Source organism: Sesamum indicum, linkage group LG1 (assembly GCF_026168435.1).
Source record: "Sesamum indicum cultivar Baizhima isolate 11 linkage group LG1, ASM2616843v1, whole genome shotgun sequence".
Classification (NCBI taxonomy): domain Eukaryota; kingdom Viridiplantae; phylum Streptophyta; class Magnoliopsida; order Lamiales; family Pedaliaceae; genus Sesamum; species Sesamum indicum.
Window position 1 is genome coordinate 6278712 of NC_142657.1, and position 72089 is coordinate 6350800.

At 34.6% G+C, this 72089-nt stretch overlaps 10 pseudogenes; all 10 read right to left on the reverse strand.

Moving 5' to 3' along the window:
* Positions 1 to 11577: 11577 nt before the first annotated feature.
* On the reverse strand, positions 11578 to 12486 carry LOC148789409 (adenylate isopentenyltransferase 5, chloroplastic pseudogene; annotated as a pseudogene).
* Positions 12487 to 29085: 16599 nt separating this feature from the next.
* On the reverse strand, positions 29086 to 30009 carry LOC105180256 (adenylate isopentenyltransferase 5, chloroplastic pseudogene; annotated as a pseudogene).
* A 4073-nt stretch (positions 30010 to 34082) lies between these two features.
* Positions 34083 to 35006, reverse strand: LOC148789410 (adenylate isopentenyltransferase 5, chloroplastic pseudogene; annotated as a pseudogene).
* Positions 35007 to 39097: 4091 nt separating this feature from the next.
* LOC148789411 (adenylate isopentenyltransferase 5, chloroplastic pseudogene) lies at positions 39098 to 40021 on the reverse strand (annotated as a pseudogene).
* A 4079-nt stretch (positions 40022 to 44100) lies between these two features.
* LOC148789412 (adenylate isopentenyltransferase 5, chloroplastic pseudogene) lies at positions 44101 to 45024 on the reverse strand (annotated as a pseudogene).
* Positions 45025 to 49094: 4070 nt separating this feature from the next.
* Positions 49095 to 49958, reverse strand: LOC148789413 (adenylate isopentenyltransferase 5, chloroplastic pseudogene; annotated as a pseudogene).
* Positions 49959 to 54077: 4119 nt separating this feature from the next.
* Positions 54078 to 55001, reverse strand: LOC105180053 (adenylate isopentenyltransferase 5, chloroplastic pseudogene; annotated as a pseudogene).
* Positions 55002 to 59094: 4093 nt separating this feature from the next.
* LOC148789414 (adenylate isopentenyltransferase 5, chloroplastic pseudogene) lies at positions 59095 to 59958 on the reverse strand (annotated as a pseudogene).
* A 4153-nt stretch (positions 59959 to 64111) lies between these two features.
* On the reverse strand, positions 64112 to 65034 carry LOC148789415 (adenylate isopentenyltransferase 5, chloroplastic pseudogene; annotated as a pseudogene).
* Positions 65035 to 69128: 4094 nt separating this feature from the next.
* On the reverse strand, positions 69129 to 69992 carry LOC148789416 (adenylate isopentenyltransferase 5, chloroplastic pseudogene; annotated as a pseudogene).
* Between the last annotated feature and the right edge of the window lie 2097 nt (positions 69993 to 72089).

The following is a 72089-nucleotide window of genomic DNA, read 5'->3' on the forward strand; positions in this document are numbered from 1 at the left end:
ACAAACTTGCTTTAATAAACCTTGCAAATCAACTAAATTTTGACAGTGCTCAGAATTCGTCGAAACTTGACCTAAACGTTGGTCTAGACCCAAGAATTTGTGTGGTAAATTATCTAAGCCTAATAATAACTACCAGTTTGTATAAAAGGGAAACAAACTTACTTTAATAAAACCGTGCAAAACAGTTAAATTTTGAAAGTTCTCAGAATTCGAAGAAACTTCACCCAAACGTTGGTCTATACCCAAGAATTTGCGTGGTAAATTTGTTAAGCATAATAATAACTACAAGTTTGTACAAAAGAAAAATAAATATGCTTTAATAAAACCGTTCAGAACAACTAAATTTTGAACGTTCTCAGAATTTGACGAAATTTGACTATAACGTTGGTCTAGACCCAAGAATTTGTGTGTTGAATTAGCTAAGCATGATAATAACTATATATTTGTATAAAAGGGAAACCAACTTGCTTTAATAAAACTGAGCAAAACAGCTAAATTTTGAACCTTCTCAGAATTCGACAAAACTTGACCCAAACGTTGGTCTAGACCCAAGAATTTGTGTGCTAAATTTGCTTAGCGTAATAATAACTACAAGTTTGTATAAAAGGGAAACAAACATGCTTTAATAAAATCGTGCAAAACAGCTAAATTTTGAACGTTTTCAGAATTCGACGAAACATAACCCAAACATTGATCTGGACCCAAGAATTTATGTGGTAAATTTGCTACGCGTATAATAACTACAAGTTTGTATAAAATGAAAACAAACTTGCCTTAATAAAGCTATGCAGAACAGCTAAATTTTTAACGCTTTCAGAATTCGACGAAACTTGACCCAAACGTTGGTCTAGACCCAAGAATTTGTATGGTAAAATTTGCTAAGCGTAATAATAACTACAAGTTGTATAATAGGTAAACAAACTTGCTATAATAAAATCGTGAAAAACAGCAAAATATTGAACGTTCTCAGAATTTGATTAGAAAATGTTGGTCTAGACCCAAGAATTTGTGTGGTAAATTTACTAACTGTTATAATAATTACAAGTTTATATAAAAGAGAAAAAACATGCTTTAATGAAATCGTGCAAAACATCTAATTTTTGAACGTTCTCAGAATTCGACGAAACTTGACCCAAACGTTGGTCTAGACCAAAGAATTTGTGTGGTAAATTTGCTAACCGTAATAAAAACTACAAATTTGTATAAAAGGAAAACAAACTTGCTTTAATAAAACCGTGCAAAACAACTAAATTTTGAACGTTTCCAAAATTCGATGAAACTTGACCCAAAGGTTGGTCTAGACACAAACATTTGTGTGGTAAATTTGTCAAGCGGAATAATAACTACAAGTTTGTACAAAAAGGAAACAAACTTGCTTTATTAAAACCGTGCAAAACAACTAAATTTTGAACGTTCTTAGAATTCGACGAAACATGACCCAAGCGTTGGTCTAGACCCAAGAATTTGTGTGGTAAATTTGCTAAGCGTAATAACTTGCTTTAATAAAACCGTTAAGAACAGCTAAACTTTGAACGTTCTCAGAATTCGACGAAACTTGATACAAACGTTGGTCTAGATCTAATAATCTGTGTGGTAAATTTGTTAAGCGTAATAATAACAACAAGTTTGTATAAAAGGGAAACAAACTTGCTTTAATAAAATCGTTCAGAACAATTAAATTTTGAACGTTCTCAGAATTCGATGAAATTTGACCCTATCGTTGGTCTAGACCCAAGAATTTGTGTGTTAAATTTGCTTAGCATGATAATAACTACAAGTTTGTATAAAAGGGAAACCAACTTGCTTTAATAAAATCGAGCAAAACAGCTAAATTTTGAACTTTCTCACAATTCGACAAAATATGACCCAAACGTTGATCTAGACCCAAGAAGTTATGTGCTAAATTTGCTTAGCGTAATAATAACTACAAGTTTGTATAAAAGGAAAACAAACTTGCTTTAATAAAATCGTGCAGAACAACTAAATTTTGAACGTTCTCAGAATTCGACGAAACATGACTCAAACGTTGGTGTAGACCCAAAATTTTGTAAGCGTAATAATAACTACAAGTTTATATAAAATGAAAACAAATTTACATCAATAAAACCCTGCAAAGTAGCTAAATTATGAATCTTCTCATAATTCGAATGAACATGATCCAAACGTTGGTCTAGACACAAGAATTTGTGTGGTAAATTTGCTAAGGAAATAATAACTACAAGTTTTATTAAAGGGAAACAAACATGCTTTAATAAAATCGTGCAAAAAAGCTAAATTTTGAACGTTCTCATAATTCGACGAAACTGGTCCCAAACGTTGGTTTAGACCAAAGAATTTGTGTTGTAAATTTGGTAAACGTAATAGTAACTACAAGTTTTAAAAGGAAAACAAACTTTCTTTAATTTGATTGTGCTCAAAATTCGTCGAAACTTGATCTAAGCGTTGGTCCAGATCCAAAAATTTGTGTGGTTATTTGTTAAGCGTAGTAATAACTACAAGTTTGTATAAAAGGAAACAAACTTATTCTAATAAAACCGTACAAAACAGCTAAATTTTGAACGTTTTCAGAATTCGACGAAACTTGATCCAAAAGATCTAGACCCATGAATTTGTGTGATAAATTTTCTAAGCGTAATAGTAACGACAAGTTTCTATAAAAGGAAAAAAACTTGCTTTAATAAAACCGTGCAAAATAGCTAAATTTTGAATGTTGTAAGAATTCAACGAAACTTGACCCAAACGTTGATTTTGACCCAAGAATTTTGTGGTAAATTTGTTAAGCGTAATAATAACTACAAGTTTGTATAAAAGGAAAACAAACTTGCTTTAATAAAACTGTGCAAAACAGTTAAATTTTGAACGCTTTCAGAATTCGACGAAACTTGACCCAAACGTTGGTCTAGACCCAAGAATTTGTATATTAAAATTTGCTAAGCGTAATAATAACTAAAAGTTTGTATAATAGGTAAGCAATTTGCTTTAATAAAATCGTGAAAAACAGCAAAATTTTGAACGTTCTCAGAATTTGATGAAAAAATACTGGTCTAGACCCAAGAATTTGTGTGTTAAATTTGATAAGTGTAATAATAACTACAAGTTTGTATCAAAGAGAAACAAACATGCTTTAATAAAATCGTGCAAAACAGCTAAATTTTTAAAAATTCGAGGAAATTTGACCCAAATGTTGGTCTAGACCCAAGAATTTATATGGTAAATTTGCTAACCGTAATAAAACTACACAAATTTGTATAAAAGAAAAACAAGCTTGTTAATAAAACCGTGCAAAACAACTAAATTTTGAACGTTTTCAAAATTCGACGAAATTTGACCCAAACGTTGATCTAGATAAAAAATTTGTGTGGTAAATTTGCTAAGCGGAATAATAACTACAAGTTTGTATAAAAAGGAAACAAACTTGCTTTAATAAAATCGTGCAAAAACAGCTAAATTTTGAACGTTCTTAGAATTCGACGAAACTTGACCCAAATATTGGTTTAGACCCAAGAATTTTTGTGGTAATTTGCTAAGCGTAATAATAACTACAAGTTTGTGTAAATGGGAAATAAAATTTCTTTAATAAAATCGTGCAAGACAGTCAGCCCACCAACAGACAACCCACCTCCTCCTCCACCGCGGCGATGCTGCCGCGCCGCCGCCGGCCGGTAGCCAGAAAATTCCACCGGCAAGTGAAAGCACACGCGCCCCTCCAGTGGAAGCGCCTCTGAAAATCCGTCATAATGATGCTGATTTTGCACTGAACCGCCGCTGGACTCTGCCGGACGCGCTCGCTAAATTTGCTGAAGTCGTCAGTTTTTCGCCCTAATATCGTCGGCCACTTCTCTCTAATATCCAGCCGTTTCCCGGTGTGTTGACGGTCATTCGATACATGGATCGACTCGCCTTGATGAGTAGAAGCTTTCCCCTCAAGTAATTTGAAGAATCATCCACTGTAGACGATGGGCTAGGTCCACGATCACGGCCACGTTTTTCCGTCGATTCGCCGCCGGTGAGCCAACCCATGGTCACGGACCACGATCGTCCGCTTCCTTTGCTCACTGCGAATCTTTTGAGACCTATCCTGTTGAATTTCATTACCGGTACGAGAAGATCTTGCATTTCTCCCATTTTCGCCGTCGCCGCCCTTCGGACTGCCGTTGCGCCGCCGTCACGCCTCCGTTTGCCGGCGGACCACCACCGTTCACCTCGCCTCGTCATGGCGCATCAGACCATCCGCTCTGTTTCGACCATCGGAGCAACGCCGTTGTCGCCTCCTCCGACAGCCATTGACGGTCAACAGTGAATGTTTACTGAGTTGACTCGGTTAACTCTCCATGTCAACCCCCTTTGACCGCGTCAACCGGGTCAACTCAGTCAACCGACCAGCTTCAGCAGCCGCCTTCATCGATTCCGATGACGAATCATCGGAGGAAAACATTCGCTGAAGTTGTGGCGCTATCTCGGGCCTCGAAAACTGCAAATACGGCACCCCACAAATATTTTTCTGCGGACTCGCCACCTCCTGCTATCGGTACAGTTTTGGCTGGCGACAAAGGTCCAAAATTGCTGTTGACAGATGTTGAGACCGAATTACTCGCAGCTCCATTCAGATTTGCACTCGTGGGAAAATTTTCGCATGGAGCACCCTCGTACAACATGCTGCACAAACTGATCGCGAAAACTGGCATAAAAAACAAATTCATAGTTAGTATGCTGAACAACAGGCATGTCTTAATTTTCCTATCCTGTGAAGCAGATTATACTCACCTGTGGCTGAGGCGTATTTGGTATATCCAGGGGTACCTAATGCGCATCTTCAAGTGGACTCCTACTTTCACACCGTCTCAGGGGTCATCAATTGTGCCGGTTTAGGTTAGTTTCCCGGAGCTGCCAGCACATCAGTTCCGCAAGGAAGTTCTATTCACGGTGGCGAGCATGATTGACGATGCTACACTCAATCAGTCCAAGCTCTCCAAGGCAAGGGCATGCATTGAATTGGATCTTTTCAAACCGCGCCTTGAAGACTTTAAAATCCAAACTTGTGGGGCTACTATTGTGCAGCGTATTGAGTATGAGGATATCCCACACTACTACTCCTTATGCCACACTAGCTGTTTTGCACGCTTTTATTAAAGCAATTTTGTTTCCCTTTTATTTAAACTTGTAGTTATTATTACACTTAGAAAATTTACCACACAACTTCTTGGGCCTAGACCAACATTTGAGTCAAGTTTCGTCGAATTCTGAGAACGTTCAAAATTAAGCTGTTTTGCACGGTTTTATTACAGCAACTTTGTTTCTCTTTTATACAAACTTGTAGTTATTATTACGCTTAGCAAATTTACCACACAAATTCATGGCTCTAGAGCAACGCTTAGGTCAAGTTTTGTCGAATTCTGAGAACATTCAAAATTTAGCAGTTTTGCACGATTTTATTAAAGCAAGTATGTTTCCCGTTTATAAAAACTTGTAGTTATTATTAAGTTTAGCAAATTTACTGCAAAAACTCATGGGTGTAGACCAATGCTTGGGTCAAGTTTCGTCGGATTCTGAGAACGTTTAAAAATTAGCTGTTTTGCACGGTTTTATTAAACCAAGTTTTGTTTTACTTTTATACATACTTATAGTTATTATTACACTTAGCAAATTTACCACACAAATTCTTGGGTCTAGACCAACGTTTGGGTTTAAGTTTCGTCGAATTCTGAAAACGTTCGAGATTTTGCCGTTTTACAGGTTTTATTAAAGCAAGTTTGTTTCTCTTTTATACAAACATGTAGTTATTATTATACTTAGCAAATTTACAACACAAATTTTTGGTCTAGACCAATGTTTGGGTCAAATTTCGTCGAACTCTGAGAACGTTCAAAATTTTGCTGTTTTGCACGGTTTTATTAAAGCAGGTTAGTTTCCCTTTTACACAAACCTGTAGTTATTATTACTTTAACAAATTTACCACACAAATTCTTGGGTCTAGACCAACGTTTTGGTTAAGTTTCATTGAATTCTGAAAAGGTTCAAAATTTAGCTATTTTGCACGATTTTATTACAGGATGTTCTTTTCCCTTTTATACAAACTTGTAGTTATTATTACACTTAGCAAATTTACCTCACAAATTCTTGGGTCTGGACCAATATTTTTTCATCGAATTCGGAGAACGTTCAAAATTTTGCTGTTTTGCACTGTTTTATTAAAGCAAGTTTGTTTACCTACTAAACAAACTTGTAGTTATTATTATGCATAGCAAATTTTACCACACAAATTCTTTGGTCTAGACCAATGTTTGGGTCAAGTTTCATCGAATTCTGAAAACGTTCAAAATTTAGCTGTTTTGCACAGTTTTATTAGAGCAAGTTTGTTTCCCTTTTATATAAATTTGTAGTTATTATTACGTTTAGCAAATTTACTATACAAATTCTTGGATCCAGATCAACGTTTGAGTCAAGTTTCGTTGAATTCTTAGAACATTCAAAATTTAGCTATTTTGCACGATTTCATTAAAGCAATTTTGTTTCCCTTTTAACAAACTTGTTATTATTACGCTTAGCAAATTTACCACACTAATTCTTAGGTCTAGACCAACGTTTCGCTCATGTTTCGTCGAATTTTGAGAACGTTCAAAATTTAGCTGTTTTGCACGGTTTTATTAAAGCAAGTTTGTTTCCGTTTTATACAAACTTGTAGTTATTATTTTGCTTAGAAAATTTAACACACAAATTCTTTGGTCTAGATCAACGTTTGGGTCAAGTTTAATCGAATTTTGAGAATGTTCAAAATTTAGCTGTTTTGCACGGTTTTATTAAAGCATGTTTGTTTCTCTTTATACAAATTTGTAGTTATTATTATGCTTAAAAAATTTACCACACAAATTCTTGGGTCTAGACCAACGTTTTGGTCAAGTATCGTCGAATTTTGAGAATGCTCAAAATTTAGCTATTTTGCACGATTTTATAAAAGCAACTTTGTTTCCCTTATATACAAACTTGTAATTATTATTACGCTTAACAAATTTACCACAGAAATTCTTGGGTCTAGACCAACGTTTTGGTCAAGTTTTATCGAATAATGCAAACGTTCAAAATTTTGCTATTTTGCATGGTTTTATTAAAGCAAGTTTGTTTCCCTTTTATACATATTTGTAGTTATTATTACGCTTAGCAAATTTACCACACAATGTCTTGGGTCTAGACTAACGTTTGGATCATGTTTTGTCGAATTCTGATAACGTTCAAAATTTAACTATTTTGCACGGTTTTATGAAAGCAAGTTTATTTTCCTTTTATACAAACTTGTAGTTATTATTACGCTTAAAAAATTAACACACAAAATCTTGGGTCTAGAGCAACGTTTGGGTCCAGTTTCATCGAATTTTGCGAACGTTCAAAATTTAGCTGTTTTGCACGATTTTATTAAAGCAAGTTTGTTTCCCTTATATACAAACTTGTAGTTATTATTACGCTAAGCAAATTTATCACATAAATTCTTGAGTCTAGACCAACGTTTGGGTCAAGTTTCGTCGAAGTCTGAGAACGTTCAAAATTTAGCTGTTTTGGACGGTTTTATTAAAGCAAGTTTGTTTTCCTTTTATACAAAATGTAGTTATTATTACGCTTAGCAAATTTTTCACACAAATTCTTGGTTCTAGACCATCATTTGGGTCAAGTTTAGTTGAATTCTGAGAACGTTCAAAATTTAGCTGTTTTGCACGATTTTAGTAAAGCAAGTTTGTATAAAGTTGGTTTCCCTTTTATACAAAGTTGTAGTTATTATTACACGTAGATAATTTAACACTCAAATTTTTGGGTCCAGAGCAACGTTTGGGTCAAGTTTTGTCGAATTCTGAGAACGTTCAAAATTTAGCTGTTTTGCACGATTTATTAAAACAAGCTTTTTCTCTTGTATACAAACTTGTAGTTATTATTACGCTAAGCAAATTCACCACACAAATTATTGGGTCTAGATCAACGTTTAGGTCAAGTTTCGTCGAAATCAGAGAACGTTCAAATTTTAGTTGTTTTGCACAATTTTATTAAAGCAAGTTTGTTTCCCATTTATTCAAACTTGTAGTTATTATTACGTTTAGCAAATTTACCACACAAATTCTTCGGTCTAGACCAACGTTTAGGTCAAATTTCGTCGAATTCTAAGAACATTCAAAATTTAATTATTTTGCACGGTTTTATTAAAACAAGTTTGTTTCTCTTTTATCAAACTTGTAGTTATTATTACGCTTAGAAAATTTAACCCACAAATTCTTGGTCTAGAGCAACGTTTGGGTCAAGTTTAGTCGAATTTTGAGAATGTACATAAGTTAGTTGTTTTCCACGGTTTTATTAAAGCAAGTTTGTTTCCCTTTTATACGAACTTGTAGTTATTATTACGCTTAGCAAATTTAACACACAAATTCTTGGGTCTAGACCAATATTTGGGTGAAGTTACGTCGAATTCTGAGAACTTTCAAAATTTAGTTGTTTTGCACGGTTTTATTAAAGCAAGTTTGTTTCCCTTCTATACAAACTTGTAGTTATTATTACGCTTAGAAAATTTAACACACAAATTCTTGGGTTTATAGCAACGTCTGGGTAGAGTTTCGTCAAATTCTTAAAATGCTCAAAATTTAGCTGTTTTGCACGATTTTATTAAAGTAAGTTTGTTTCCCTTTTATACAAACTTGTAATTATTAAACATAGCAAATTTATCACACAAATTCTTGGGTCTAGACCAACGTTTGGGTCAAGTTTTGTTGAATCCTGAGAATGTTCAAAATTTAGCGGTTTTGCACGGTTTTATTAAAGCAAGTTTGTTTACCTTTTATACAAACTTGTAGTTATTATTACGCTTAGAACATTTAACACACAAATTATTGGGTCTAGAGCAACATTTGGATCATGTTTCATCGAATTTTGAAAACATTAAAAATTTAGCTGTTTTGCACGGTTTATTAATGCAAGTTTGTTTTCCTTTTATACAAACTTATATTTATTATTACGCTTAGCAAATTTAACACACAAATTTTTGGGTCTACACCAACGTTTTGGGTCATGTTTTGTTGAATTCTGATAATGTTCAAAATTTAGCTGTTTTGCACGGTTTTGTGAAAGCAAGTTTGTTTTCCTTTTATACAAACTTGTACTTATTATTACGCTTAAAAAATTAACACACAAAATCTTTGGTCTAGAGCAACGTTTGGGTCAAGTTTCCTTAAATTTTTTGAACGTTTAAAATTTAGCTGTTTTGCACGGTTTTATTAAAGCAAGTTTGTTTCCCTTATATACAAATTTGTAGTTATTATTAAGCTAAGCAAATTTAGCACCCAAATTCTTGAGTCTAGACCAACGTTTGGGTCAAGTATCATCGAATTCTGAGAACGTTGAAAATTTAACTGTTTTGCATGGTTTTATTAAAACAAGTTTGTTTCTCTTTTATACAAGCTTGTAGTTATTATTACGCTTAGAAACTTTATCACACAATTCTTGTGTCTAGACCAACGTTTGGGTCAAGTTTCGTCGAAGTCTGAGGACGTTCAAAATTTAGCTGTTTTGCACGGTTTTATTAAAGCAAGTTTGTTTTTCTTTTATACAAACATGCAGTTATTATTATGCTTAGCAAATTTTTCTCACAAATTCTTGGTTCTAGACCATCGTTTGGGTCAAGTTTAGTTGAATTCTGAGAACGTTCAAAATTTAGCTGTTTTGCACGATTTTAGTAAAGCAAGTTTGTATAAAGTTTGTTTCCCTTTTATACAAACTTGTAGTTATTATTACACGTAGATAATTTAACACTCAAATTCTTGGGTCTAGAGCAACGTTTGGGTCAAGTTTTGCCGAATTCTGAGAACGTTCAAAATTTAGCTGTTTTGCACGATTTATTAAAACAAGCTTTTTCTCTTGTATACAAACTTGTAGTAATTATTACGCTAAGCAAATTCACCAGACAAACTATTAGGTCTAGATCAACGTTTTGGTCAACGTTCAAATTTTAGCTGTTTTGCATAATTTTAATAAAGCAAGTTTGTTTCCATTTATTCAAACTTGTACTTATTATTACGCTTAGCAAAATTACCACACAAATTCTTTGGTCTAGACCAACGTTTAGGTCAAGTTTCGTCGAATTCTGAGAACATTCAAAATTTAGTTGTTTTGCACGGTTTTATTAAAACAAGTTTGTTTCTCTTTTATCAAACTTGTAGTTATTATTACGGTTAGAAAATTTAACCCATAAATTCTTGGTCTAGAACAACGTTAGGGTCAAGTTTAGTCGAATTTTGAGAACGTACATAAGTTAGCTGTTTTGCACGGTTTTATTAAAGCAAGTTTGTTTCCCTTTTATACAAACTTGTAGTTATTATTACACTTAGCAAATTTACCACACAAATTCTTGGGTCGAGACCAATATTTGGGTCAAGTTTCGTCGAATTCTTAAAATGCTCAAAATTTAGCTGTTTTGCGCGGTTCTATTAAAGCAAGTTTGTTTCCATTTTATACAAACTTGTAGTTATTATTACAGTTAACAAATTTATCACACAAATTCTTTGGTCTAGACCATCGTTTGGGTCAAGTTTCGTCGAATTATTAGAACCTTTAAAATTTAGCTGCTTTGCACAGTTTCATTAAAGCAAGTTTGTTTCCAATTTATTCAAACTTGTAGTTATTATTACGCTTAGCAAAATTACCACACAAATTCTTAGGTCTACACCAACGTTTAGGTCAAGTTTCGTCGAATTCTGAGAACATTCAAAATTTAGCTGTTTTGCACGGTTTTATTAAAACAAGTTTGGTTCTCTTTTATCAAACTTGTAGTTATTATTACGATTAGAAAATTTAACCCACAATTTCTTCGTCTAGAGCAACGTTTGTGTCAAGTTTAGTCGAATTTTGAGAGCGTACATAAGTTAGCTGTTTTGCACGTTTTATTAAAGCAAGTTTGTTTTCCTTTTATACAAACTTGTAGTTATTATTACGCTTAGCACATTTACCACACAAATTCTTCGGTCTTGACAAATATTCGGGTCAAGTTACGTCGAATTCTGAGATCTTTCAAAATTTTGATGTTTTGCACGGTTTTATTAAAGTAAGTTTGTTTCCCTTTTATACAAACTTGTAGTTATTATTACGCTAAGAAATTTACCACACAAATTCTTGGGTCTAGATTAACGTTTGGGTCAAGTTTCATTGAATTCTAAGTACGTTCAACGTTTAGTTGTTTTGCACGATTTTATTAAAGCAGGTTTGTTTCCCTTTTATACAAACTTGTAATTATTATTACACTTGGGTCTATAGCAACGTTTGGGTAGAGTTTCGTCGAAGTCTTAAAATGCTCAAAATTTAGCTGTTTTACACAGTTTTATTAAAGCAAGTTTGTTTCCCTTTTATACAAACTTGTAGTTGTTATTACACTTAGCAAATTTATCACACAAATTCTTGGGTCTAGACTAATGTTTGGGTCAAGTTTCGTCAAATTCTGAGAATGTTTATAATTTAGCGGTTTTGCACGGTTTTATTAAAGCAAGTTTGTTTCCCTTTTATACAAACTTGTAGTTATTATTACGCTTATAATGTTTAACACACAAATTCTTGAGTCTATGCAGTAGGTTTCGGATCTATGTTTTCTTTGCAAATGAAACTAGCCACCATGTTCGTACTCGGCTTCAGCACCAATTTCTTCCATGCTTCATTGGCATCTCCACCACATCGAAGGAATACCTCTGTGGCGTTCAACCGGTAGATCTGCCACCCAAATTCCTCCCTCATCCTCAAAATCTTTTCAACTTGACGGCAAGCAAATTTGCAAGTATTCATCTTAATTTCATCAATAGCTGCCTTAAGAAGCTTAGCCCTAGTATCACCATCGACAAGACCCTGACTCCTGAAGAATTCATCCATCTTGGTGACCCCGATGGCACGCCTAATCCAATAATCATAGTCACGAACTTTTGGGTCAAAAAATGCCTTGCCCTCCTCCATCAACCCGCTATCCACCATCTGATCAACCCTTTTCGACACGTACGAGAGCAAGACCGGGATCGCCACGTCCAACCAGAGAAAGCAACATTCGTACTTTGATGAAAACTCAGTGTTGTAATTGACAAGTGCCTGTATGAAGGAATTGGACCCTCCAGCAATGATTGGCAACCGATTCTTTTGTACGATGGCATCAGTAGCCAGCAATGCATGATGCACAAAATCATGTACAGTGAAATCCACCTCGGGATCAATGATTCCAAGCAAATGGTGTGGCACGCCGCGGCATTCCTCATTGCTCACCTTATTAGTTACTATGTCAAGCCCCTTGTAGACCTGAATTTTGTCCGAGTTGATGACCTCTGCCCCGAAACGGGTGGCGAGGTCTATCGCCAGGCGCGATTTGCCTGTGCCAGTGGCACCCAATACCACCACCACCTTATCCTTCTCTTGGTGCTTGTTCATCATGCCCCGAACTGAAAAGTTTGTCATGCTAGATTGTGCTGGCTTCCAAGTGGAGATCGACATTTTAATTGGTAATTACTTTTATTTTTTTTAACACCTGTCAATTTCATCAAACAAATAAAAAAAGAAAAAGGCCACGTGTTAGAATACTCTAAAATAAAATTTGTACCAAATACAATCTACTATTTTAGAATATCTATCTATCATAGAGTGACAAGCCCTTCTCAACTCTTGGATTAATTTCTCTTCTTCAGAAGGATTTGTTTGAAGAAAACTTCAAACATTTGTGGGCTCTAGAGAGAATCATGAACAAGTTTCTTTGATGTGAAAGAAATTACTTGGACAATTGTTTGAAACGTGAAGAAATATAGGATGTGTAAGGGGGTATTTATACATACATACGTACACACAATGTGGAACAAATCAAGCCATTCATGGTAATAACTACACCCCTATCCCTATCCCCTTAGGTCATGTTCACTTTCCCCCACTTCGTATCCCCCCCTCCGGATTAATTTTGGATTGCTAGTTGGATTGGTTGAGGTGGGATAGATAGCCCAATGCTTACCTATAGGGATTAATTTCGCAATCTATCCTTTTTCTTCTATTTACCTTCATGTATTACTTCCACGATGTACTTGTTCTATTACGTTAATGCCCCCTTCTATTTGAACAATTTATATTACGCATATTCCCATCGCTCCTGCCCCTCGCCTCGTCATTTCCCTTCCCTCTCTTTCCCCAATTTCTGTTTTAAGCTGTTTTTTTGCCGAAAGAGGGTCCTCCCACCGATCCGTTGTACTGGACGAATTCATCCATTATCTTCACGGTAAGCTTATCTTTATCCAAACATTCTCCGTAACGAAAAATCCCCTGATATATGTAACAGGTTGTAATTTTGCCCTGAACAATTATCTCCATTTTTAGGGTTTATGTAATTTCAGTTTTCCGCACTCCCATCCGACGACGTCGGTGAGTTTGTAATCCTCTCTGGACAAAATTTAAAGCAATTTCTGATTATCCCATTCGTTTTTTATGAGATGACTCCCCATCGCTCCACCATTACTGTCTAGATCATCGTTCATGGATACCGCTCCTTTCCAAAACGATTTCTGTAGTACCAATGATGAAGGCAGAATGGGTAGTAAGCAACATTCTTCTGCTTCAACCGAATCTGTTTTTCGTGTTTGCCGTTGTGGTAGGGATGTTCACTTACGCACATCATGGACTACCCTTAATTCAGGACGGAGGTTACGCGGGTGCCCTGGCAACGCGGTTCGTTCTTTCAGTAAACTCCTGTTCACAGCTATAAAATATTTTTTTTGAAATGTGGTACATGCTATTCTGAGCATGTACGATTTACGCATTCAATGTTGCTTATTTCGTATATGTAAGACACATTTACTCACCTCATACCTGTCTTTACAATTAGGGTCATTACTGCGGCACGTTTGAATGGGTCGACCCGTCCATGTGCCGCAGGTCAAAAGAGATTATTCATAGGCTGTTCAATCGTATATCAGGCTACGAGACTCAGATAAAATGTTTGAATGATCGTCTACATGTAGAGAATAGGAGTCATACACGGTTACACAATTACTTGATCGTCTTATTACTTCTTTTGCTTATTACTCTTGCATACTCGCTCAATATTTAAGCTTGCTTAATCACTCCGACTGTATATACTTTTTTTTCAATCTCAGCACTTCTTCCTTGTTTTACGTTATGCAATTTTGACTTGACCCAATGAGTGCTCTGACAAGTAAGTTTTCTCCAATCGTGTGCCATTTAAAACTTTGTAAACTACTTCCATTATAATGTATGCAATCATTCGATTATTTTCTTATGCTTGTTACGTCTCTCCTGCCTTACTAAAGTTGCTGGTGACAAGTTGAGCAATTTAATCTTACTGTGTCTTACCCTCTCACGTGCTTAATTTCCAATACAGCTTACTTGAATTCCATACATCCTTTTACACATAATATATTATCCTCAGTTCCAACTACTGCATTCATTCTGAAGTCGCAATTCCATCACTTCACTTTCGAGTTCTGCATTAATTCATACAAACTACCTATCCCCCCAACTACTTCATTCATTATCACACAACTTCGAGCATTCAATGTCCACCTGCTGCAGATAATAAATTTGATATCATTGTCTGAAAATGGCTACATACTGCATTTCTTTATACATCCAACGCCTCTGCATTTATTGGGCACATGCTGCATAGAATAAACATTGTGCCATTCTTCCTAAATGGCAGCAGCCTGCACTTCACTCTACATCCCCTGCATATGCAATTAATGCTTAGACACGTCCATTCTTACACAACTGCCATATCTTTCCATTAATTACAATCACCTACCTTAATGTTATGCAACTGACATTTTAATTACTACAGACTATTCTCTCTTACTTCACACACAATTTTCACCTGAATTCTGTTTATTGTCCATAAAATGCAAAAATATTCCCCATGTTACCACTATAAATGCGACTGAATGTTCCTTTTGTGTTCTGCAACTTCCTTTCCTTTTTTTGTACATTCCCTCAACATACTATTTGTGGAAATACCCTATGATGTGGCCCGATGGGTTCTATTATCAGCATTATATGTTCTATTGTTCCAAATGGACCAAGGATATGGAGCGAACTTTTGTCAGTAAACTGCTGAAACATGCCAAAAACGGACGTTTCCATCCTGATAAGGAGAACACCTTAGCCATAACTGATGCGTTGGCAGCGGTTCGTAAACATCATGAGCTTAAGATTGACATTCGTTGGGGAAAGTATGTCGTCAAGTTCCTACGTGAGAGACATGATGCTTTCGGGAGGCTCATTGCCCGCAGGGATGTTGTCTGCAACACTACGCTACGTTTTGTCACCGCGCATGACTCTACTTGGAAGGAATTCTGCAAGGTACCTTTTTCTTTTATATTCTGTGGGAATGTTGTTATATGCATTTTATAATGGTAACACGTATGACAATGTGCATTAATGTTGGTTGTCTCGTACGGCTTTGTTTTTTTTGTGGGAATCTCGCATCGGAAAATGCTATGTTAATGCCTATGAAGACATGTGGGATGATCTATATATGCTCTTTGCCCAGCCGGTTGACTCTGACTCCGCTTCAGTTGACAATGGTAGTTCAGAATCGAAAGAAGCAGATTCGAAGGATCATTTTGATCCTATTGTCCCGATTCAACTATCCGATCCAGTGGCTATTGTCCATAAAGATCCTTGCCCCTACGGCTCTATCTCGGATAGCCCTACTTCGGGCTCATCTCTTTGGAATTTTCATGATGATTTCTATGGGTTCGAGGATGATGCAGACTCCATGCAGCCACTTCCTCATGTTCCAAGTGTCGGGCAGAAATGCGAAGATACCAACTGTGGCAGCCCCAGTGGTGTAAGGTCTGAAGGACAAGCCAGCTCCTCCGCTTCGAATCGTACATCCGTGAAGAAGGTTGATTGATGTTTGCAACATTTCAGTGCTGTCTATTGGAGGTTCGTCGGTGATGGAGAAGGGGGTCCGTTTCCGTGCTCTGTGTTGGCCATGATTGCATGGGATCATATATATAATATTATGTACGTGTACTATTTGTCTGTGTATGTACAAATATATATATATATGTATATTTTGCAGATTTTCCTCCGGAGCCATGTTGCCTGTTCACAACATTTCTCCTTCCGCCGTAACTTATCTAGCGGCTACCTTTAGTACGTCTATAAATGCTTTTCATGTGTATATTTTGTATGTCTTTTAGTAGAACTATTGTACGAGGCAGAGAATGTTTCCTCAGTGCTGTGGCAGGTGGTCCATTTTTGTCTCATATGCATTTTCAACATGGTTGTATATGTTTTGTGGACCACCACCCTATGTTCCCTGTACCAAAACATCAGTCTAATTAATGAATTTACAGATGGTTTAATGTTTTCCGTATTGTATAATAATCTTCTGACAACATTGTTTTTTGTTGCGAGTAATTTGCAATGTCCACCCATGAGTCTCTGACATATGGGTTTCATATACGTCAGAAAATAAGTGGTTTTCTATTGGTTGATGTAGTAATTTCTGTAGGACGTTCAATCTACTTTGTAAGCACTTCCAACCGGAACGGCGTATACCAATTTCTCTGTAGTATGAACACTCTCCTCCTTATATCAAAACTGAACCGTGCGGAGATGGAAAAAGAAAAGCCTACAACCATCTACACTTCAATACATGCGTGCCGCTTCAAATACCCCGTCCAGATACGACTGTTCTCCCCCTTACATAACCGGGTGTCTTGCATCTCCTCACAAATCCTATTCATCTTCGTCTTCTATTCTCTGTATTCTCCCACCACCGTAATCTTCTATAGCCCTCGAAATGCCTCGCCGCAAGTAGCCCATGGGTCAATCGCGGTACTTTTACACACCTACCTAGACGAAGAGAGTAGACAACGCCTTCTATGTCTTTCTTCAAGTCAACGTGCTCATGGGCAGTCCACAGCCCAACCCCTTTCCGCCCGGTAACCATGCCTTCACATTCTCTGCCAAGGTTGTGAACGCGTATGCCGGTCGCGTGTGGTCTGAATCTTTCTTTCAGATCCAGATTGAGCCTTCTGCGGTTGTGATACGAAACTTTCAGTAAGTTGCTTTAGGAACCCAACATACGATGGAACAGACGGTCGAACAAGATGTGCTGTACGAAGGAACATTGGCGGCGGATCATACGAGTAAGAGTTTTCCCATATGCTTCTCCAAATTTGTGTCTGTTATTGAGTTGTACACTCCGGCTTCAAAAACTTTAACCTTTCGCAGGAAACCCCATTTGCTAAGGCCTACTACCACTTCGGCGAGCCGCAGTGGGATGAGCTGCAAGATATTTTCAGTGGACCCGAAGTTGCGCCTATGACTTGACACATGGATGACGTTGATTCATTTAGTTTGGGTAGCTTCGCCCGATCAGAGGTGGAATAGTTGGGGATCAAAGCTGGTTATGAGCCAGATAATGAACTATTTATTTTTGTCTACTCTTTGTCGTGTTTGGCCTACAATGATGCTATCTTTGTATTCCGGTGTGTAGGCCGGTGTTAAACATTATTTTTGGGTATATTGACGCGTATTTTAATTCTTTTCGGTACTCTGTTTTTGCCGCTTAATATTCTTTCGTTGTAGTGGTGTCGACGGTCATTGTGTGCTTCCCTGATCTTTGTATGCATTAACCCAAACCCCTCTGTTATGTTTTAGTGTGCAGATTGCATTTAAGTTCTTTCTACCCTTTAACTCGAAAAAGGTGACTGATTTTCTGGTTTTGTATTTGTTTATGATGAATTTGTACAATCCACCAGCCATCCACCTTTGGTTTTGTTTGATTTGTGGTGATTCTATATGTTGGAAATAATACTGCAAAATCTGGATTCCATCAAGCTAAATAAGGTGTAGGGCTCTGCTGCTGCTGTTTGTGTTGCTTCTCTATGGAGCTAGAACACAAGTGTTTTTTATATTGCGTTTTTTTCTTTCTTTTCTGATTACGTCTTTGTTAGTTTAGTAGCTGATCACGTGTATTAGTGGTTTGCTCCATTAGTCAGAGTCTGTTACATTTTCTGTTCATCCTCTTCTTCGTTTTGTATTGAAAGGGAGCTGTACGTTGCATCTATAAATATGATAGAGATTTCTTTCACTACGAGAATGCCATTAAAGTTCAGTAAATTGCTTCTTTCTTCAGCTCAATACCTCAACACTATATCTGGATATTGGTGGGACGATGATGAACGTTCACTGCATGACTGCAGCCCTACCTTTGCTTGCGGTCTTACCAAGAACAAAGCAGCTGCAGTTTGAAGATGTTGTCGTGTTCATCCTTTTTAAGTTAAAGTTTTTTTTTATGTTCTATTAACGTTCTTTGTAGTTTAACACTTCTATTAGTTATAAACACGTCTTTTCTTTGTTAGTTTGTTATGGTTAGTTTACAGAGTCGTTCTTCTGGTAGCCTTCTTCTCTCTGTACATAAGAACTCTGTATAGCAACATTGAATATATGAATGAATACAAGTTCAGATACATTTCATATTTCTCCTCCAAACTTGAAGAATGATTGTTGATTTTTCCAAACATACTCTGTTTTCACAGTCCAAATACACTTTACGTGAGCGCCGCCTGGTTTGCAACTACAATTATGTAATGAATAATTCTTCATGTAATGCACCGCCACCCTGTTTCCAATGCACTGCCTTCCCATAATAATCAGAAGGAGTAATACTGGTTACCCCAATAAACTCAATTAAGTGGTTCGATTTCAATGCATCTGAACACATGAAACGACGGTCCTCAAAAAGGCAAGCCATTATTGCCTCACTCTCTTCCATGCCTAAAAGTATCCGAACAGTCATGTAAGCACTTACTCTAAATACCCTCGAATCATCACAATTTTCTGTCATTCATTACTTCCCACGCCTTTCCCTCCGCCCAAATTTCTGAACACACAACCTCCAGCAACACTCGCGCATAGCGAGAGTCCCCCATGCCTCAATGGAAAATCCCCATGGCTCAGTACCGGTACTTGTACACTCAGACCTGGACGAAAGAGGTCGATGAAATATTTTGTAATTATTTGTACTATCACGCTCTATGCGGCAGAGACCATACCGACCCGTGGAACCCGGATTACGGCTCATTGTGCACCGCTGCCCAGGGGATCCGGTACTTAACTGGTCGATCATGGAAGTTGGATTTCTTCCGAGACAGGCTGAACATCCTGCGCCTGCGGTACGATAGTTTTAGGCATGTGCTCGAGGAGCCTAGCATAACCTGGAACCGACAAAGCAACAGAATGACCGGCGGGATAGCCGGGTGGAGGAGTCTCATACGGGTATTGTTTTAACAGCTGCTTTGTCATAAGCATTGTGCAATTACCCGGACATCTAATTTTATTTCAACTTTTATCGGTGTACTGCATTCTTTCGCAAAGGCGTACTTCTACTTCGGGGAACCCAAGTAGGAGCAGCTGGAGAAAATTTTCAATGGCAGTGCAGTCACCCCTTTGCCAAGCAGTTCAATGGATATTGTTCCATACGACCCCAGTGTTAGCAAACCAGATGTGCTCTTCCTCGGGGAGAAATCAAGAGTCGAGCCGAATGTGATAGAGTTGGTGACAAGTGATGACGAAATTTGAAGGGGGAACCTGGTTGTAGCGAGTGCTTGTTTGTGGTCGGCATGTTCGTCAGTTCTACGTTTTTTGGGATTTGTCATAAATGAATTGAAAACATTATGTGTAATCTGATATGGAGCGAGTTGGGGACTCGTTGCTGTTTTACATTTTCGTGTGCATTTCAGCCCGTTTGCCTGTAACCGCTTGCTTTTTAAATCATATGTAATGTATGATCCATTTTGATACTTCTGTTTGACAGAGACTTGCAAATTGCTCTGCTTCACTCAAGATCTCATGTCATACCATATGATATGCAACTACAATACAAGGATATAGAACATTATCTTCTTCTGTTATGCACGCCCTTCACGCTTTCATAGAATTTGAACACTTCCTCATTGATTTGAGTTGGCACAAACCGAATAGTAAAAGTCAAAACATCTTTTCTTTTTTTAACGAGTACTAAACTTAAATTACTTAAACGAGAACATCGAATTGGTGACTTCTTTGTTGTCGTATACGTGCTTTCACTAATGCCGAAACCAAGTGTGGGCAGCCTTAACATTAAGGCTGCCCGCATGTCAGGTACTCAATTAGCTTATATACAACACGCCAAATGAGTAATGTTGGAACAGTCTTTGCGTGAACACAAGCGGCTATAGCTTTAGCAGGTCTTCTGTGCGAGGTGAGTGATGGGTCGTCAACGTGGCACATCACTTTATGTGTAAGCAGTAAAGTTGAAAATAAATTGAATACATGAGGATACAAGTTAATTGGGGACCCAGAGGTCATTCAGCCAATGCCTAGTGTTGAGGACAAGTGAAGATGGAGGGCAGTGTTTCATATACGATTATTTATAAATAAAACCAACGCTCATTGTAACGTTTGTTTATGCAGATATGGTAAGGAGGTTTAGTCTGTACGAACTTGGAATGAGAGTGCAATGAATATGGCAAGAGTCGAAGTTGGAAAGTATAACATGCATGGAATACGGTGTTGTTTTATATGTTAATTGCATGATTGGGGCAAATTCATGAAACTTTAATATAGCCGTCCGTCCATCTTCAACGTATGGACCCGCCGTTCCAAAATTTGGAATGAAATGTCGGACGCATTGATGCACAAAAATTGCACGTAGTACCGATGCACATAATCACATTGTGCAAAGAATTTGTAGAGGCGGCTCCTTAGTAATAACTCCTCAGCATTGTTTCTTTTATGTAGTAAAGTGGGCCATACCTATAGTAAATATGGTAGTGCTTTCCATACTAATAAATGGAGGAACACCGACCTATGTAAAGAATAAAGTGGTTGGATTTTGAAGAAATTACTACTAGCTCTTTGAACCACCATTATCGCGAACAAAATGCCGAGGCGAGAGCGTACGGGCCAGAGCCGTTACTTCTTCAGTTCAAATTGGACGCGGAAGATTGACAACGTTTTCATCGACGCACTGGCCTACCAGGCTTTTGCTAGTGGGCCCCAGTCGGATCGGAGGCAGACGAATACGATTTCTTTGACCTACGCGGCCTGGTAGGTGAACAGGTTAGTCGGAAGAGAATGGCCGATGCATTTTTATAAAAAAAAACTTCGCCACGCAAGGTTGCGGTACGATACGTTCAGAAAAGTGATTGCAGATCGAGGTGTCACATGGGACGAGAACACAAATCTAATAAGTGGCAGCTACGATGAGTGTTGGAGAATTTTCAAGGTATGTGTTGCAAGTTTCGATTTTTGTTTCATTATCGCAGGACTACCATAGTAATAACATTGTCACATTTCCTAGTGTCGGCCAACATCGTCGGCAAACTATGCCACCCCATTCGCTAGGGTATACCGCTCCCAAGGCGAAAGGCGGTGGTGGGAGTTGAAGGAGATATTCGGTGGAGATGAGATAACTGCATTTGACGAAACGAAAGATGAAGACGTCGATGAGGGAAGCGAAGACCAATCTGGGTCACATCACAGGATAGAGCAAGTGGAAGGTGGGAATGAGGTTATAGATGTGACAACAACTTCGGAGGACGAATGACGGTGGGTGATGAAGGGCGGATGGCTGACGATGGCCGCTTCATTAGGAAGAAGGAAAATGTTGTAACCCATTTTCATTTACTGATACCGAAGTCTGTGAACACTCATTTTGTCCTATACTAAGGTTTGTAGTAGTTTAGACATTTTAATTCGACAAAATCAGCAGTTGTAGGTATCTGTATGTTTTTTAGAATACAATTGCTGCGCATGATGAATTTTGATTGTACTGATCTATTACGTTGCTTAAATTTTAAAATGTAATTAGTCAGTATAGAAATGGATGGTTGTACCGTGTTAGTTCGATGATGTATCCGTCATCCCGGACATTACATCCGCCATCCCGCACATTGCATTCATGGGTTTCATCAATCTCCTCGTCTTGGACGTCGTTGGCGTCCTTAAATGGATCGGCACTTCGTTTTACAGTAGCACGATCCCGACCTAAAATTTTCCTCCAAGAAGGAAAAAAAGGCCATGTTTTATGCCTCATCCCCTTTGCGGATGGGTCCATCTGTAAAAGCGTTAGTATTGGAGGTCACTAAAAGAGAGAATACAAAGTATGTTAAATAATGTGCACAAACGACCGAGTTAGGTGCATACTTTCACGTAATCATCCCAGACGGAATCATCTTCAACCGTTACCATGTTCCGGTTCTTGTACCAACCAAAATTAGACCGTGTAAGCATGGTGGTCAGTGTGGAGTAATTTTTTTTCCAGACGTGTAGTTTGGAAGTGATGTGTGGTTCGGCCTCAATATTGGAATGTGGGAAATGCTTTAGAATGTAGGCCTCCAACTGTCCCAGATACCCATTCCTGTACCCATTCTCGCATTTCCTACCGGTTACCACCAAATTCTGTAGTGCTGCAATAAGGCATTCTTTCTCCATTATTGTCCACATTCGGCGCCCAATAGGCCTATCGGGATTCCCACCACGACGGTGCGTAATCCTGTTACCTTCATCAGATCCCACATCCATATTCTGATGAAAGATAAAGCAGAAAAATGTGATTAGATAGACAGCATGATACGTAAAAGTAATAACCGAAATTAATGAAAACAGTACAAGATGACACAAATGAATTTCGAATCAGACGAGTGCGAAAACTCTGAAGAACTCTATGTAAACGAGTAACAACGTAAGGAGAAAAACGAAGCAACTTGTACGAAAAAACAGGATATAGAACGGCACAACGAAGAACTGTATCCAATGTCGATACACCTAATGCCATTACGCTGACTTGATTACACAAGAAAATTTAAATAATTGTTTTCACTCGCAGGACTATGCAATAGACTGAAGGCAATCAAAGACAGTCGTCAATATTGTATAATATTGGCTCATCATCGGTGGCTTCGCCACTCGTTGTACATGGACGTGGCCAGTGTATCCCTCCAATTGCTCCATGTTGGATTGGGCTCTATATTCCAGACTATTTCCCCGTCGTTTTCCGTCTCTTCAACTCCTACGTTAGGCAACTCATCTTCCAACCGGTCCTCAGGCATTTCCTGTCTTAGAAAGTTATGCAATAAGCAGCAGGCCAATATAATCCGAGTTTGGACCTTGATGGAGTAGAATGAGTGACTCCTTAAAATACCCCAACGCATTTTAAGCGAACCAAAGGTACGCTCAATGACGTTACGAGCTGACGCGTGCTTTAGATTGAAAACCTCCTGATGGTTCTGTGGTCCTGCACTCCAATGTCCCAGTCTCGTAGATGGTAGCGCACACCTCTGTACGGAGTCAAGAAGCCTTCGGCATTTGCGTATCCATTGTCACACAAGTAGTAATTCCCCGGGAAAGCATATACCAACATTATGCCATGTTTTTAAAAAATTAGCACCCAAATAATCATATACGCATACATGAGGAATAGGAAAGCGTTGTGGATGAAATTATAACCTGAGGGTATTCTAAGACCACCAGGTCTGTGGACGGCATCACGTAGTATGCGGCTATCAGCCGCACTACCCTCCCAGCCAGAAAGCATGTAAATAAATTGCATGTTTGGGTTGCAAACACCGAGAACATTGACAGCAACATGACCCTTGCGGCTTCGGTACCTTCCCTTTTCCTCTTCAAGTACGTGTACGTTAATGAAAGTCCCATCCAATGCCCCCAGACAGCCCTACAAGTAGTGATAAAATCGTAATTCACAAATGGTATATAAGGACCAGAATCTACCGATCGGTAAAACAAGCACAAAGACCCTATGTGCAGTTCGAATGAAATTAATATATGAAGAAGTACCTTGAACCATTTCCACCGAGAGTCAACGCATTCGTCCGTAATTGGAGTTGGCCTGGCTAAGAGGACGTTGTACAACTTAATCACTGAATTCAGGACACGGTGAAAATGTTTGTGGATCGGGCGCCCGCAACGTATAAAATCATGCCTGACGACGCTGTTCTTTTTGTGGTGGGACAGAATGCTAAGGAAAATTGCTACCTGTTCGGCGACACTTAGGTTTTTGGTCGGGTTCATACTACCTGAGAACTGAAACATATAGCACAGGCGTCCGAACGCGTTGCGGTCCACGCGGAGATTGCGCAGACATGACTCGTCAAAAATGGAAACCAGCCTATGAAGATGGTGTATCTGGTCTGGGATCCTACTACTCACGATGTAGGTTCTGCCCGACGTAGACGTCGTCTAGCGGTTGGAGCAGCAAGGTATTTGGTAACGAAAGAGAATACTGTCAAAGTGACGACAATCTCATCGATGATTTTTTGTACAATTATTAAAGCCAATGTAACTCTTTCGAAACTGTCAAAGTGACGACAACCTCATCGTAAGGAACGAAAAAATTAAGCATCCACCTCCAAAACTTTGGATAAGAAGGTAAAGAAATGAAAACAGGGTGTGCCAACTGGATCTATCCAAGTCCCACTTTACAGAAAATAAAAATTCCATCATAAAGAATTTTAAAGTGTGAGTAGACGATGAAGTAAACCCGAAAATGGTAACAAAAAGAGACATGCAAATCCATCAAAAATGTTAATAGGTACAGAAATATAGAAGGCCAAAAAGATGACACCGAAGTGAGCCGATAAGAGGACACAAAGGTGTAGTGTTACGAAACTTGAAAGAGTGAAGTACATACCATACCACATCTTAATAAAAGTTGCGAAGAAAATGTTAGTAGGGGTGCGGAGAAGGGTTTCACAAGTACTCACCATCAGATCCAGTAGTAATCCCAAGACAACCATAGAGATATTCACAGAGTAGGTCAGATCGTCGAGAGAACAGCTTAGTCGGCAACTCCGTGACAGATGCTTTGCCGGAAAAAGAGAAAAAAAACTAATGTTAAGAATAACACAAAAATGAATGACTTTACAACAGAAAATGCGTTTCGGAAAAAGAAAAAACAATGGAGGACCAACAAGTTCAATATGAAAATAGAGATATACAGACAATGTCTCAGCCACATACAAGTGAACGGACGGGATTACAGACTTCGCCGACGGAAAAACATTGTGGGTGCCGAAGCACTCTTCCAGAGGAAAGTTTCAAAATGAGGTACACGTCGTTGGTGGGAAATGAAAACTGACAGAGAATTGAAATCGGTAGGTGGGAGTGGGCAATTTGGTCATTTCCAGTGTAATTTTCAGGATATAAACATAATTTCCGAAGGTGCATGAAAGTGGGATAACAGGCAAGGATTCTAATCCAACCCCCGCAGCCCGGATATATATCTAGCGTTTTATCAACCGCAATACAAGGCCTAGCGCTTGTATACCAGGCTACGGCTTTCGCAAGTAAACGATGAGCAAACCCCGATAATGTCGGATATCCTTGCTAATTCTCATTAGTAAACATGACCTTACTATATAACAATTCAAATAAATCATGAGTAAGGCTCTGTCCAAATTACAGTATTTTTTACAGTATTTACGAAACAGAAAAAGAATCATTAATTATTGCAAAGCTGCCGTAAAAACATAATACAAATACTAATCATAATTAAGATGTCAAAATCTACACCGTGCCGGTACCATAAGAGATGCAATAAATCCATCAATAATTATTTTTTGTAAAAACTTATTCTTGGGAGGTATAATGAGTAATTTTATGATATTGAATGAGAAAAAAATTATGAGAAATTAAAAGATAATGACAAAGTACTTAGTGATTATCCATATCTTACGTAGGATTTGCTTTTGAGTAAAATCGAGTGAGTTTACAAAATTGAATTTTGAATCTGAAAAAGTATCCTCATTAATTCGTCAACCTACTATATATGAAAGAATATATATTATAATGACAAAATCGATATTAATTGAACGTTAATACATGTGTTCTACAGATTTTATCTCTTATTTAGATTTACTGAAATTTAATTGCAGCAAATTCTGAATGTTAATTATACTATTCTTGTAATTGTTACTATATGCAATTGATTCATGTATTTGGACATTTTGTGGTCCATGATTTATACGAAAGTAATTAAGTTGCAGTATCCATCCGTTGATGATACTAATTGATCCATTTATTTTAGTTTATTTTGTTTTAGTTTTGTAATAACGCTATTGTATGCAGTAGTAAATTAGTTTCCTGAATTATTTTACATGAATTCTTCATTATATGTTACAGGAATTAATCACACAACTTATTCATCGTTAATATTCAGGAATATATCAATGCTTAATATGCTTTTATGGATAGCATAAACGTTAACATGCGATCACAATTCGTGTTAGTCATCTTATATTAATATATTCACATTATACATTTATTCATCTTTCTCAAATGCAATCGCGAATAATTTGATTTACTTTATCCCTATGCACATCAATAAGAAATATACATAATCCTATTTGCGACTAGTTAAAACTTGCCGATACATTTAGTACGATCAACAAAAGATGTAATCCCTACTCAAACTAATCTAATACTCCCTTCCATATGAGTATTATCAACGAAGGATATAATCCGTACTCAAAATAAATTAATACTTACTTCCATATGATGCTTCTACATATGTACGAACAAAATTTATTATCTCTACTTATACAAATTAAACTAGTGTTTGAACAGTTAATATAAATTACTAAAATTGTCAAAATTATAAATTTTGTCCATACATATGTAGAAGCATCATATGGAAGTAAGTATAAATTTATTTTGAGTATGGATTATCTCCTTCGTTGATCATACACATATGGAAGTGGGTATAAATTTAGATTGAGTAGTATAGAGCGGAAATCACCAGAAAATCCTATCCAACTATTACAAAAATTGGAGTACGAAATACCAAACGATTATTACAGGCCAATATACAACTTAAATGATAATAACAAATGAAAGAAATAATGAAATAATTAAATCAACAGTATAGTGATTAACATGCTTAGAGCAGCTAGATCCAATATCTCGATAAAGGAATACGGTCACAAGGCACTATTTCCACAATGAACCGACTCACGGTAACTCCACAAACTAAGAACCCGACCACAACTCCGATCACTCAGATCTCAGTATCACACGGTCATAGAGACCCCTACTAAATATTTCGGAAAGTACTTTGGCGAATGGTGAAGGAGATAAACAGCTTGATTCATGTTTTAGCCGAAAGGGAGAATCCACTATTTAAAGGGGTGAAAACAGTGGTAGAGAAGGAAAACCTTGGTTGCTTTCCTAAACCATTAGAGTGGTTTATGAAAATGGCCATGGCTCTCGGAGAACCGAAGGCAGAAATTCACAGAGAGGATTCGTAGAGGAGAGGAAGAAGACAGAGCAGAAAAAACAAGTAAGAGGGAAACTGAGATTTAGGGCTAGGGATGTGATATAAGTAGGTAGATTGGATGGATCGGGTTACCGGGTCGGTTGTGGGCCGCCAAGTGGGTCAGGTAATTGGGCTGCCAAGGTCGGCCTTTTAATAAGTCAATAGGCTACAAATTATAACAAGTAGGGATCGTACTAAATGTATTAGCAACTTTTAACTAGTCGCAAATAGGATTAAATATATTTATTGTAGATCATGCTAATCACACGGGCATGAGTTTTAATTAGTATAAATGGGATTACATATATTTTTCGTTGATCAAAGCATTGAATATTCTTGCTTTCATACTAATTCTACCGCCATGAATTTTAACTCAGTATATAAGTAGAACTACATAATTTTGTTGCCTAATTGTTCATATGCAAGAAGATACATATATATTTTGTTAGTAAAAGCATCACATTATGCTTGTAAACTAATTGTACGGACATTGGTTTTAGACTGGACCAACATAATAACTTCTTTGGTACACCACAGTAATTGCACATACACGATTATTCACTTGATGGTCATAATAAATACACGGAACATGAATTTTTACTTGGTATAAATACGTTCGCACAAGACTATATTATACTTTATTAATACAAACATCATTAATATATTCACATTTATAATTAAGACAATTTGCAACTATTCTTGATCATAATAATTGTACTGACATCAGCTTTGAATTGATATGAGTAGGATTATATTTCAAAATAATTCTATAAACAAAGTTTAATTTGGTAACTAAGACTAAGTATTTCGTTGATGGAAGAACCATAAATGTACGTATATGAGTTTTATTAACTTAGATAAATATTACAAGAATTAATCACAAATCTTATTCCTCGTTCATATTCAAGAATATAGCGATGATTAATACTCTTTTATAGATATCATAAAAATTAACATGCAATCACAATTCGTGTTAGTCATCTTATACTAATATATCCGTATTACAAATTTATACATCAACCTCAAGTGCAACAACAAATAATTTGATTTAATTTTCAACTTTCTTCAAGAACTCCAGATATATATGTGTACATATATATCCACCTACTCACCCATAGTATTTTTACTTATATTTTATTGATAACACTAATTATTTTAGTAATTTTAATTCTATTAATTTTTTAATTTTTATAATTTTAGTCTTGAAAAAACTAATTATCATAACTTCTGTAGGACAAAAAATGACATCCCCTCATAAATTACAAGACAGAAACTGTATTTTTATACCTATACAAATAAGTAGGATTTAACATTTTAATGATCACACTAACTGCTCGAACACTAGTTTAATTGGTATAAGTAGAGATAATAAATTTTGTTCATACATATGTAGAAGCATAATATTAAAGTATGTATTAATTTAGTTTGAGTACGGATTACATCCTTCGTTGAGCATACTCATATGGAAGTGAGTATTAATTTAGTTTGAGTAGGGATTACTTCTTTTGTTGATCGTATTAAATGAATCAGCAAGTTTAACTAGACGCAAATAGGATTATATATATTTCATGTTGATAATGCCAATCAAAGAGGCATGAGTTTGAATTTGTATAAATTGGATTACATATGTATTTCATTTGATCAAAGAATTGAATATTAATGCTTTCACACTAAATGTAATGCCATGAATTTTAACTCTGTATATCAGTAGGACTACAAAATTTTGCTGATCATACTAATTGTTCATATGCACGAACGTATATAATTGATCATGCTAATTGTTCATACGCAGTAGGTGTCGGATCTATGTTTTCATTGCAAATGAAATGTGCCACCATGTTCGTACTCGGCTCCAGCACCAATTTCTCCCATGCTTCATTGGCATCTCCACCACATCGAAGGTATACCTCTGTGGCGTTCAACCGATAAATCTGCCACCCAAATTCCGACCTCATCCTCAAGATCTTTTCAACTTGACGACAAGCTAATTTGCAAGTATTCATCTTAATTTCATTAATAGTTGCCTTAAGAAGCTTAGCCCTAGTTTCACCATCGACTAGACCCTCACTCCTGAAGAATTCATCCATCTCGGAGACCCCGATGGCACGCCTAATCCCATAATCATAGTCACGAATTTTTGGGTCAAAAATGGCATTGCCCTCCTCCACCAACCCGCTATTCACCATCTGATCAACCCTTTTCGACACGTATGAATGCAAGACCGGGATCGCCACGTCCATCCAAAGAAAGCAACACTCGTACTTGGAGGAAAACTCAGTGTTGTTAATGACAAGTGCTTGTATGAAGGAATTGGACCCTCCAGTAATGATTGGCAACCGATTCTTTTGTATGATGGCATCAGCAGGCAACAATGCATGATGCACAAAATCATGTACAGTGAAATCCACCTCGGGATCAATGGTTCCGAGCAAATGGTGCGGCACGCCGCTACATTCCTCATTGCTCACCATATTGGTTACTATGTCAAGGCCCTTGTAGACCTGAATTTTGTCCGAGTTGATGACCTCTGCCCCGAAACGGGTGGCCAGGTCTATCTCCAGACACGATTTGCCTGTGCCAGTGGCACCCAATACCACCACCACCTTATCCTTCCCTTGGTGCTTGTTCATCATGCCCCGAACTGAAAAGTTTGTCATGCTAGATTGTGCTGGCTTCCAAGCGGAGATCGACATTTTAATTGGTAATTACTTTTACTTTTTGTAACACCTGTCAATTTCATCACACAAATAAAAAAAGAAAAAGGACACGTGTTAGGATACTCTAAAACAAAACTTGTACCAAATACGATCTACTATTTTAGAATATCTATCTATCATAGAGTGACAAGCCCTTCTCAACTCTTGGATTAATTTCTCTTCTTCAAAACGATTTGTTTGAAGAAAAATTTCAAATAATTGTGGGCTCTAGAGAGAATCACAAACAAGTTTCATTGATGTGAAAGAAATTACCTGGACAATTGTTTGAAACGTGAAGAAACATAGGATGTGTAGGGGGGTACTTATACATACATACGTACACACAATGTAGAGCAAATCAAGCCATTCATGGTAATAACTACACCCCTATCCCTATCCACTTACTATATAACAATTCAAATAAATCATGAGTAAGGCTCTGTCCAAATTACACTATTTTTTACTGTATTTACGAAATAGGAAAAGAATCATTAATTATTGCGAAGCTGTCGTAAAAAGATAATACAAATGCTAATCATAATTAAGATGTCAAAATCTACACCGTGCAGGTACCATAAGAGATGCAATAAATCCATCGATAGTTATTTTTTGTAAAAAATTATTCTTGGGATGTATAATGCGTAATTTTACGATATTGAATGAGAAAAAAATTATGAGAAATTAAAAGACAATGACAAAGTACTCAGTGATTATCCATATCTTACGTAGGATTTGCTTTTGAGTAAAGTCAAGTGAGTTTACAAAATGAATTTTGAATCTGAAAAAGTATCCTCATTAATTCGTCAACCTACTATATATGAAAAAATATATATTATAATGACAAAATCGATATTAATTTAACGTTAATAAATGTGTTCTACAGATTTTATCTCTTATTTAGATTTACTGAAATTTAATTGGACCAAATTCTGAATGTTGATTATACTATTCTTGTAATTGTTACTATATGCAATTGATTCATGTATTTGGACATTTTGTGGTCCATGTTTTATATGAAAGTAATTTAGTTGCATTATCCATCCGTTGATGATACTGATTGATCCATTTATTTTAGTTTATTTTGTTTTAGTTTTGTAATAACGCTATTGTATGCAGTAGTAAATTAGTTTCCTGAATTATTTTACATGAATTCTTCATTATATGTTACAGGAATTAATCACACAACTTATTCCTCGTTAGTATTCAGGAATATAGCAATGATTAATATGCTTTTATGGATATCATAAACGTTAACATGCGATCACAAATCGTGTTAGTCATCTTATATTAATATATTCACATTATACATTTATTCATCTATCTCAAATGCAATCGCGAATAATTTGATTTACTTTATCCCTATACACATCAAAAACAAATATACATAATCCTATTTGCGACTAGTTAAAACTTGCCGATACATTTAGTATGATCAACAAAAGATGTAATCCCTAGTCAAACTAATCTAATACTCCCTTCTATATGAGTATGATCAACGAAGGATATAATCAATACTCAAACTAAATTAATACTTACTTCCATATGATCCTTCTACATATGTACGAACAAAATTTATTATCTCTACTTATACATATTAAACTAGTGTATCAACAGTTAATATAAATTACTAAAATTGTCAAAATTATAAATTTTATTCATACATATGTAGAAGCATCATATGGAAGTAAGTATATATTTTTTTTGGGTATGCATTACCTCCTTCGTTGATCATACTCATATGGAAGTGAGTATAAACTTAGTTTGAGTAGTATAAAGCGGAAATCACCAGAAAATCCTATCCAACTATTACAAAAATTGGAGTACGAAACACCATACGATTATTACAGGCCAATATACAACTTAAATGATAATAACAAATGAGAGAAATAATGAAATAATTAAATCAACAGTATAGTGATTAACATGCTTAGAGCAGCTAGATCCAATATCTCTATAAAGGAATACGGTCACAAGGCACTGTTTCCACAATGAACCGACTCACGGTAACTCCACAAACCAAGAACCCGACCACAACTCCGCTCACTCAGATCTCAGTATCACACGGTCATAGAGACCCCTACTAAATATTTCACAAAAAACTTTGGCGAATGGTGAAGGAAAAAACAGCATGATTCATGTTTTAGCCGAAAGGGAGAATCCCTTATTTAAAGAGGTGAAAGCAGTGGTAGAGAAGGAAAACTTTGGTGGCTTTCCTAAACCATTAGAGTGGTTTATGAAAATGGCCATTGCTCTCGGAGAACAGAAGGCAGAAAATCACAAAGAGGATTCGGAGAGGAGAGGAAGAAGACAGCGCAGAAAAAACAAATAAGAGGGAAACTGAGATTTAGGGCTAGGGATGTGATATAAGTAGGTAGATTGGATGTGTCGGGTTACCGGGTCGGTTGTGGGCTGCCAAGTGGGTCAGGTAATTGGGCTGCCAAGGTCGGCTTTTTAATAAGTCATTAGGCTACAAATTATAACAAGTAGGGATTACATCTTTTGTTGATCGTACAAAATGTATCGGCAACTTTTAACTAGCTGCAAATAGGATTAAATATATTTATTGTAGATCATGCTAATCACACGGGCATGAGTTTTAATTAGTATTAATGGGATTACATATATATTTCGTTGATCAAAGCATTGAATATTCTTGCTTTCATACTAATTCTACCGCTATGAATTTTAACTCAGTATATAAGTAGAACTACATAATTTTGTTGCCTAATTGTTCATATGCAAGAACGTACATATATATTTTGTTAGTAAAAGCATCACATTATGCTTGTAAACTAATTGTACGGACATTGGTTTTAGACTGGACCAACATAATAACTTCTTTGGTACACCACAGTAATTGCACGTACACGATTTTTCACTTGATGGTCATAATAAATACACGGAACATGAATTTTTACTTGGTATAAATACGTTCGCACAAGACTATATTATACTTTATTAATACAAACATCATTAATATATTCACATTTATAATTAAGACAATTTGCAACTATTCTTGATGATATTAATTGTACTAACATGAGCTTTGAATTGATATGAGTAGGATTATAAATTCTATAAATAAAGGTTAATTTGGTAACTAGGACTAAGTATTTCGTTCATGGGAGCACCATAAATGGACGTATATGAGTTTTATTAACTTAGATAAATGTTACAAGATTTAATCACAAATCTTATTCCTCGTTCATATTCAAGAATATAGCGATGATTAATACGCCTTTATAGATATCATAAAAATTAACATGCAATCACAATTCGTGTTAGTCATCTTATACTAATATATCCGTATTACAAATTTATACATCAACCTCAAGTGCATTCGCGAATAATTTGATTTAATTTTCTACTTTCTTCAAGAACTCCAGATATATATGTGTACATATATATCCACCTACTCACCCATAGTATTTTTACTTATATTTTATTGATAACACTAATTATTTTAGTAATTTTAATTCTATTGTAATTTTTATAAATTTTAGTCTTGTAAAAACTAATTATCATAACTTCTGAAGGACAAAAAATGACACCCCCTCATAAATTACAAGACAGAAACTGTATTTTTATACCTATACAAATAAGTAGGATTTAACATTTTAATGATCACACTAACTGCTCGAACAGTAGTTCAATTGGTATAAGTAGAGATAATAAATTTTGTTCGTACATATGTAGAAGCATAATATTAAAGTATGTATTAATTTAGTTTGAGTACGGATTACATCCTTCGTTGATCATACTAATATGGAAGTGAGTATTAATTTAGTTTGCGTAGGAATTACTTCTTTTGTTGATCGTACCAAATGAATCGGCAAGTTTAACTAGACGAAAATAGAATTATATATATTTCTTGTTGATAATGCCAATCAAACAGACATGAGTTTAAATTTGTATAAATTGGATTACATATGTATTTTGTTACACATGCATTGAATATTAATGCTTTCACACTAAATGTACTGCCATGAATTTTAACTCAGTATATCAGTAGGACTACAAAATTTTGCTGATCATACTAATTATTCATATGCACGAACGTACATAATTGATCATACTAATTGTTCATATGCAGTAGGTTTCAGATCTATGTTTTCTTTGCAAATGAAACGAGCCACCATGTTCGTACTCGGCTCCAGCACCAATTTCTCCCATGCTTCATTGGCATCTCCATCACATCGAAGGAGTACCTCTGTGGCGTTCAACTGATAGATCTGCCACCCAAAGTCCTCCCTCATCCTCAAGATCTTTCCAACTTGATGGCAAGCTAATTTGCAAGTATTCATCTTAATTTCATCAATATCTGCCTTAAGAAGCTTAGCCCTAGTTTCACCATCGACTAGACCCTCACTCCGAAAGAATTCATCCATCTCGGGGACCCCGATGGCACGCCTAAACCCATAATCATAGTTACGAATTTTTGGGTATAAAAATGCCTTGCCCTCCTCCACCAACCCGCTATCCACCATCTGATCAACCGTTTTCGACACGTACGAATGCAAGACCGGGATCGCCACGTCCATCCAGAGAAAGCAACACTCGTACTTGGAGGAAAACTCAGTGTTGTCAGTGACAAGTGCCTGTATGAAGGAATTGGACCCTCCAGCAATGATTGGCAACCGATTCTTTTGTACGATGGCATCAGCAGCCAGCAATGCATGATGCACAAAATCATGTATAATGAAATCCACCTCGGGATCAATGATTCCGAGCAAATGGTGCGGCACGCCGCGGCATTCCTCATTGCTCACCTTATTGGTTACTATGTCAAGGCCCTTGTAGACCTGAATTTTGTCCGAGTTGATGACCTCTGCCCCGAAACGGGGGGCCAGGTCTATCGCCAGGCGCGATTTGCCTGTGCCAGTGGCACCCAATAGCACCACCACCTTATCCTTCCCTTGGTGCTTGTTCATCATGCCCCGAACTGAAAAGTTTGTCATGCTAGATTGTGCTGGCTTCCAAGCGGAGATCGACATTTTGATTGGTAATTACTTTTACTTATTGTAACACTTGTCAATTTCATCACACAAATAAAAAAAAAAAAGACACGTGTTAGAATACTCTAAAACAAAACTTGTACCAAATACAATCTTTTATTTTAGAATATCTATCATAGAGTGACAAGCCCTTCTCAACTCTTTGATTAATTTCTCTTCTACAAAACGATTTGTTTGAATAAAAACTTAAAACATTTGTGGGCTCTAGAGACAATCACGAACAAGTTTCATTGATGTGAAAGAAATTACCTGGACAATTGTTTGAAACATGAAGAAACATAGGATGTGTAGGGGGGTATTTATACACACATACGTACACATAATGTAGAACAAATCAAGCCATTCATGGTAATAACTACACCCCTTTCCCTATCCACTTACTATATAACAATTCAAATAAATCATGAGTAAGGCTCTGTCCAAATTACAGTATTTTTTACTGTATTTACGGAATAGGAAAAGAATCATTAATTATTGCGAAGCTTTCGTAAAAATATAATACAAATACTAATCATAATTAAGATGTCAAAATCTACACCGTGCAGGTACCATAAGAGATGCAATAAATCCATCGATAATTATTTTTCGTAAAAAATTACTCTTGGGATGTACAATGAGTAATTTTACGATAGTGAATGAGAAAAAAAATTATGAGAAATTAAAAGATAATGACAAAGTACTTAGTGATTATCCATATCCTACGTAGGATTTGCTTTTGAGTAAAGTCAAGTGAGTTTACAAAATTGAATTTTGAATCTGAAAAAGTATCCTCATTAACTCGTCAACCTACTATATATGAAAAAAACATATATTTTAATGACAAAATCGATATTAATTTAACGTTAATAAATGTGTTCTACAGATTTTATCTCTTTTTTAGATTTACTGAAATTTAATTGGACCAAATTCTGAGTGTTAATTATACTATTCTTGTAATTGTTACTATATGTAGTTGATTCATGTATTTGGACATTTTGTGGTCCATGATTTATATGAAAGTAATTTAGTTGCAGTATCCATCCGTTGATGATACTGATTGATCCATTTATTTTAGTTTATTTTGTTTTAGTTTTGTAATAACGCTATTGTATGCAGTACTAAATTAGTTTCCTGAATTATTTTACATGAATTCCTCATTATATGTTACAGGAATTAATCACACAACTTATTCCTCGTTAATATTCAGGAATGTAGCAATGCTTAATATGCTTTTATGGATATCATAAACGTTAACATGCGATCACAATTCGTGTTAGTCATCTTATATTAATATATTCACATTATACATTTATTCATCTATCTCAAATGCAATCACGAATAATTTGATTTACTTTATCCCTATGCACATCAAAAAGAAATATACATAATCCTATTTACGACTAGTTAAAACTTTCCGATACATTTAGTACGATAAACAAAAGATGTAATTCCTACTCAAACGAATCTAATACTCACTTCCATATGAGTATGATAGACGAAGGATATAATCCGTACTGAAACTAAATTAATACTTACTTCCATATGATGCTTCTACACAAGTACGAACAAAATTTATTATCTCTACTTATACAAATTAAACTAGTGTTTGAACAGTTAATATAAATTACTAAAATTGTCAAAATTATAAATTTTGTTCATACAAATGTAGAAGCATCATATGGAAGTAAGTATAAATTTATTTTTAGTATGGATTACCTCCTTCGTTGGTCATAGTCATATGGAAGTGAGTATAAATTTAGTTTGAGTAGTATAGAGCGGAAATCACCAGAAAATCCTATCCAACTATTACAAAAATTGGAGTACGAAACACCATACGATTATTACAGGCCAATATACAACTTAAATGATTATAACAAATGAAAGAAATAATGAAATAATTAAATCAACAGTATACTGATTAACATGCTTAGAGCAGCTAGATCCAATATCTCGATAAAGGAATACGGTCACAAGGCACTGTTTCCACAATGAACCGACTCACGGTAACTCCACAAACCAAGAACCCGAACCACAACTCTGATCACTCAAAGCTCAGTATCACACGGTCATAGAGACCCCTAGTAAATATTTCACAAAGAACTTTGGCGAATGGTGAAGGAGATAAACAGCTTGATTCATGTTTTAGCCGAAAGGGAGAATCCCCTATTTAAAGGGGTAAAAGAAGTGGTAGAGAAGGAAAACCTTGGTGGCTTTCCTAAACCATTAGAGTGGTTTATGAAAATGGCCATGGCTCTTGGACAACAGAAGGCAGAAAATCACAGAGAGGATTCGGAGAGGAGAGGATTAGACAGCGCAGAAAAAACAAATAAGATGGAAACTGACATTTAGGGCTAGGGGTGTGATATACGTAGGTAGATTGGAGTGGTCGGGTTACCGGGTCGGTTGTGGGCCGCGAAGTAGGTCAGGTAATTGGGCTGCCAATGTCGGCCTTTTGATAAGTCATTAGGCTACAAATCATAACAAGTAGGGATTACATCTTTTGTTGATCGTACTAAATGTTTCGGCAACTTATAACTAGCTGCAAATAGGATTAAATATATTTATTGTAGATCATGCTAATCGCACGGGCATGAGTTTTAATTAGTATAAATGGGATTACATATATATTTCGTTGATCAAAGCATTGAATATTCTTGCTTTCATACTAATTCTACCGCCATGAATTTTAACTCAGTATATAAGTAGAACTACATAATTTCGTTGATCATACTAATTGTTCATATGCAAGAAGGTACATATATATTTTGTTAGTAAAAGCATCACATTATGCTTGTAAACTAATTGTACGGACATTGGTTTTAGACTGGACCAACATAATAAGTTCTTTGGTACACCACAGTAATTGCACGTACACGATTTTTAACTTGATGGTCATAATAAATACACGGACATGAAATTTTTACTTGGTATAAATACGTTCGCACAAGACTATATTATACTTTATTGATACAAACATCATTAATATATTCACATTTATAATTAAGACAATTTGCAACTATTCTTGATCATATTAATTATACTGACATGTGCTTTAAATTGATATGAGTAGGATTATATTTCCAAATAATTCTATAAACAAAGTTTAATTTGGTAACTAGGACTAAATATTTCGTTGATGGAAGCACCATAAATGTACGTATATGAGTTTTATTAACTTAGATAAATGTTACAAGAACTAATCACAAATCTTATTCCTCGTTCATATTCAAGAATATAGCGATGATTAATACACTTTTATAGATTTCACAAAAATTAACATGCAATCACAATTCGTGTTAATCATCTTATACTAATATATCGGTATTACAAATTTATACATCAACCTCAAGTGCAATCGCGAATAATTTGATTTAATTTTCAACTTTCTTCAAGAACTCCAGATATATATGTGTACATATATATCCACCTACTCACCCATAGTATTTTTACTTATATTTTATTGATAACACTAATTATTTTAGTAATTTTAATTCTATTAATTCTATAATTTTTATAATTTTAGTCTTGTAAAAACTAATTATCATAACTTCTGTAGGACAAAAAATGACAGCCCCTCATAATTTACAAGACAGAAACTATATTTTTATACCTATACAAATAAGTAGGATTTAACATTTTAATAATCACACTAACTGCTCGAACACTAGTTTAATTGGTATAAGTAGAGATAATAAATTTTGTTCATACATATGTAGAAGCATAATATTAAAGTATGTATTAATTTAGTTTGAGTACGGATTACGTCCTTCGTTGATCATACTCATATGGAAGTGAGTATTAATTTAGTTTGAGTAAGGATTACTTCTTTTTTTGATCGTACTAAGTAAATCGGCAAGTTTAACTAGACGCAAATAGGATTATATATATTTCTTGTTGATAATGCCAATCGAACAGACATGAGTTTAAATTTGTATAAATTGGATTACATATGTACTTCATTGATCAAAGCATTGAATATTAATGCTTTCACACTAAATGTACTGCCATGAATTTTAACTCAGTATATCAGTAGAACTTCAAAATTTTGCTGATCATACTAACAGTTCATATACACGAATGTACGTAATTGATCATACTAATTGTTCATATGCAGTAGGTTTCAGATCTATGTTTTCTTTGCAAATGAAACGAGCCACCATGTTCGTACTCGGCTCCAGCACCAATTTCTCCCATGCATCATTGGCATCTCCACCACATCGAAGGAATACCTCTGTGGCGTTTAACCAGTAGATCTGCCACCCAAATTCCTCCCTCATCCTCAAGATCTTTTCAACTTGACGGCAAGCTAATTTGCAAGTAATCATCTTAATTTCATCTATAGCTGCCTTAAGAAGCTTAGCCCTAGTTTCACCATCGACTAGACCCTCACTCCTGAAGAATTCATCCATCTCGGGGACCCCGATGGCACGCCTAATCCCATAATCATAGTCACGAATTTTTGGGTCAAAAAATGCCTTGCCCTCCTCCACCAACCCGCTATCCACCATCTGATCAAACCTTTTCGACACGTACGAGTGCAAGACCGGGATCGCCACGTCCATCCAGAGAAAGCAACACTCGTATTTGGAGGAAAACTCAATGTTGTCAGTGACAAGTGCCCGTATGAAGGAATTGGACCCTCCAGCAATGATTGGCAACCGATTCTTTTGTACGATGGCATCAGCAGCCAGCAATGCATGATGCACAAAATCATGTACAGTGAAATCCACCTCGGGATCAATGATTCCGAGCAAATGGTGCGGCACGCCGTGGCATTCCTCATTGCTCACCTTATTGATTACTATTTCAAGGCCCTTGTAGACCTGAATTTTGTCCGAGTTGATGACCTCTGCCCCGAAACGGGTGGCCAAGTCTATCGCCAGGCGCGATTTGCCTGTGCCAGTGGCACCCAATACCACCACCACCTTATCCTTCCCTTGGTGCTTGTTCATCATGCCCCGAACTGAAAAGTTTGTCATGCTAGATTGTAGTGGCTTCCAAGCGGTGGTCGACATTTTAATTGGTAATTACTTTTACTTTTTGTAACACCTGTCAATTTCATCACACAAATAAAAAAAGAAAAAGGACACGTGTTAGAATACTCCTAAACAAAACTTGTACCAAATACAATCTACTATTTTAGAATATCTATCTATCATAGAGTGACAAGCCCTGCTCAACTCTTGGATGAATTTCTCTTCTTCAAAACGATTTGTTTGAAGAAAAACTTCAAACATTTGTGTGCTCTAGAGAGAATCACGAACAAGTTTCATTGATGTGAAAGAAATTACCTGGACAATTGTTTGAAACATGAAGAAACATAGGATGTGTAGGGGGGTATTTATACACACATACGTACACATAATGTAGAACAAATCAAGCCATTCATGGTAATAACTACACCCCTATCCCTATCCACTTAGTATTTAACAATTCAAATAAATCATGAGTAAGGCTCTGTCCAAATTACAGTATTTTTTACTGTATTTACGGAATAGGAAAAGAATCAATAATTATTGCGAAGCTGTCGTAAAAAGATAATACAAATACTAATCATAATTAAGATGTCAAAATCTGCACCGTGCAGGCACCATAAGAGATGCAATAAATCCATCGATGATTATTTTTTGTAAAATTATTCTTAGGATGTATAATGAGTAATTTTACGATATTGAATGAGAAAAAAATTATGAGAAATTAAAAGATAATGACAAAGTACGTAGTGATTATCCATATCTTACGTAGGATTTGCTTTTGAGTAAAGTCAAGTGAGTTTACAAAATTGAATTTTGAATCTCAAAAAGTATCCTCATTAATTTGTCAACCTACTATATATGAAAAAAAGATATATTATAATGACAAAATCGATATTAATTTAACGTTAATAAATGTGTTCTACAGATTTTATCTCTTATTTAGATTTACTGAAATTTAATTGGAACAAATTCTGAATGTTAATTATACTATTCTCGTAATTGTTACTATATGCAATTGATTCATGTATTTGGACATTTTGTGGTCCATGATTTATATGAAAGTAATTAAGTTGCATTATCCATCTGTTGATGTTACAGATTGATCCATTTATTTTAGTTTATTTTGTTTTAGTTTTGTAATAACGCTATTGTATGCAGTTGTAATTTAGTTTCCTGAATTATTTTACATGAATTCTTCATTATATGTTACAGGAATTAATCACACAACTTATTCCTCGTTAATATTCAGGAATATAGCAATGATTAATATGCTCTTATGGATATCATAAATGGTAACATGCGATCACAATTCGTGTTAGTCAACTTATATTAATATATTCACATTATACATTTACTCATCTATCTCAAATGCAATCACGAATAATTTGATTTACTTTATCCCTATGCACATCAAAAAGAAATATACATAATCCTATTTGCGACTAGTTAAAACTTTCCGATACATTTAGTACGATCAACAAAAGATGTAATTCCTCCTCAAACGAATCAAATACTCACTTCCATATGAGTATGATCAACGAAGGATATAATCCGTACTCAAACTAAATTAATACTTACTTCCATATGATGCTTCTACATATGTACGAACAAAATTTATTATCTCTACTTATACAAATTAAACTAGTGTTTGAACAGTTAATATAAATTACTAAAATTGCCAAAATTATAAATTTTGTTCATGCATAGTAGAAGCATCATATGGAAGTAAGTATAAATTTATTTTGAGTATGGATTACCTCCTTCATTGATCATACTCATATGGAAGTGAGTATAAATTTAGTTTGAGTAGTATAGAGCGGAAATCACTAGAAAATCCTATCCAACTATTACAAAAATTGGAGTACGAAACACTATACGATTATTACAGGCCAATATACAACTTAAATGATAATAACAAATGAAAGAAATAATGAAATAATTAAATCAACAGTATAGTGATTAACATGCTTAAAGCAGCTAGATCCAATATCTCGATAAAGGAATACGGTCACAAGGCACTGTTTCCACAATGAACCGACTCACGGTAACTCCACAAACCAAGAACCCGACCACAACTCCGATCACTCAGATCTCAATATCACACGGTCATAGAGATCCCTACAAAATATTTCAATAAGAACTTGGAGAATGGTGAAGGAGATAAACAGCTTGATTCATGTTTTAGCTGAAAGGGAGAATCCCCTATTTAAAGGGGTGAAAACAGGTGGAAAAGGAAAACCTTGGTGGCTTTCCTAAACCATTAGAGTGGTTTATGAAAATGGCCATGGCTCTCGGAGAACAGAAGGTAGAAAATCACAGTGAGGATTCGGAGAGGAGAGAAAGTAGACAGCGCAGAAAAAACAAATAAGAGGGAAACTTTGATTTAGGGCTAGGGGTGTGATATAAGTAGGTAGATTGGATGGGTCGGGTTACCGGGTCGGTTGTGGGCCGCCAAGTGGGTCAGGTAATTGGGCTGCCAAGGTCGGCCTTTTAATAAGTCATTAGGCTACAAATTATAACAAGTAGGGATTACATCTTTTGTTGATCGTACTAAATGTATCGGCAACTTTTAACTAGCTGCAAATAGGATTAAATATATTTATTGTAGATCATGCTAATCGCACGGGCATGAGTTTTAATTAGTATAAATGGGATTACATATATATTTCGTTGATCAAAGCATTGAATATTCTTGCTTTCATACTAATTCTACCGCCATGAATTTTAACTCATTATATAAGTAGAACTACATAATTTTGTTGATCATACTAATTGTTCGTATGCAAGAAGGTACATATATATTTTGTTAGTAAAAGCATCACATTATGCTTGTAAACTAATTGTACGAACATTGGTTTTAGACTGGACCAACATAATAACTTCTTTGGTACACCACAATAATTGCACGTACACGATTTTTCACTTGATGATCATAATAAATACACGGAACATGAATTTTTACTTGGTATAAATACGTTCGCACAAGACTATATTATACTTTATTGATACAAACATCATTAATATATTCACATTTATAATTAAGACAATTTGCAACTTTTTTTGACATATTAATTGTACTGACATGAGCTTTAAATTGATATGAGTAGGATTATATTTCAAAATAATTCTATAAATAAAGTTTAATTTGGTAACTAGGACTAAATATTTCCTTGATGGAAGCACCATAAATATACGTATATGAGTTTTATTACCTTAGATAAATGTTACAAGAATTAATCACAAATCTTATTCCTCGTTCATATTCAAAAATATAACGATGATTAATACGCTTTTATAGATATCATAAAAATTAACATGCAATCACAATTTGTGTTAGTCATATTATACTAATATATCCGTATTACAAATTTATACATCAACCTCAAGTCCAATCGCGAATAATTTGATTTAATTTTCAACTTCTTCAAGAACTCCAGATATATATGTGTACATATATATCCACCTACTCACCCATAGTATTTTTACTTATATTTTATTGATAACACTAATTATTTTAGTAATTTTAATTCTATAATTTTTATAATTTTAGTCTTGTAAAAACTAATTATCATAACTTCTGTAGGACAAAAAATGACAGCCCCTCATAAATTACAAGACAAAAACTGTATTTTTATACCTATACAAATAAGTAGGATTTAACATTTTAATAATCACACTAACTGCTCGAACACTAGTTTAATTGGTATAAGTAGAGATAATAAATTTTGTTCATACATATGTAGAAGCATAATATTAAAGTATGTATTAATTTAGTTTGAGTACGGATTACGTCCTTCGTTGATCATACTCATATGGAAGTGAGTATTAATTTAGTTTGAGTAAGGATTACTTCTTTTGTTGATCGTACTAAATGAATCGGCAAGTTTAACTAGACGCAAATAGGATTATATATATTTCTTGTTGATAATGCCAATCGAACAAACATGAGTTTAAATTTCTATAAATTGGATTACATATGTATTTCGTTGATCAAAGCATTGAATATTAATGCTATCACACTAAATGTACTGCCATGAATTTTAACTCAGTATATCAGTAGAACTACAAAATTTTGCTGATCATACTAGTTGTTCATATGCACGAACGTACATAATTGATCATACTAATTGTTCATATGCAGTAGGTTTCAGATCTATATTTTCTTTGCAAATGAAACGAGCCACCATGTTCGTACTCGGCTCCAGCACCAATTTCTCCCATGCATCATTGGCATCTCCACCACATCGAAGGAATACCTCTGTGGCGTTTAACCGATAGATCTGCCACCCAAATTCCTCCCTCATCCTCAAGATCTTTTCAACTTGACGGCAAGCTAATTTGCAAGTATTCATCTTAATTTCATCTATAGCTGCCTTAAGAAGCTTAGCCCTAGTTTGACCATCGACTATACCCTCACTCCTGAAGAATTCATCCATCTCGGGGACCCCGATGGCACGCCTAATCCCATAATCATAGTCACGAATTTTTGGGTCAAAAAATGCCTTGCCCTCCTCCACCAACCCGATATCCACCATCTGATCAACCCTTTTCGACACGTACGAGTGTAAGACCGGGATCGCCACGTCCATCCAGAGAAAGCAACACTCGTACTTGGAGGAAAACTCAGTGTTCTCAGTGACAAGTGCCTGTATGAAGGAATTGGACCCTCCAGCAATGATTGGCAACCGATTCTTTTGTACGATGGCATCAGCAGCCAGCAATGCATGATGCACAAAATCATGTATAGTGAAATCCACCTCGGGATCAATGATTCTAAGCAAATGGTGCGGCACGCCGTGGCATTCCTCATTGCTCACCTTATTGGTTACTATGTCAAGGCCCTTGTAGACCTGAATTTTGTCCGAGTTGATGACCTCTGCCCCGAAACGGGTGGCCAGGTCTATCGCCAGGCGCGATTTGCCTGTGCCAGTGGCACCCAATACCACCACCACCTTATCCTTCCCTTGGTGCTTGTTCATCATGCCCCGAACTGAAAAGTTTGTCATGCTAGATTGTGCTGGCTTCCAAGCGGAGATCGACATTTTAATTGGTAATTACTTTTACTTTTTGTAACACCTGTCAATTTCATCACACAAATAAAAAAAGAAAAAGGACACGTGTTAGAATACTCTAAAACAAAACTTGTACCAAATATAATCTACTATTTTAGAATATCTATCTATCATAGAGTGACAAGCCCTGCTCAACTCTTGGATTAATTTCTCTTCTTCAAAACGATTTGTTTGAAGAAAAACTTCAAACATTTGTGTGCTCTAGAGAGAATCACGAACAAGTTTCATTGATGTGAAAGAAATTACCTGGACAATTGTTTGAAACATGAAGAAACATAGGATGTGTAGGGGGGTATTTATACACACATACGTACACATAATGTAGAACAAATCAAGCCATTCATGGTAATAACTACACCCCTATCCCTATCCACTTACTATATAACAATTCAAATAAATCATGAGTAAGGCTCTGTCCAAATTACAGTATTTTTTACTGTATTTACGGAATAGGAAAAGAATCAATAATTATTGCGAAGCTTTCGTAAAAAGATAATACAAATACTAATCATAATTAAGATGTCAAAATCTACACCATGCAGGTACCATAAGAGATGTAATAAATCCATCGATAATTATATTTTGTAAAAAATTATTCTTAGGATGTATAATGAGTAATTTTACGATATTGAATGAGAAAAAAATTATGAGAAATTAAAAGATAATGACAAAGTACGTAGTGATTATCCATATCTTAAGTAGGATTTGCTTTTGAGTAAAGTCAAGTGAGTTTACAAAATTGAATTTTGAATCTCAAAAAGTATCCTCATTAATTTATCAACCTACTATATATGAAAAAAAGATATATTATAATGACAAAATCGATATTAATTTAACGTTAATAAATGTGTTCTACAGATTTTTCTCTTATTTAGATTTACCGAAATTTAATTGGAACTAATTCTGAATGTTAATTATACTATTCTTGTAATTGTTACTATATGCAATTGATTCATGTATTTGGACATTTTGTGGTCCCATGATTTATATGAAAGTAATTAAGTTGCAGTATCCATCCGTTGATGTTACTGTTTGATCCATTTATTTTAGTTTATTTTGTTTTAGTTTTGTAATAACGCTATTGTATGCAGTTGTAATTTAGTTTCCTGAATTATTTTACATGAATTCTTCATTATATGTTACAGGAATTAATCACACAACTTATTCCTCGTTAATATTCAGGAATATAGCAATGATTAATATGCTCTTATGGATATCATAAATGGTAACATGCGATCACAATTCGTGTTAGTCATCTTATATTAATATATTCACATTATACATTTATTCATCTATCTAAAATGCAATCACGAATAATTTGATTTACTTTATCCCTATGCACATCAAAAAGAAATATACATAATCCTATTTGCGACAAGTTAAAACTTTCCGATACATTTAGTACGATCAACAAAAGATGTAATTCCAACTCAAACGAATCAAATACTCACTTCCATATGAGTATGATCAACGAAGGATATAATCCGTACTCAAACTAAATTAATACTTACTTCCATATGATGCTTCTACATATGTACGAACAAAATTTATTATCTCTACTTATACAAATTAAACTAGTGTTTGAACAGTTAATATAAATTACTAAAATTGTCAAAATTATAAATTTTGTTCATGCATAGTAGAAGCATCATATGGAAGTAAGTATAAATTTATTTTGAGTATGGATTATCTCCTTCATTGATCATACTCATATGGAAGTGAGTATAAATTTAGTTTGAGTAGTATTGAGAGGAAATCACTAGAAAATCCTATCCAACTATTACAAAAATTGGAGTACGAAACACCATATGATTATTACAGGCCAATATACAACTTAAATGATAATAACAAATGAAAGAAATAATGAAATAATTAAATCAACAGTATAGTGATTAACATGCTTAAAGCAGCTAGATCCAATATCTCGATAAAGGAATACGGTCACAAGGCACTGTTTCCATAATGAACCGACTCACGGTAACTCCACAAACCAAGAACCCGACCACAACTCCGATCACTCAGATCTCAATATCACACGGTCATAGAGACCCCTACAAAATATTTCACAAAGAACTTGGAGAATGGTGAAGGAGATAAACAGCTTGATTCATGTTTTAGCTGAAAGGGAGAATCCCCTATTTAAAGGGGTGAAAACAGGTGTGAAAAGGAAAACCTTGGTGGCTTTCCTAAACCATTAGAGTGGTTTATGAAAATGGCCATAGCTCTCGGAGAACAGAAGGTAGAAAGTCACAGTGAGGATTCAGAGAGGAGAAAAAGTAGACAGCGCAGAAAAAACAAATAAGAGGGAAACTGAGATTTAGGGCTAGGGATGTGATATAAGTAGGTAGATTGGATGGGTCGGGTTACCGGGTCGGTTGTGGGCCGCCAAGTGGGTCAGGTAATTGGGCTGCCAAGGTCGGCCTTTTAATAAGTCAATAGGCTACAAATTATAACAAGTAGGGACCGTACTAAATGTATTGGCAACTTTTAACTAGTCGCAAATAGAATTAAATATATTTATTGTAGATCATGCTAATCACACGGGCATGAGTTTTAATTAGTATAAATGGGATTACATATATTTTTCGTTGATCAAAGCATTGAATATTCTTGGTTTCATACTAATTCTACCGCCATGAATTTTAACTCAGTATATAAGTAGAACTACATAATTTTGTTGCCTAATGTTCATATGCAAGAAGGTACATATATATTTTGTTAGTAAAAGCATCACATTATGCTTGTAAACTAATTGTACGGACATTGGTTTTAGATTGGACCAACATAATAACTTCTTTGGTACACCACAGTAATTGCACGTACACGATTATTCACTTGATGGTCATAATAAATACACGGAACATGAATTTTTACTTGGTATAAATACGTTCGCACAAGACTATATTATACTTTATTGATACAAACATCATTAATATATTCACATTTATAATTAAGACAATTTGCAACTTTTCTTGACATATTAATTGTACTGACATGAGCTTTAAATTGATATGAGTAGGATTATATTTCAAAATAATTCTATAAATAAAGTTTAATTTGGTAACTAGGACTAAATATTTTCTTGATGGAAGCACCATAAATATACGTATATGAGTTTTATTAACTTAGATAAATGTTACAAGAATTAATCACAAATCTTATTCCTCGTTCATATTCAAGAATATAGCGATGATTAATACGCTTTTATAGATATCATAAAAATTAACATGCAATCACAATTTGTGTTAGTCATATTATACTAATATATCCGTATTACAAATTTATACATCGACCTCAAGTCCAATCGCGAATAATTTGATTTAATTTTCAACTTTCTTCAAGAACTCCAGATATATATGTGTACATATATATCCACCTACGCACCCATAGTATTTTTACTTATATTTTATTGATAACACTAATTATTTTAGTAATTTTAATTCTATTAATTTTATAATTTTTATAATTTTAGTCTTGTAAAAACTAATTATCATAACTTCTGTCGGACAAAAAATGACAGCCCCTCATAAATTACAAGACAGAAACGGTATTTTTATACCTATACAAATAAGTAGGATTTAACATTTTAATAATCACACTAACTGCTCGAACACTAGTTTAATTGGTATAAGTAGAGATAATAAATTTTGTTCATACATATGTAGAAGCATAATATTAAAGTATGTATTAATTTAGTTTGACTACGGATTACGTCCTTCGTTGATCATACTCATATGGAAGTGAGTATTAATTTAGTTTGAGTAAGGATTACTTCTTTTGTTGATCGTACTAAATGAATCGGCAAGTTTAACTAGACGCAAATAGGATTATATATATTTCTTGTTGATAATGCCAATCGAACAAACATGAGTTTAAATTTCTATAAATTGGATTACATATGTATTTCGTTGATCAAAGCATTGAATATTAATGCTATCACACTAAATGTACTGCCATGAATTTTAACTCAGTATATCAGTAGAACTACAAAATTTTGCTGATCATACTAGTTGTTCATATGCACGAACGTACATAATTGATCATACTAATTGTTCATATGCAGTAGGTTTCGGATCTATGTTTTCTTTGCAAATGAAACGAGCCACCATGTTCGTACTCGGCTCCAGCACCAATTTCTTCCATGCATCATTGGCATCTCCACCACATCGAAGGAATACCTCTGTGGCGTTTAACCGATAGATCTGCCACCCAAATTCCTCCCTCATCCTCAAGATCTTTTCAACTTGACGGCAAGCTAATTTGCAAGTATTCATCTTAATTTCATCTATAGCTGCCTTAAGAAGCTTAGCCCTAGTTTCACCATCGACTAGACCCTCACTCCTGAAGAATTCATCCATCTCGGGGACCCCGATGGCACGCCTAATCCCATAATCATAGTCACGAATTTTTGGGTCAAAAAATGCCTTGCCCTCCTCCACCAACCCGCTATCCACCATCTGATCAACCCTTTTCGACACGTACGTGTGCAAGACCGGGATCGCCACGTCCATCCAGAGAAAGCAACACTCGTACTTGGAGGAAAACTCAGTGTTGTCAGTGACAAGTGCCTCTATGAAGGAATTGGACCCTCCAGCAATGATTGGCAACCGATTCTTTTGTACGATGGCATCAGCAGCCAGCAATGCATGATGCACAAAATCATGTACAGTGAAATCCACCTCGGGATCAATGATTCCGAGCAAATGGTGCGGCACGCCGTGGCATTCCTCATTGCTCACCTTATTGGTTACTATGTCAAGGCCCTTATAGACCTGAATTTTGTCCGAGTTGATGACCTCTGCCCCAAAACGGGTGGCCAGGTCTATCGCCAGGCGCGATTTGCCTGTGCCAGTGGCACCCAATACCACCACCACCTTATCCTTCCCTTGGTGCTTGTTCATCATGCTCCGAACTGAAAAGTTTGTCATGCTAGATTGTGCTGGCTTCCAAGCGGAGATCGACATTTTAATTGGTAATTACTTTTACTTTTTGTAACACCTGTCAATTTCATCACACAAATAAAAAAAGAAAAAGGACACGTGTTAGAATACTCTAAAACAAAACTTGTACCAAATACAATCTACTATTTTAGAATATCTATCTATCATAGAGTGACAAGCCCTGCTCAACTCTTGGATTAATTTCTCTTCTTCAAAATGATTTGTTTGAAGAAAAACTTCAAACATTTGTGTGCTCTAGAGAAAATCACGAACAAGTTTCATTGATGTGAAAGAAATTACCTGGACAATTGTTTGAAACATGAAGAAACATAGGATGTGTAGGGGGGTATTTATACACACATACGTACACATAATGTAGAACAAATCAAGCCATTCATGGTAATAACTACACCCCTATCCCTATCCACTTACTATATAACAATTCAAAAAAATCATGAGTAAGGCTCTGTCCAAATTACAGTATTTTTTACTGTATTTACGGAATAGGAAAAGAATCAATAATTATTGCGAAGCTGTCGTAAAAAGATAATACAAATACTAATCATAATTAAGATATCAAAATCTACACCGTGCAGGTACCATAAGAGATGCAATAAATCCATCGATAATTATATTTTGTAAAAAATTATTCTTAGGATGTATAATGAGTAATTTTACGATATTGAATGAGAAAAAAATTGTGAGAAATTAAAAGATAATGACAAAGTACGTAGTGATTATCCATATCTTACGTAGGATTTGCTTTTGAGTAAAGTCAAGTGAGTTTACAAAATTGAATTTTGAATCTCAAAATGTATCCTCATTAATTTGTCAACCTACTATAAATGAAAAAAAGATATATTATAATGACAAAATCGATATTAATTTAACGTTAATAAATGTGTTCTACAGATTTTATCTCTTATTTAGATTTACTGAAATTTAATTGGAACAAATTCTGAATGTTAATTATACTATTCTTGTAATTGTTACTATATGCAATTGATTCATGTATTTGGACATTTTGTGGTCCATGATTTATATGAAAGTAATTAAGTTGCAGTATCCATCCGTTGATGTTACTGATTGATCCATTTATTTTAGTTTATTTTGTTTTAGTTTTGTAATAACGCTATTGTATGCAGTTGTAATTTAGTTTCCTGAATTATTTTACATGAATTCTTCATTATATGTTACAGGAATTAATCACACAACTTATTCCTCGTTAATATTCAGGAATATAGCAATGATTAATATGCTCTTATGGATATCATAAATGGTAACATGCGATCACAATTCGTGTTAGTCATCTTATATTAATATATTCACATTATACATTTATTCATCTATCTAAAATGCAATCACGAATAATTTGATTTACTTTATCCCTATGCACATCAAAAAGAAATATACATAATCCTATTTGCGACAAGTTAAAACTTTCCGATACATTTAGTACGATCAACAAAAGATGTAATTCCAACTCAAACGAATCAAATACTCACTTCCATATGAGTATGATCAACGAAGGATATAATCCGTACTCAAACTAAATTAATACTTACTTCCATATGATGCTTCTACATATGTACGAACAAAATTTATTATCTCTACTTATACAAATTAAACTAGTGTTTGAACAGTTAATATAAATTACTAAAATTGCCAAAATTATAAATTTTGTTCATGCATAGTAGAAGCATCATATGGAAGTAAGTATAAATTTATTTTGAGTATGGATTACCTCCTTCATTGATCATACTCATATGGAAGTGAGTATAAATTTAGTTTGAGTAGTATAGAGCGGAAATCACTAGAAAATCCTATCCAACTATTACAAAAATTGGAGTACGAAACACCATACGATTATTACAGGCCAATATACAACTTAAATGATAATAACAAATGAAAGAAATAATGAAATAATTAAATCAACAGTATAGTGATTAACATGCTTAAAGCAGCTAGATCCAATATCTCGATAAAGGAATACGGTCACAAGGCACTGTTTCCACAATGAACCGACTCACGGTAACTCCACAAACCAAGAACCCGACCACAACTCCGATCACTCAGATCTCAATATCACACGGTCATAGAGACCCCTACAAAATATTTCACAAAGAACTTGGAGAATGGTGAAGGAGATAAACAGTTTGATTCATGTTTTACCTGAAAGGGAGAATCCCCTATTTAAAGGGGTGAAAACAGGTGTGAAAAGGAAAACCTTGGTGGCTTTCCTAAACCATTAGAGTGGTTTATGAAAATGGCCATGGCTCTCGGAGAACAGAAGGTAGAAAATCACAGTGAGGATTTGGAGAGGAGAGAAAGTAGCCAGCGCAGAAAAAACAAATAAGAGAGAAACTGAGATTTAGGGCTAGGGGTGTGATATAAGTAGGTAGATTGGATGGGTCGTGTTACCGGGTCGGTTGTGGGCCGCCAAGTGGGTCAGGTAATTGGGCTGCCAAGGTCGGCCTTTTAATAAGTCATTAGGCTACAAATTATAACAAGTAGGGATTACATCTTTTGTTGATCGTACTAAATGTATCGGCAACTTTTAACTAGCTGCAAATAGGATTAAATATATTTATTGTAGATCATGCTAATCGCACGGGCATGAGTTTTAATTAGTATAAATGGGATTACATATATATTTCGTTGATCAAAGCATTGAATATTCTTGCTTTCATACTAATTCTACCGCCATGAATTTTAACTCATTATATAAGTAGAACTACATAATTTTGTTGCTCATACTAATTGTTCATATGCAAGAAGGTACATATATATTTTGTTAGTAAAAGCATCACATTATGCTTGTAAACTAATTGTACGAACATTGGTTTTAGACTGGACCAACATAATAACTTCTTTGGTACACCACAATAATTGCACGTACACGATTTTTCACTTGATGATCATAATAAATACACGGAACATGAATTTTTACTTGGTATAAATACGTTCGCACAAGACTATATTATACTTTATTGATACAAACATCATTAATATATTCACATTTATAATTAAGACAATTTGCAACTTTTCTTGACATATTAATTGTACTGACATGAGCTTTAAATTGATATGAGTAGGATTATATTTCAAAATAATTCTATAAATAAAGTTTAATTTGGTAACTAGGACTAAATATTTCCTTGATGGAAGCACCATAAATATACGTATATGAGTTTTATTAACTTAGATAAATGTTACAAGAATTAATCACAAATCTTATTCCTCGTTCATATTCAAGAATATAGCGATGATTAATACGCTTTTATAGATATCATAAAAATTAACATGCAATCACAATTTGTGTTAGTCATATTATACTAATATATCCGTAGTACAAATTTATACATCGACCTCAAGTCCAATCGCGAATAATTTGATTTAATTTTCAACTTTCTTCAAGAACTCCAGATATATATGTGTACATATATATCCACCTACTCACCCATAGTATTTTTACTTATATTTTATTGATAACACTAATTATTTTAGTAATTTTAATTCTATTAATTCTATAATTTTTATAATTTTAGTCTTGTAAAAACTAATTATCATAACTTCTGTAGGACAAAAAATGACAGCCCCTCATAAATTACAAGACAGAAATTGTATTTTTATACCTATACAAATAAGTAGGATTTAACATTTTAATAATCACACTAACTGCTCGAACACTAGTTTAATTGGTATAAGTAGAGATAATAAATTTTGTTCATACATATGTAGAAGCATAATATTAAAGTATGTATTAATTTAGTTTGAGTACGGATTACGTCCTTCGTTGATCATACACATATGGAAGTGAGTATTAATTTAGTTTGAGTTAGGAGTACTTCTTTTGTTGATCGTACTAAATGAATCGGCAAGTTTAACTAGATGCAAATAGGATTATATATATTTCTTGTTGATAATGAATTGGATCTCATATGTATTTCGTTGATCAAAGCATTGAATATTAATGCTTTCACACTAAATGTACTGCCATGAATTTTAACTCAGTATATCAGTAGAACTATAAAATTTTGCTGATCATACTAATTGTTCATATGCACGAACGTACATAATTGATCATACTAATTGTTCATGTGCATTAGGTTTCGGATCTATGTTTTCTTTGCAAATGAAACGAGCCACCATGTTCGTACTCGGCTCCAGCACCAAGTTCTCCCATGCATCATTGGCATCTCCACAACATCGAAGGAATACCTCTGTGGCGTTTAACCGATAGATCTGCCACCCAAATTCCTCCCTCATCCTCAAGATCTTTTCAACTTGACGGCAAGCTAATTTGCAAGTATTCATCTTAATTTCATCTATAGCTGCCTTAAGAAGCTTAGCCCTAGTTTCACCATCGACTAGACCCTCACTCCTGAAGAATTCATCCATCTCGGGGACCCCGATGGCACGCCTAATCCCATAATCATAGTCACGAATTTTTGGGTCAAAAAATGCCTTGCCCTCCTCCACCAACCCGCTATCCACCATCTGATCAACCCTTCTCGACACGTACGAGTGCAAGACCGGGATCGCCACGTCCATCCAGAGAAATCAACACTCGTACTTGGAGGAAAACTCAGTGTTGTCAGTGACAAGTGCCTATATGAAGGAATTGGACCCTCCAGCAATGATTGGCAACCGATTCTTTTGTACGATGGCATCAGCAGCCAGCAATGCATGATGCACAAAATCATGTACAGTGGAATCCACCTCGGGATCAATGATTCCGAGCAAATGGTGCGGCATGCCTTGGCATTCCTCATTGCTCACCTTATTGGTTACTATGTCAAGGCCCTTGTAGACCTAAATTTTGTCCGAGTTGATGACCTCTGCCCCGAAACGGGTGGCCAGGTCTATCGCCAGGTGCGATTTGCCTGTGCCAGTGGCACCCAATACCACCACCACCTTATCCTTCCCTTGGTGCTTGTTCATCATGCCCCGAACTGAAAAGTTTGTCATGCTAGATTGTGCTGGCTTCCAAGCGGAGATCGACATTTTAATTGGTAATTATTTTTACTTTTTGTAACACCTGTCAATTTCATCACACAAATAAAAAAAGAAAAAGGACACGTGTTAGAATACTCTAAACCAAAACTTGTACCAAATACAATCTACTATTTTAGAATATCTATCTATCATAGAGTGACAAGCCCTTCTCAACTCTTGGATTAATTTCTCTTCTTCAAAACGATTTGTTTGAAGAAAACCTACGAACATTTGTGTGCTCTAGAGAGAATCACGAACAAGTTTCATTGATGTGAAAGAAATTACCTGGACTATTGTTTGAAACATGAAGAAACATAGGATGTGTAGGGGGGTATTTATACACACATACGTACACATAATGTAGAACAAATCAAGCCATTCATGGTAATAACTACACCCCTATCCCTATCCACTTACTATATAACAATTCAAATAAATCATGAGTAAGGCTCTGTCCAAATTACAGTATTTTTTACTGTATTTACGAAATAGGAAAAGAATCAATAATTATTGCGAAGCTGTCGTAAAAAGATAATACAAATACTAATCATAATTAAGATGTCAAAATCTACACCGTGCAGGTACCATAAGAGATGCAATAAATCCATCGATAATTATATTTTGTAAAAAATTATTCTTAGGATGTATAATGAGTAATTTTACGATATTGAATGAGAAAAAAATTATGAGAAATTAAAAGATAATGACAAAGTACGTAGTGATTATCCATATCTTACGTAGGATTTGCTTTTGAGTAAAGTCAAGTGAGTTTACAAAATTGAATTTTGAATCTCAAAAAGTATCCTCATTAATTTGTCAACCTACTATATATGAAAAAAAGATATATTATAATGACAAAATCGATATTAATTTAACGTTAATAAATGTGTTCTACAGATTTTATCTCTTATTTAGATTTACTGAAATTTAATTGGAACAAATTCTGAATGTTAATTATACTATTCTTGTAATTGTTACTATATGCAATTGATTCATGTATTTGGACATTTTGTGGTCCATGATTTATATGAAAGTAATTAAGTTGCAGTATCCATCCGTTGATGTTACTGATTGATCCATTTATTTTAGTTTATTTTGTTTTAGTTTTGTAATAACGCTATTGTATGCAGTTGTAATTTAGTTTCCTGAATTATTTTACATGAATTCTTCATTATATGTTACAGGAATTAATCACACAACTTATTCCACGTTAATATTCAGGAATATAGCAATGATTAATATGCTCTTATGGATATCATAAATGGTAACATGCGATTACAATTCGTGTTAGTCATCTTATATTAATATATTCACATTATACATTTATTCATCTATCTCAAATGCAATCACGAATAATTTGATTTACTTTATCCCTATGCACATAAAAAAGAAATATACATAATCCTATTTGCGACTAGTTAAAACTTTCCGATACATTTAGTACGATCAACAAAAGATGTAATTCCTACTCAAACGAATCAAATACTCACTTCCATATGAGTATGATCAACGAAGGATATAATCCGTACTCAAACTAAATTAATACTTACTTCCATATGATGCTTCTACATATGTACGAACAAAATTTATTATCTCTACTTATACAAATTAAACTAGTGTTTGAACAGTTAATATAAATTACTAAAATTGCCAAAATTATAAATTTTGTTCATGCATAGTAGAAGCATCATATGGAAGTAAGTATAAATTTATTTTGAGTATGGATTACCTCCTTCATTGATCATACTCATATGGAAGTGAGTATAAATTTAGTTTGAGTAGTATAGAGCGGAAATCACTAGAAAATCCTATCCAACTATTACAAAAATTGGAGTACGAAACACCATACGATTATTACAGGCCAATATACAACTTAAATGATAATAACAAATGAAAGAAATAATGAAATAATTAAATCAACAGTATAGTGATTAACATGCTTAAAGCAGCTAGATCCAATATCTCGATAAAGGAATACGGTCACAAGGCACTGTTTCCACAATGAACCGACTCACGGTAACTCCACAAACCAGGAACCCGACCACAACTCCGATCACTCAGATCTTAATATCACACGGTCATAGAGATCCCTACAAAATATTTCACAAAGAACTTGGAGAATGGTGAAGGAGATAAACAGCTTGATTCATGTTTTAGCCGAAAGGGAGAATCCCCTATTTAAAGGGGTGAAAACAGGTGTGAAAAGGAAAACCTTGGTGGCTTTCCTAAACCATTAGAGTGGTTTATGAAAATGGCCATGGCTCTCGGAGAACAGAAGGTAGAAAATCACAGTGAGGATTCGGAGAGGAGAGAAAGTAGACAGCGCAGAAAAAACAAATAAGAGGGAAACTGAGATTTAGGGCTAGGGGTGTGATATAAGTAGGTAGATTGGATGGGTCGGGTTACCGGGTTGGTTGTGGGCCGCCAAGTGGGTCAGGTAATTGGGCTGCCAAGGTCGGCCTTTTTAATAAGTCATTAGGCTACAAATTATAACAAGTAGGGATTACATCTTTTGTTGATCGTACTAAATGTATCGGCAACTTTTAACTAGCTGCAAATAGGATTAAATATATTTATTGTAGATCATGCTTATCGCACGGGCATGAGTTTTAATTAGTATAAATGGGATTACATATATATTTCGTTGATCAAAGCATTGAATATTCTTGCTTTCATACTAATTCTACTGCCATGACTTTTAACTCATTATATAAGTAGAACTACATAATTTTGTTGATCATACTAATTGTTCATATGCAAGAAGGTACATATATATTTTGTTAGTAAAAGCATCACATTATGCTTGTAAACTAATTGTACGAACATTGGTTTTAGACTGGACCAACATAATAACTTCTTTGGTACACCACAATAATTGCACGTACACGATTTTTCACTTGATGATCATAATAAATACACGGAACATGAATTTTTACTTGGTATAAATACGTTCGCACAAGACTATATTATACTTTATTGATACAAACATCATTAATATATTCACATTTATAATTAAGACAATTTGTAACTTTTCTTGACATATTAATTGTACTGACATGAGCTTTAAATTGATATGAGTAGGATTATATTTCAAAATAATTCTATAAATAAAGTTTAATTTGGTAACTAGGACTAAATATTTCCTTGATGGAAGCACCATAAATATACGTATATGAGTTTTATTAACTTAGATAAATGTTACAAGAATTAATCACAAATCTTATTCCTCGTTCATATTCAAGAATATAGCGATGATTAATACGCTTTTATAGATATCATAAAAATTAACATGCAATCACAATTTGTGTTAGTCATATTATACTAATATATCCGTATTACAAATTTATACATCAACCTCAAGTCCAATCGCGAATAATTTGATTTAATTTTCAACTTTCTTCAAGAACTCCAGATATATATGTGTACATATATATCCACCTACGCACCCATAGTATTTTTACTTATATTTTATTGATAACACTAATTATTTTAGTAATTTTAATTCTATTAATTCTATAATTTTTATAATTTTAGTCTTGTAAAAACTAATTATCATAACTTCTGTAGGACAAAAAATGACAGCCCCTCATAAATTACAAGACAGAAACTGTATTTTTATACCTATACAAATAAGTAGGATTTAACATTTTAATAATCACACTAACTGCTCGAACACTAGTTTAATTGGTATAAGTAGAGATAATAAATTTTGTTCATACATATGTAGAAGCATAATATTAAAGTATGTATTAATTTAGTTTGAGTACGGATTACGTCCTTCGTTGATCATACTCATATGGAAGTGAGTATTAATTTAGTTTGAGTAAGGATTACTTCTTTTGTTGATCGTACTAAATGAATCGGCAAGTTTAACTAGACGCAAATAGGATTATATATATTTCTTGTTGATAATGCCAATCGAACAGACATGAGTTTAAATTTGTATAAATTGGATTACATATGTATTTCGTTGATCAAAGCATTGAATATTAATGCTATCACACTAAATGTACTGCCATGAATTTTAACTCAGTATATCAGTAGAACTACAAAATTTTGCTGATCATACTAATTGTTCATATGCACGAACGTACATAATTGATCATACTAATTGTTCATATGCAGTAGGTTTCGGATCTATGTTTTGTTTGCAAATGAAACGAGCCACCATGTTCGTACTCGGCTCCAGCACCAATTTCTCCCATGCATCATTGGCATCTCCACCACATCGAAGGAATACCTCTGTGGCGTTTAACCGATAGATCTGCCACCCAAATTCCTCCCTCATCCTCAAGATCTTTTCAACTTGACGGCAAGCTAATTTGCAAGTATTCATCTTAATTTCATCTATAGCTGCCTTAAGAAGCTTAGCCCTAGTTTCACCATCGACTAGACCCTCACTCCTGAAGAATTCATCCATCTCGGGGACCCCGATGGCACGCCTAATCCCATAATCATAGTCACGAATTTTTGGGTCAAAAAATGCCTTGCCCTCCTCCACCAACCCGCTATCCACCATCTGATCAACCCTTTTCGACACGTACGAGTGCAAGACCGGGATCGCCACGTCCATCCAGAGAAAGCAACACTCGTACTTGGAGGAAAACTCAGTGTTGTCAGTGACAAGTGCTTGTATGAAGGAATTGGACCCTCCAGCAATGATTGGCAATCGATTTTTTTGTACGGTGGCATCAGCAGCCAGCAATGCATGATGCACAAAATCATGTACAGTGAAATCCACCTAGGGATCAATGATTCCGAGCGAATGGTGCGGCACGCCGTGGCATTCCTCATTGCTCACCTTATTGGTTACTATGTCAAGGCCCTTGTAGACCTGAATTTTGTCCGAGTTGATGACCTCTGCCCCGAAACGGGTGGCCAGGTCTATCGCCAGGCGCGATTTGCCTGTGCCAGTGGCACCCAATACCACCACCACCTTATCCCTCCCTTGGTGCTTGTTCATCATGCCCCGAACTGAAAAGTTTGTCATGCTAGATTGTGTTGGCTTCCAAGCGAAGATCGTCATTTTAATTGGTAATTACTTTTACTTTTTGTAACACCTGTCAATTTCATCACATAAATAAAAAAAGAAAAAGGACACGTGTTAGAATACTCTAAAACAAAACTTGTACCAAATACAATCGACTATTTTAGAATTTGTATTTATCATAGAGTGACAAGCCCTTCTCAACTCTTGGATTAATTTCTCTTCTTCAAAACGATTTGTTTGAAGAAAAACTTCAAACATTTGTATACTCTAGAGAGAATCAGGAACATGTTTCATTGATGTGAAAGAAATTACCTAGACAATTGTTTGAAAAATGAAGAAACATAGGATGTGTAGGGGGGTATTTATACACACATACGTACACATAATGTAGAACAAATCAAGCCATTCATGGTAATAACTACACCCCTATCCCTATCCACTTACTATATATAAATTCAAATAAATCATGAGTAAGGCTCTGTCCAAATTACAGTATTTTTTACTGTATTTACGGAATAGGAAAAGAATCATTAATTATTGCGAAGCTGTCGTAAAAAGATAATACAAATACTAATCATAATTAAGATGTCAAAATCTACACCGTGCAGGTACCATAAGAGATGCAATAAATCCATCGATAATTATTTTTTGTAAAAAAATATTCTTGGGATGTATAATGAGTAATTTTAAGATATTGAATGAGAAAAAAATTATGATAAATTAAAAGATAATGACAAAGTACGTAGTGATTATCCATATCTTACGTAGGATTTGCTTTTGAGTAAAGTCAAGTGAGTTTAGAAAATTGAATTTTGAATCTCAAAAGGTATCCACATTAATTTGTCAACCTACTATATATGAAAAAAAGATATATTATAATGACAAAATCGATATTAATTTAACGTTAATAAATGTGTTCTACAGATTTTATCTCTTATTTAGATTTACTAAAATTGAATTGGAGCAAATTCTGAATGTTAATTATACTATTCTTGTAATTGTTACTATATGCAATTGATTCATGTATTTGGACATTTTGTGGTCCATGATTTATATGAAAGTAATTAAGTTGCAGTATCCATCCGTTGATGTTACTGATTGATCCATTTATTTTAGTTTATTTTGTTTTAGTTTTGTAATAACGTTATTGTATGCAGTAGTAATTTAGTTTCCTGAATTATTTTACATGAATTCTTCATTATATGTTACAGGAATTAATCACACAACTTATTCCACGTTAATATTCAGGAATATAGCAATGATTAATATGCTCTTATGGATATCATAAATGGTAACATGCGATTACAATTCGTGTTAGTCATCTTATATTAATATATTCACATTATACATTTATTCATCTATCTCAAATGCAATCACGAATAATTTGATTTACTTTATCCCTATGCACATAAAAAAGAAATATACATAATCCTATTTGCGACTAGTTAAAACTTTCCGATACATTTAGTACGATCAACAAAAGATGTAATTCCTACTCAAACGAATCAAATACTCACTTCCATATGAGTATGATCAACGAAGGATATAATCCGTACTCAAACTAAATTAATACTTACTTCCATATGATGCTTCTACATATGTACGAACAAAATTTATTATCTCTACTTATACAAATTAAACTAGTGTTTGAACAGTTAATATAAATTACTAAAATTGCCAAAATTATAAATTTTGTTCATGCATAGTAGAAGCATCATATGGAAGTAAGTATAAATTTATTTTGAGTATGGATTACCTCCTTCATTGATCATACTCATATGGAAGTGAGTATAAATTTAGTTTGAGTAGTATAGAGCGGAAATCACTAGAAAATCCTATCCAACTATTACAAAAATTGGAGTACGAAACACCATACGATTATTACAGGCCAATATACAACTTAAATGATAATAACAAATGAAAGAAATAATGAAATAATTAAATCAACAGTATAGTGATTAACATGCTTAAAGCAGCTAGATCCAATATCTCGATAAAGGAATACGGTCACAAGGCACTGTTTCCACAATGAACCGACTCACGGTAACTCCACAAACCAGGAACCCGACCACAACTCCGATCACTCAGATCTTAATATCACACGGTCATAGAGATCCCTACAAAATATTTCACAAAGAACTTGGAGAATGGTGAAGGAGATAAACAGCTTGATTCATGTTTTAGCCGAAAGGGAGAATCCCCTATTTAAAGGGGTGAAAACAGGTGTGAAAAGGAAAACCTTGGTGGCTTTCCTAAACCATTAGAGTGGTTTATGAAAATGGCCATGGCTCTCGGAGAACAGAAGGTAGAAAATCACAGTGAGGATTCGGAGAGGAGAGAAAGTAGACAGCGCAGAAAAAACAAATAAGAGGGAAACTGAGATTTAGGGCTAGGGGTGTGATATAAGTAGGTAGATTGGATGGGTCGGGTTACCGGGTTGGTTGTGGGCCGCCAAGTGGGTCAGGTAATTGGGCTGCCAAGGTCGGCCTTTTTAATAAGTCATTAGGCTACAAATTATAACAAGTAGGGATTACATCTTTTGTTGATCGTACTAAATGTATCGGCAACTTTTAACTAGCTGCAAATAGGATTAAATATATTTATTGTAGATCATGCTTATCGCACGGGCATGAGTTTTAATTAGTATAAATGGGATTACATATATATTTCGTTGATCAAAGCATTGAATATTCTTGCTTTCATACTAATTCTACTGCCATGACTTTTAACTCATTATATAAGTAGAACTACATAATTTTGTTGATCATACTAATTGTTCATATGCAAGAAGGTACATATATATTTTGTTAGTAAAAGCATCACATTATGCTTGTAAACTAATTGTACGAACATTGGTTTTAGACTGGACCAACATAATAACTTCTTTGGTACACCACAATAATTGCACGTACACGATTTTTCACTTGATGATCATAATAAATACACGGAACATGAATTTTTACTTGGTATAAATACGTTCGCACAAGACTATATTATACTTTATTGATACAAACATCATTAATATATTCACATTTATAATTAAGACAATTTGTAACTTTTCTTGACATATTAATTGTACTGACATGAGCTTTAAATTGATATGAGTAGGATTATATTTCAAAATAATTCTATAAATAAAGTTTAATTTGGTAACTAGGACTAAATATTTCCTTGATGGAAGCACCATAAATATACGTATATGAGTTTTATTAACTTAGATAAATGTTACAAGAATTAATCACAAATCTTATTCCTCGTTCATATTCAAGAATATAGCGATGATTAATACGCTTTTATAGATATCATAAAAATTAACATGCAATCACAATTTGTGTTAGTCATATTATACTAATATATCCGTATTACAAATTTATACATCAACCTCAAGTCCAATCGCGAATAATTTGATTTAATTTTCAACTTTCTTCAAGAACTCCAGATATATATGTGTACATATATATCCACCTACGCACCCATAGTATTTTTACTTATATTTTATTGATAACACTAATTATTTTAGTAATTTTAATTCTATTAATTCTATAATTTTTATAATTTTAGTCTTGTAAAAACTAATTATCATAACTTCTGTAGGACAAAAAATGACAGCCCCTCATAAATTACAAGACAGAAACTGTATTTTTATACCTATACAAATAAGTAGGATTTAACATTTTAATAATCACACTAACTGCTCGAACACTAGTTTAATTGGTATAAGTAGAGATAATAAATTTTGTTCATACATATGTAGAAGCATAATATTAAAGTATGTATTAATTTAGTTTGAGTACGGATTACGTCGTTCGTTGATCATACTCATATGGAAGTGAGTATTAATTTAGTTTGAGTAAGGATTACTTCTTTTGTTGATCGTACTAAATGAATCGGCAAGTTTAACTAGACGCAAATAGGATTATATATATTTCTTGTTGATAATGCCAATCGAACAGACATGAGTTTAAATTTGTATAAATTGGATTACATATGTATTTCGTTGATCAAAGCATTGAATATTAATGCTATCACACTAAATGTACTGCCATGAATTTTAACTCAGTATATCAGTAGAACTACAAAATTTTGCTGATCATACTAATTGTTCATATGCACGAACGTACATAATTGATCATACTAATTGTTCATATGCAGTAGGTTTCGGATCTATGTTTTGTTTGCAAATGAAACGAGCCACCATGTTCGTACTCGGCTCCAGCACCAATTTCTCCCATGCATCATTGGCATCTCCACCACATCGAAGGAATACCTCTGTGGCGTTTAACCGATAGATCTGCCACCCAAATTCCTCCCTCATCCTCAAGATCTTTTCAACTTGACGGCAAGCTAATTTGCAAGTATTCATCTTAATTTCATCTATAGCTGCCTTAAGAAGCTTAGCCCTAGTTTCACCATCGACTAGACCCTCACTCCTGAAGAATTCATCCATCTCGGGGACCCCGATGGCACGCCTAATCCCATAATCATAGTCACGAATTTTTGGGTCAAAAAATGCCTTGCCCTCCTCCACCAACCCGCTATCCACCATCTGATCAACCCTTTTCGACACGTACGAGTGCAAGACCGGGATCGCCACGTCCATCCAGAGAAAGCAACACTCGTACTTGGAGGAAAACTCAGTGTTGTCAGTGACAAGTGCCTGTATGAAGGAATTGGACCCTCCAGCAATGATTGGCAACCGATTTTTTTGTACGGTGGCATCAGCAGCCAGCAATGCATGATGCACAAAATCATGTACAGTGAAATCCACCTAGGGATCAATGATTCCGAGCGAATGGTGCGGCACGCCGTGGCATTCCTCATTGCTCACCTTATTGGTTACTATGTCAAGGCCCTTGTAGACCTGAATTTGTCCGAGTTGATGACCTCTGCCCCGAAACGGGTGGCCAGGTCTATCGCCAGGCGCGATTTGCCTGTGCCAGTGGCACCCAATACCACCACCACCTTATCCCTCCCTTGGTGCTTGTTCATCATGCCCCGAACTGAAAAGTTTGTCATGCTAGATTGTGCTGGCTTCCAAGCGAAGATCGACATTTTAATTGGTAATTACTTTTACTTTTTGTAACACCTGTCAATTTCATCACACAAATAAAAAAAGAAAAAGGACACGTGTTAGAATACTCTAAAACAAAACTTGTACCAAATACAATCTACTATTTTAGAATTTCTATTTATCATAGAGTGACAAGCCCTTCTCAACTCTTGGATTAATTTCTCTTCTTCAAAACGATTTGTTTGAAGAAAAACTTCAAACATTTGTATACTCTTGAGAGAATCATGAACATGTTTCATTGATGTGAAAGAAATTACCTAGACAATTGTTTGAAAAATGAAGAAACATAGGATGTGTAGGGGGGTATTTATACACACATACGTACACATAATGTAGAACAAATCAAGCCATTCATGGTAATAACTACACCCCTATCCCTATCCACTTACTATATAACAATTCAAATAAATCATGAGTAAGGCTCTGTCCAAATTACAGTATTTTTTACTGTATTTACGGAATAGGAAAAGAATCATTAATTATTGCGAAGCTGTCGTAAAAAGATAATACAAATACTAATCATAATTAAGATGTCAAAATCTACACCGTGCAGGTACCATAAGAGATGCAATAAATCCATCGATAATTATTTTTTGTAAAAAAATATTCTTGGGATGTATAATGAGTAATTTTAAGATATTGAATAAGAAAAAAATTATGAGAAATTAAAAGATAATGACAAAGTACGTAGTGATTATCCATATCTTACGTAGGATTTGCTTTTGAGTAAAGTCAAGTGAGTTTACAAAATTGAATTTTGAATCTCAAAAGGTATCCTCATTAATTTGTCAACCTACTATATATGAAAAAAAGATATATTATAATGACAAAATCGATATTAATTTAACGTTAATAAATGTGTTCTACAGATTTTATCTCTTATTTAGATTTACTGAAATTTAATTGGAGCAAATTCTGAATGTTAATTATACTATTCTTGTAATTGTTACTATATGCAATTGATTCATGTATTTGGACATTTTGTGGTCCATGATTTATATGAAAGTAATTAAGTTGCAGTATCCATCCGTTGATGTTACTGATTGATCCATTTATTTTAGTTTATTTTGTTTTAGTTTTGTAATAACGTTATTGTATGCAGTAGTAATTTAGTTTCCTGAATTATTTTACATGAATTCTTCATTACATGTTACAGGAATTAATCACACAACTTATTCCTCGTTAATATTCAGGAATATAGCAATGATTAATATGCTCTTATGGATATCATAAATGGTAACATGCGATCACAATTCGTGTTATTCATCTTATATTAATATATTCACATTATACATTTATTCATCTATCTCAAATGCAATCACGAATAATTTGATTTACTTTATCCCTATGCACATCAAAAAGAAATATACATAATCCTATTAGCGACTAGTTAAAACTTTCCGATACATTTAGTACGATCAACAAAAGATGTAATTCCTACTCAAACGAATCTAATACTCACTTCCATATGAGTATGATCAACGAAGGATATAATCCGTACTCAAACTAAATTAATACTTACTTCCATATGATGCTTCTACATATGTACGAACAAAATTTATTATCTCTACTTATGCAAATTAAACTAGTGTTTGAACAGTTAATATAAATTACTAAAATTGTCAAAATTATAAATTTTGTTCATGCATATGTAGAAGCATCATATGGAAGTAAGTATAAATTTATTTTGAGTATGGATTACCTCCTTCATTGATCATACTCATATAGAAGTGAGTATAAATTTAGTTTGAGTAGTATAGAGCGGAAATCACTAGAAAATCCTATCCAACTATTACAAAAATTGGAGTACGAAACACCATCGATTATTACAGGCCAATATACAACTTAAATGATAATAACGAATGAAAGAAATAATTAAATAATTAAATCAACAGTATAGTGATTAACATGCCTAAAGCAGCTAGATCCAATATCTCGATAAAGGAATACGGTCACAAGGCACTGTTTCCACAATGAACCGACTCACGGTAACTCCACAAACCAAGAACCCGACCACAACTCCGATCACTCAGATCTCAGTATCACACGGTCATAGAGACCCCTACAAAATATTTCAGAAAGAACTTTGGCGAATGGTGAAGGAGATAAACTGCTTGATTCATGTTTTAGCCGAAAGGGAGAATCCCCTATTTAAAGGGGTGAAAACAGTGGTAGAGAAGGAAAACCTTGGTGGCTTTCCTAAACCATTAGATTTGTTTATGAAAATGGCCATGGCTCTCGGAGAACAGAAGGCAGAAAATCACAGAGAGGATTCGGAGAGGACAGGAAGTAGACAGCGCAGAAAAAACAAATAAGAGGGAAACTGAAATTTAGGGCTAGGGGTGTGATATAAGTAGGTAGATTGGATGGGTCGGGTTACCGGGTCGGTTGTGGGCCGCCAAGTGGGTCAGGTAATTGGGCTGCCAAGGTCGGCCTTTTAATAAGTCAATAGGCTACAAATTATAACAAGTAGGGATTACATCTTTTGTTGATCGTACTAAATGTATCGGCAACTTTTAACTAGCTGCAAATAGGATTAAATATATTTATTGTAGATCATGCTAATCGCACGGGCATGAGTTTTAATTAGTATAAATGGGATTACATATATATTTCGTTGATCAAAGCATTGAATATTCTTGCTTTCATACTAATTCTAACGCCATGAATTTTAACTCAGTATATAAGTAGAACTACATAATTTTGTTGATCATACTAATTGTTCATATGCAAGAAGGTACATATATATTTTGTTAGTAAAAGCATCACATTATGCTTTTAAACTAATTGTACGAACATTGGTTTTAGACTGGACCAACATAATAACTTCTTTGGTACACCACAATAATTGCACGTACACGATTTTTCACTTGATGATCATAATAAATACACGGAACATGAATTTTTACTTGGTATAAATACGTTCGCACAAGACTATATTATACTTTATTGATACAAACATCATTAATATATTCACATTTATAATTAAGACAATTTGCAACTTTTCTTGACATATTAATTGTACTGACATGAGCTTTAAATTGATATGAGTAGGATTATATTTCAAAATAATTCTATAAATAAAGTTTAATTTGGTAACTAGGACTAAATATTTCATTGATGGAAGCACCATAAATATACGTATATGAGTTTTATTAACTTAGATAAATGTTACAAGAATTAATCACAAATCTTATTCCTCGTTCATATTCAAGAATATAGCGATGATTAATACGCTTTTATAGATATCATAAAATTTAACATGCAATCACAATTTGTGTTAGTCATATTATACTAATATATCCGTATTACAAATTTATACATCAACCTCAAGTGCAATCGCGAATAATTTGATTTAATTTTCAACTTTCTTCAAGAACTCCAGATATATATGTGTACATATATATCCACCTACTCACCCATAGTATTTTTACTTATATTTTATTGATAACACTAATTATTTTAGTAATTTTAATTCTATTAATTCTATAATTTTTATAATTTTAGTCTTGTAAAAACTAATTATCATAACTTCTGTAGGACAAAAAATGACAGCCCCTCATAAATTACAAGACAGAAACTGTATTTTTATACCTATACAAATAAGTAGGATTTAACATTTTAATAACCACACTAACTGCTCGAACACTAGTTTAATTGGTATAAGTAGAGATAATAAATTTTGTTCATACATATGTAGAAGCATAATATTAAAGTATGTATTAATTTAGTTTGAGTACGGATTACGTCCTTCGTTGATCATACTCATATGGAAGTGAGTATTAATTTAGTTTGAGTAAGGATTACTTCTTTTGTTGATCGTACTAAATGAATCGGCAAGTTTAACTAGACGCAAATAGGATTATATATATTTCTTGTTGATAATGCCAATCGAACAGACATGAGTTTAAATTTGTATAAATTGGATTACATATGTATTTCGTTGATCAAAGCATTGAATATTAATGCTTTCACACTAAATGTACTGCCATGAATTTTAACTCAGTGTATCAGTAGAACTACAAAATTTTGCTGATCATACTAATTGTTCATATGCACGAACGTAGATAATTGATCATACTAATTGTTCATATACAGTAGGTTTCGGATCTATGTTTTCTTTGCAAATGAAACGAGCCACCATGTTCGTACTCGGCTCCAGCACCAATTTCTCCCATGCATCATTGGCATCTCCACCACATCGAAGGAATACCTCTGTGGCGTTTAACCGATAGATCTGCCACCCAAATTCCTCCCTGATCCTCAAGATCTTTTCAACTTGACGGCAATCTAATTTGCAAGTATTCATCTTAATTTCATCTATAGCTGCCTTAAGAAGCTTAGCCCTAGTTTCACCATCGACTAGACCCTCACTCCTGAAGAATTCATCCATCTCGGGGACCCCGATGGCACGCCTAATCCCATAATCATAGTCACGAATTTTTGGGTCAAAAAATGCCTTGCCCTCCTCCACCAACCCGCTATCCACCATCTGATCAACCCTTTTCGACACGTACGAGTGCAAGACCGGGATCGCCACGTCCATCCAGAGAAAGCAACACTCGTACTTGGAGGAAAACTCAGTGTTGTCAGTGACAAGTGCCTGTATGAAGGAATTGGACCCTCCAGCAATGATTGGCAACCGATTCATTTGTACGATGGCATCAGCAGCCAGCAATGCATGATGCACAAAATCATGTACAGTGAAATCCACCTCGGGATCAATGATTCCGAGCAAATGGTGCGGCACGCCGTGGCATTCCATATTAATGACCTTATTGGTAACTATGTCAAGGCCCTTGTAGACCTGAATTTTGTCCGAGTTGATGACCTCTGCCCCGAAACGGGTGGCCAGGTCTATCGCCAGGCGCGATTTGCCTGTGCCAGTGGCACCCAATACCACCACCACCTTATCCTTCCCTTGGTGCTTGTTCATCATGCCCCGAACTGAAAAGTTTGTCATGCTAGATTGTGCTGGCTTCCAAGCGGAGATCGACATTTTAATTGGTAATTACTTTTACTTTTTGTAACACCTGTCAATTTCATCACACAAATAAAAAAAGAAAAAGGACACGTGTTAGAATACTCTAAAACAAAACTTGTACCAAATACAATCTACTATTTTAGAATATCTATCTATCATAGAGTGACAAGCGCTTCTCAATTCTTGGATTAATTTCTCTTCTTCAAAACGATTTGTTTGAAGAGAAACTTCAAACATTTGTGTGCTCTAGAGAGAATCACGAACAAGTTTCATTGATGTGAAAGAAATTACCTGGACAATTGTTTGAAGCATGAAGAAACATAGGATGTGTAGGGGGGTATTTATACACACATACGTACACATAATGTAGAACAAATCAAGCCATTCATGGTAATAACTACACCCCTATCCCTATCCACTTACTATATAACAATTCAAATAAATCATGAGTAAGGCTCTGTCCAAATTACAGTATTTTTTACTGTATTTACGGAATAGGAAAAGAATCATTAATTATTGCGAAGCTGTCGCAAAAAGAATACAAATACTAATCATAATTAAGATGTCAAAATCTACACTGTGCAGGTACCATAAGAGATGCAATAAATCCATCGATAATTATTTTTTGTAAAAAAATATTCTTGGGATGTATAATGAATAATTTTACAATATTGAATGAGAAAAAAATTATGAGAAATTAAAAGATAATGACAAAGTACGTAGTGATTATCCATATCTTACGTAGGATTTGCTTTTGAGTAAAGTCAAATGAGTTTACAAAATTGAATTTTGAATCTCAAAAAGTATCCTCATTAATTTGTCAACCTACTATATATGAAAAAAAGATATATTATAATGATCAAAACGATATTAATTTAACGTTAATAAATGTGTTCTACAGATTTTATCTCTTATTTAGATTTACTGAAATTTAATAGGAGCAAATTCTGAATGTTAATTATACTATTCTTGTAATTGTTACTATATGCAATTGATTCATGTATTTGGACATTTTGTGGTCCATGATTTATATGAAAGTAACTAAGTTGCAGTATCAATCCGTTAATGTTACTGATTGATCCATTTATTTTAGTTTATTTTGTTTTAGTTTTGTAATAACGCTATTGTATGCAGTAGTAATTTAGTTTCCTGAATTATTTTACATGAATTCTTCATTATATGTTACAGGAATTAATCACACAACTTATTCCTCGTTAATATTCAGGAATATAGCAATGATTAATATGCTCTTATGGATATCATAAATGTTAACATGCGATCACAATTCGTGTTAGTCATCTTATATTAATATATTCACATTATACATTTATTCATCTATCTCAAATGCAATCACGAATAATTTGATTTACTTTATCACTATGCACATCAAAAAGAAATATACATAATCCTATTTGCGACTAGTTAAAACTTTCCGATACATTTAGTACGATCAACAAAAGCTGTAATTCCTACTCAAACGAATGTAATACTCACTTCCATATGAGTATGATCAACGAAGGATATAATCCATACTCAAACTAAATTAATACTTACTTCCATATGATGCTTCTACATATGTACGAACAAAATTTATTATCTCTACTTATACAAATTAAACTAGTGTTTGAACAGTTAATATAAATTACTAAAATTGTCAAAATTATAAATTTTATTCATGCATATGTAGAAGCATCATATGGAAGTAAGTATAAATTTATTTTGAGTATGGATTACCTCCGTCATGTATCATACTCATATGGAAGTGAGTATAAATTTAGTTTGAGTAGTATAGAGCGGAAATTACTAGAAAATCCTATCCAACTATTACAAAAATTGGAGTACGAAACACCATACGATTATTACAGGCCAATATACAACTTAAATGATAATAACAAATGAAAGAAATAATTAAATAATTAAATCAACCGTATAGTGATTAACATGCTTAAAGCAGCTAGATCCAATATCTCGATAAAGGAATACGGTCAAAAGGCACTGTTTCCACAATGAACCGACTCACGGTAACTCCACAAACCAAGAACCCGACCACAA